This window comes from Peromyscus eremicus, chromosome 17 (genome assembly GCF_949786415.1).
Source record: "Peromyscus eremicus chromosome 17, PerEre_H2_v1, whole genome shotgun sequence".
Classification (NCBI taxonomy): Eukaryota; Metazoa; Chordata; class Mammalia; order Rodentia; family Cricetidae; genus Peromyscus; species Peromyscus eremicus.
Window position 1 is genome coordinate 34,215,082 of NC_081433.1, and position 60,948 is coordinate 34,276,029.

General features: G+C 37.6%; 2 protein-coding genes and 1 long non-coding RNA gene across 7 annotated transcripts in view; 1 reads left to right on the top strand and 2 right to left on the bottom strand.

Annotated features, from left to right (window-relative positions):
- Positions 1–1,795, bottom strand: part of LOC131894086 (disintegrin and metalloproteinase domain-containing protein 26A-like) — a 5,497-nt gene extending 3,702 nt beyond the window's left edge. For 2 of the 3 annotated variants that reach the window (XM_059244242.1, XM_059244243.1), the window contains exons 1-2: positions 1,672–1,795; positions 471–580 (exon numbers count right to left, since the gene is read on the bottom strand). The gene's annotated coding sequence lies outside the window, so the exon portion shown is untranslated. The remainder of the gene's footprint in view (positions 1–470; positions 581–1,671) is intronic. The other variant, XM_059244244.1, reaches the window with a different exon arrangement.
- Positions 1,796–32,513: 30,718 nt separating this feature from the next.
- On the bottom strand, positions 32,514–53,444 carry LOC131894552 (disintegrin and metalloproteinase domain-containing protein 26A-like). 2 transcript variants are annotated; one of them, XM_059244838.1, is made up of 3 exons: positions 53,312–53,435; positions 35,201–35,273; positions 32,514–35,113 (listed from the first exon to the last, which is right to left on the bottom strand). In XM_059244838.1, the coding sequence occupies exon 3, from the start codon at positions 34,973–34,975 to the stop codon at positions 32,681–32,683; it is 2,295 nt and encodes a 764-aa protein (XP_059100821.1). In that variant the 5' UTR covers positions 34,976–35,113; positions 35,201–35,273; positions 53,312–53,435; the 3' UTR covers positions 32,514–32,680. The 2 variants fall into 2 exon arrangements, with proteins under 2 accessions (XP_059100821.1, XP_059100820.1); XM_059244837.1 differs by lacking the exon at positions 35,201–35,273 and having other exon boundaries at positions 53,312–53,444.
- Positions 53,445–53,461: 17 nt separating this feature from the next.
- LOC131894556 (uncharacterized) lies at positions 53,462–57,270 on the top strand. Of its 2 annotated transcripts, none has more exons than XR_009374946.1 (3): positions 53,462–53,555; positions 54,894–55,028; positions 56,348–57,270. It is a non-coding gene; the product is annotated as an uncharacterized LOC131894556 (long non-coding RNA). The 2 variants fall into 2 exon arrangements; XR_009374947.1 differs by having other exon boundaries at positions 53,484–53,559.
- Positions 57,271–60,948: the final 3,678 nt, after the last annotated feature.

Sequence of the window (60,948 nt, forward strand, 5' to 3'; positions counted from 1 at the left end):
ATGCGCGTGCGTGCGTGTGCATGCGTGTGTATTTGTGTTTGTGTGTGTGTGTGTGTTTATAGAAGCCAAGAATTAGCCTTGGATATCATTCCTTATCCACCTTGGCTTTTGACACAGAGTTGGACATGAGCATAGTGTTCATTAGAGAAGGAAGAATGACTGGCAGTAAGCCTTAGCAACCTATATATTTCTGCCTCCTTGTTGCTGGTATTACAAGTATAGGCCACCAGCCTGATTTTTTATATAGGTTTCAGGGACTCATTCTCATGTCTGTATATTCTTGGAACATTCACTTTACCAAATGAGCAATATCTCTTGTCTGGTACCATCATCTTTACTGTATTATTCTCCTGAAAAATTAGTTAAGGAATAATATGCTTGATCAAAGAGTGCTAAGAGCCTACATAAGAAAAAGCATCCATAAAAGACATTTAAGGAGAGCAGTATGAAACCATGATTAAAACCCTGACATGTCATCATAGAGCCTTCATCCGGTGACTGATGGAAACAGATGCAGAGATCCAGGCCAGGCACCAGGCTGAGCTCCGGGAATCCAATCCAATGAGAGAGAGGAGGAATTCTGTGGGCAGGGGACATCGAGATCATGATGGGAAAACATGCAGAGATGACCACCCACACTAGTGGAAACCCATGAACTATGGACTAATACCCGTGGAGCCCCCATAGGACTAGACTAGGACCTCTGGATACAGGAGACAGTTGTTTAGCTTGAACTGTTTGGGGGACCCCCAAGCCAGGGGATCAGCATCTATCCCTGGTGCATGGGCAGGCTTTTTGGAGTCCAGTGCCTAGGGTGTGACACCTTGCACAGCCTTGTTGTAGGGGGAAGGGGCTTGGACCTGCCTCAGCTGAGTGTGCCAGGCTCTGCTGACTCCCCATGGAAGAGCCTGACTTGGGAAATGTGGGGATAGGGTGTGGGTTGGGGGAAAGGCTAGGGGATGGGAAGAGGGAAGAGGAGGGGATCTATGGTAGGTATGTAAAGTGAATAGAACATTTCTTAATAATAATAATAATAATAATAATAATAATAATAATAATAAACCGAAACCTTGACATGTTGATTACTATCCAAAAATACTTTGATTTAGGTTTGATAATTATCACAGAAAGTGTATGTCTGGTGTAAAGAAAAGAATTGTTTATTAAAAACGCACCATTGTTGTGATTGTACCAAGAAAAATATGTCAGAATCAATGACTAAAACTATAGTAGTAGATAGGTTAAAAACAAAATTTAGAGAATAATTGAGCAAGTTGAACCTTGCGTTTATTAAATTACTATATAAAATGATTCTAGCATCCAGAACTCTAGAGAAATGATATATTCTTTTCATCCAAAATTTGGTACAAATATAACAATCTAAATTTCATGTTAGCTCTCAGATATCATCTTTTACCTGAAGTTATTTTCTCCCCTGAACTTCAAATCATCAATAGCTAGCCAACTTACCACCAAAGCACTCTATAATTTAGGATGCATTGAATCACATCAAAATCTCTAGAATCTCCATAATAAAATAGAAGGGAGTGGAAATATTTAAAGGAAATTTCATCCCCAATTATGGACAATTGTCCAGGAATTGAGGGATGTATGCATTGACCTCCTAATTATTTGTGCTTCTGTCCCTTACTGAATCTTCCAAAGACTCACCATCAGGTGAAGTGATGTCTGTGTTCCTTTCTGGCTATGATCTTGCTCATAAAACATCTTTAAAACCCATTTTAGGAACAAAGTTTTTGTTGGAGAATGCACAAGGGGATATAAATCCTTTATTTGTCACCTATGGAGTAAGTTCTAGATTCATGAGCCTAGCAACAGGAGCCTCTCATTTAACGGAACCTGGCAACTGGTGAAGTTCTTCCCAGTGTTACCTCTACCACTTCAACCAAAGTTATTTGGATTTGCTCTTCCACATTAATAAGTCTCACTTCCTTCCTGTCCTATGTTATGCTCCAGTATCTCCAGCTTGAATAAATCTCCTTTCCTAACTTATAGGCTTCCCCACACACTGTAAAATCAGTGGAACATTTTGTTCATATTGTAATCATGCACCTATTTATTTACTCTGTATTAACTCTAATAAGGAATGCTCAAAGCACTTCACATTCTAGAGAATAATTCCACCCCTTTTAAAAATACTCTTAAGGAAACAAAGTTCTGCCATTAGTTATATCTTCCTGTGGTCAATGAGTATCATAGAGACAGAGAACAAACACCTGAACATGTAGAGTCACGTCTACTTCACACAATGGTTACTAAACTAATGCATGGAATGAATTTAGGAGGGGTGAGGAACAGTGTAGGGTGAATTTCTTTAGCAGTGAACTAGCTGATAATTGATTAAAAAAAACAAACAAACATCAATCTGAGAGCCATGCATTTCATAGGTTGATTAAGGTAAACGGTGGGACCATGTTTAATTGCTGATGAAGATTGCTAATATTTGGGGACTTGGTGACCTACCGGTGTGCTTCACTGATGCTTCCATCTTTTTTATTATGATTTTCTTTTTTTTTTTAAATGTATCTGGTAGGGTGCAGATTTTTTTTAACTATGAAGCATTAAGGATTTTACATGCTGGGAATGTTCTGGGGGACACAAATGTTTCCAAAACCAAGAGAGAGTAAGTAGATGCTTCGTTTCTAAAGGTCTGTTTGTGAATAAATCTGCCAGCATGGTGGCTGCTCAAACTTGGAAGTGGACATTGTCATAGTACCACATGTTATATAATACCAGGGCTGCCCAGTACAGCTCCAGCTACTTGGGAGAGTCTACTGCAGTCAGCGTCACTCTATGAGTCTCCCAATGTGACAGAGCCTGTGGACTTACTCCATTTTTTTCTCCTCCCAGACTCATCCCTTCCTCCGACCCACCTAACTTCATGTTCTTTTTCTCTTTTAAAACAAAAGAAAGCAGAACAATAAAAGTGAAACTCAAATAAAATGACACCAAAAACCTGGAGTCTGCTTTCTGCTTTCCATACTACGTGTGATCATTGTGTCTGCCATGGAGTGAGTCTGTGAGTGTGGTTGACTTACCTAATTTCACTCTATTGAAGAAAATTAATTTTTTTTTGTCTCCCAGCAATTTTCACTTGCAAATAACTATATGGCTTGGAGTGGGTGTGAATTTTTTTAATACAATATATTTTGATCATGTTTATCAGGAGTGCCACTTTATGCCCAGTTCTTCTTCTTCTTATTGAGATTCTGTCTGGTTTGAGCTTGTGCTGGCCCTTTCTCTCACCATTTCTGTGAGCTCATATATCTATATATCTATATATCTATATCTATCTATCTATCTATCTATCTATATATATATATATATATATATATATATATCTGTCCTACTGTATCAGAAAAATGCGGCTTCCTTAAACTCATCACCTCTGGCTCATAGCCTCTTTTATTCATGTTTCTACAGTGATCTCTGAGCCTTCAGAGGAGAGGTTTGATAATGAAATTCCATTTAATGCTGAGCACTCCAAAGTCTCCCACTTTCTACATATTGTCCAGTTTAATTCTGTCTGTGATTTACTGTTCACTACATCTTATATACTGGTGAGAAAAAATGGTCGGGACATGTTTATTTATCATCTAAGATTGGTAATGTCTGGGACCTTGGTGAATTGTCCATATGCTTCATCCACCCTTCCACCCTTTTTATTCTTTTTTTTCCTTGAGAATTATTTACTTTATATTTTATTACATTCTTTTCCATCCTACAACTCTTCCTGGATCCATTGCCACCTGGCATATCAATCAACTTCATATTCTTTCTCTGTCTTAAAACAAAACAAAAGCAAAACAAAAAGTAGCACCACCCTCCAAAAAGAAGAAGACGCCAAAATACCTGGAGTCCAATTAGTGTTTTTTAATTACATGTGATTATTGTGTCTGCCCAGAATGAATGAGTGAGTTTGATATATCTAGTTTCACTCCACTGAAGAAAATCAATTTTTCCTTTCCTGGCAATTATCACTTGAGAATTCATTCTAGCTAGGACTAGGCTTTTTAAACATCTTTATTTTTTTTGTGGGAAGGTGAGGGTATTTTTCTTTATATAATTATATTTTGAACATGTTTCCTAGGGGTGGTACTTCATGCCCAGTTCTCATTCTTGTTGGTATTCTATATGGATTAAGCTTGTACAGGACTTATTCTCACCTTTTTTTGGAGTTAATATGTCTATCTGTCCTACTGGGTCTGGAAAATGCTGTTTTCTTCGTCATCCGTTGTCTCTTGCTTTCAGAATCTTTCCATTCCCTTTCCTACAATAATCTCTTGAGCCTTGAGGGGAGGGTTTTGATAAAGACATCCCATTTAGGGCTGAACACTCCAAAGTCTCTCACTTTCTGCATATTGTTCAGTTTTCCTCTTTGTGATATTTACTATCCACTGCCTGAAGAAGCTTCTTTGATGAGAGTTGTGTGACACTCTGATCTACAGGTATAGCATTATGTCATTAGGAGTCATTTTATTATAATAGTCATCAAGTGGAAAGGTGGTTATAAGTTTCTATCTATACCACATGACTCACCTACTCCAAACATAAACAATATCAAGTATGGGCTCCATATCATGGAGAGTAACACAAATCTCTAATCAAAAGGGAATTGGTGAATTCCAGAATATTCTCATTAATATTTGCACATTTCCACTAATGCACTGGTGTGCATATCTTGTAAGCAGGTCATTCCTACAGTTTGGTATAGCTATGTTATAGCTGGATTAGATTGATGATTACTTCTCTGCTCTTGAATCATATATGACACCTTTAATAGCATATATATGAAATCTTTTAGTATGTGTGAAGTCTCCAGTTTATTCTCATCTAGATTTCTCCATGTTATGTGCCATAAGCATGTGTTATCATCATCAATGGTGTCTTACCTTTAGTTGTTTGGGTAAGTAATAGCATTGACAATATCCTGTAGTGATCGGTTGTCCATGCGACCACTTGGACAACAAGTCAAAAAGACGTAGTCCTTTCTGGGAAATGGAGGTTTTGTTTGGTGACGTAAGGTATGTAGTTGTGGCATAGGCTCCCCCATTATAATCATGGTTACCTTTAAATTATTCTTTTGTTATGTATATATTTTAGAATGCTTCTGCAGTAGTAGGTTTTCATGTGGCATTTCTAATGGCCTTATTGTTAGTTAGCCCTCTCTTTATTCCTAGCTTTTCCATGTACTCCCGTTACTCATCCCCATTATCATTCTGTTCTAATTTCCCTTTTATTCATTTATAACTCTATATTCTATATATCCTTGCTGATATATATTAACCCCTGATCCCTTACTAGCCACATAACTTCTGAGTGTATTATAATTGAAACACACATATCTAAACTATAAATCGTAACAGCCACACTTAAGAGAAACATGCAATGCTTGTCTTAATTGGTCTGACTCACCTTCCTTGTTATGATTGTTTTTAGCCCCATAAATATACCTTCCAAGTCCATTTATCTTAATAGCTGAGTGATAGTCCATTGTGTAAAATTACCATATTTTTATTATCTTTTTATCAACTGGTGTTCATCTGTACTGCTTTCCATTTCTGGTTATTATCTATTGATCAGCTAGAAACAAAGATGGATAATTATTTCTATAGTCAGGTGTAGAGTCTTTAAGGTATGTACTTAAGATACAGATAAATCTTATGATAAATCTATTTTCCTGTTTTTGAGGAATATCTACACTGAATTGCAGAGTGGCTTCCCAGCTTGCACCCTCACCAGCAATTAATAACTGTTCCCCAGGAGGTACATCCTAGCCAGCATATCATGTCTGTTTTTGTATTAATTTTGCCATTGTAACTGGAATAAAATGAACTTCCAAAGTTACTTTAATTATTTGCTAAATAAATTTTTATATATCTGGAAGCTTGGTACATTTTAATGTTTTTCCTTGACCCTTCCTTCTTATTTCTGTATCTGTACTAAGCCCTGTGGTAGAATATTATTTTAAGGTGTGTTACTTTTGTTTATGCTTCATTTGTTTAACTCAGTGAAACTGTGTTACCTTGCCTGTCTAAAACACCTTATGTTCTAATAAAGAATAGAACAGTCAATAACAAAGCAGGAGACAGGATGGGGGGGGGGTTCGCAGGCAGAGAGAATATATAGAAGGAGAAATCTGGGAGGAGAAAAAATAAAGTAACAAGGAGAGGATGAGTCCAGGGTTCAGCCACCCAGCCTCCCAGCCAGCCATGGAGTAAGAAGTAAATAAAGGCATATAGGAATAGAAAAAGATAAAAGCCCAGAGGCAAAAGATAGACAGGATAATTTAAAGTTAAGAAAAGCTGACAAGAAATAAGCCAAGCTAAGGCCAGGCATTTCTAAGTAATAAGACTCTGTGTGTGCATTAATTTGGGAGCTGGGTGGTGGGCACCCCAAAAGACAAAAGAGCCAAAAGAGCAAAGAGTAAAAAGAGCAAAAACCATCCAACAACATTTTGGTGCCCAACATGGGGCTAGAGTAAGAGAAAAACCAACAACATTTTGGCGTATCAACATGGAGCCCGTATTTCCATGTAGGGCCTGAGAAAACTAAAAAGAAAAAAGAAGATATGGCTCCTTTAAGAGTTTCTACCAGTTTCTGCCAGACAATGAGCCCTTGAGTAGCTAGCACATTAATTAGGAACAAAAAAAAAAAAAAAACTAAGTAAAAATGTCTACCACAGTGCAAGCCTTGGCATTCTAGAGCTCTAGGAAGGTTGAATGTATTTTTTGATCAAACATCTCCAACCTGGCTTTGAGTTTTAGGCTTGGCTTACATGAACTCAGAAGCAAAGCCAACCAATAGAGCTGTGCTCAGAGGACCTGGCTGTAGCATAGCAGTTTACAGTTTGCTCACATAATCAAATAAGACTAGAGATATGCAGTAAAAGAGATCCAGATGGAAAAAAAAATCTCTAAACAGGTTATAATATGTTTAACAATGTGCATAGGCTTAAGAAAATAAAAATGGTATAGTTATAGAAAAAATGAATGACTGAAAAATAAAGTCTTTATTTATTTTTAACAAACCCAATTACTTCCTTCAAATCACATGAGACCTCTGCCACCCACCCACAAAGCAATCTCTATATTCCTAAGGTGAAATAGATGGGGCTGGCAGGTAGAGAGAATATATAGAAGGAGAAAACTGGGAAAAGAAGAAAGAGCAAGAGAACAAAGGGAAGAGGATGCTAGGGGTCAGCCACCCAGCTGCACAGTCATCCATGGAGTAAGAGAAAATTTAAGGTATGCAGAAGTAGGAAAAGGTAAAAGCCTAGAGGCAAAAGGTAGACAGGATAAGTTAAGAAAAGCTGGCTAGAAATAAGTCAAGCTAAGGCTTGACATTTATAATTAAGAATAAGCCTCCATATGTGATTTATTTGGGAGCTGGGTTGCAGGTCCCCAAAAAGAGCAAGAACCACCAACAATACCCAACAAAACAAACATTGCATTTTTTTTCTGCTTTGTGGATGGTATCTTTTAAACTTTAGCAGTGTTTGTTTTATTTGGACTTTCCACATAAGTTAGGTAGTTAATAAAAGTTCAAGGAGGATAAAGAGGGGATCTTCCAAGGAAGGGGGAATAGAACACATTGCTAAAAAAGGATAAAGAGGAAATCAGATAGAAAGGAAGAATTGGGGAGAATGATGGGAAGACAGGGTATTGGGGTGAATATGCGGAGGGATAAATATAACTGAAGGCATTTTAAAAATTCACACAGAAACCAACTATGGAAGCATCTTAAATTTGTACATATACAAATGGAATTTAAGTGGAGTAATTGTATAATAAAGAATGCAATTTCTGAAATAGACATTTTATCTTTCCAAATTACAATCCCAACACCAAGAATGAATTATGTCTTTTTGAATTCTTGCCTTAAAACCACCCCCACCCCCAGTATTGTAGGCTATTGGATTTGAAGTCTATTTTGTCAGATATAAAAATGGCTACACTAACTTTCTATTTAGATCCATTAGTTTAGAGTAATTTTTTTCCATTCTTTTACCCAGAGGCAATCTCTAACCTTTATGTGAAGGTGTGTTTCTTGGAAGTAGTAGAAGGATGGGTCTTGTTTTCACATCCACTGTTTTAGTCTGCATTTTTTTATTGGGGAATTCAGACCATTGATACTGAGAGCTATCTAATGAGCAGTGTTTGTTGATTCCTGTTATTTTGCTGATGTTGTGTGTGTGTATTTCTTTCTTCTGATTTGATGGTCTCAGGTTACTTATTTCCTTGCGTGTGGTTTTACCTCTTTTGGTAGGAGTTTTCCTTCTAATGCCTTCGGTAGGGTCATGTTTATAAATAGATACTGCTTAAATTTGGTTTAACCATAGAATGTTTTATTTTCTCTATCTATTGTGATTGGAAGTTTTGCTGGGAATAGTAGTCTGGACTGATGTCTGTGATCTATTAGAGTCTGTAGAAGAGATTTTAAGTCCCATGGAAATTGCAGTACTAGAGTGGGTATATTGTGTAAAACTTAGCCCTCCATAATGGAAAAGTCCAGAAAACATGCCCTTTACTAATTCTATAAGATGAAAATGATGAAAGGGGCATCAGCACATTTGAAGAGTTTTGTTGTCATGCTTTTCCATGCGCCAGACCTTAGGGTTGGTGATGCTACACAGCTGAATGAATTAAATGCAATGGATTTACTTGGGCTCCCAAGTAGCAGGGGACAGGCAGAAGCACTGAGTTGCCAAAGGCAAGATGATTGTAGTTATTTTAATTGGTATCATAGACAAAGCAATGTTCATAATGGCCTAAGCATAATGGTCAGCATAGGCAAAGTAAATTTTATGGTGGCATGACTTGTATGGACCTTTGGTAATGACTAATCAATCATGGTGTTTCGAGGCCTGAGATAGATAAGAAACTTACTGAATTTTTGTTTGATCTATATAAGCAGAAACATTCTCAAACAAATGAGACAAAGGTTGCATTGGATTGTGGTAAAAGGGAATCTTGGCCCAGGAATCCATTTCCAGATGAGCTAGTTTGCAGACCCAGAACCCCTTGAATGAAGGGGTGGCCAGGTTCCCCCAAGGAAAGACCTTGATAAAACTACTGAAAAATTTTAATGTTAGCCTTTCTCCAGTCCTTCCCCAGAAGGATCTATGGTCTTTCACAATGGTAACTATACACTGTGGGGGAAGGAAACAATTAGACTTTCCAAGATCTTTGAATACTGGTTCTGAACTGATACTAATTCCAAGAGATCCCGATAAGCATTTTGGTCCTCCACTTAAAGTAGGGTTTTATGGAGGTCAGGTGATTAACAGAGTTTTGTCTGATATTTGGCTCACAGTACGCCAAACATTAGGAGAAGTTCGGGGATTCCTGGAAAGGAGAGCAAGGAGGGATTGTAAGAGTCAGAGGGTTCTAGACACCACAAAAAGCAACCCAAAGAATCAATGAACCAGGGTCATAGGCACTAACAGAGACTCAGCCAACAATTAGGGAGCCTGTCTGGGTCTGACTTAAGTCCTCCGCACATGTTATGGCTGTGTACCTTGGTGTTCCTGTGGAACTCTTAACAGTGACAGTGGAGGCTGTCCTGACTATTTTACCTGCCCTTGTACCTTTTTCTCCTACTGGGTTGCTTTGTCCACCCTTAATAGGAGGTGATGTGCCTACTTTTATTATAACTTGACATGCACATTTGGTTGCTATCCCTGGGAGGCTTCCCTTTTCTGAAGGGAAATGGATGAGGAGAGGCTGTGGGGAGGGGGAACTGGTAGGAGAGGAGGGACGGGAAACCACAGCTGAGATGCCATATATGAGAAAAGAATAAATTGTCTTTTTTTAAAAGAGAACTATTTATTTAAAAAGTTTGACAAAACTTTAGCAAAACTCACAAAAAAAAAGACAGCAAAGATATAAGTTAATAAAAGGAAAGTTCAAAAGATCACATTAAAACAGACACTGAGGAAATTCATGCACTCATAAGAATTCTTTAAAAATTTACATTCTATCAAACCAGAACACCTGAAAACATAAATAAAAATAAATAACAAATAAATTTCTAGATGTATACAACTGAAGTTGAATCAAGATAAAGTATAATTTGAATGGACTCATATGACCGAATGAGTTAAAGCACTAGTAGAAGTCTCATAATACAGACTGGCAGGTAATGTTTAATATATTTTTATATATACTTACATATATGTACATAATGAAACTTAATTTAAAAAGAGGCTATTAATTTGAAATGTGGAGTATATGGGAGGGCTTAAGGGAAAAACAGAAAGGGAGAAATGTTGAAAGCATAATCTTAAAAACTTTAAAATACAAAAAAAATCTAAAAAAATACATAGATTCAGATGGATTCTATGAAAACTTTAAAGGTCTGACATCTAAGGACTAACATCAATACTTCCAAAACTATTCTGCAACATAGAAAAACAAGCAACATTTTTGATTTCCATTCCAAAAACCAGGTAAAGCCCCAACAAAAAGAAAATAATACGCCAGTACCTTTGATAAATATAGGCACAAATCTTTCAATAAAATCCTTGCAAACCAAATGTAAGAAGTATTATCCAGTATGATCAAATAAGATTTATCCCAAAGATAACAGGGATAGTTCAACATAGACTAAAGGACAGAAATCTACTGATCATCTCATTAGGAATAGAAAAGGTCTATGACAAAATCCAAGATTCATCTGTGTCAAAAGTCTGACCCACTGTCTTTCTCTGAACTTAAATAAAACTGCATTCACATACACAAATCCATGAATAGACACTCATTCATAGAATAATTAAAACTAAAGCAAATTTGAACATTAAAAGATTTATATAGCAAAGTTATGTTGACTTGAAGATATAAAGGAAGTATAAATACATTTCTACATAAATTAAAACAAATATAATTCATCTCAACAGTCCTCCCTTCCAAGAAATGCTAAGTGCAATTATTTACTCCAAGCAAAAAACCCAAGAAATTAACAATAAATACTGAAGGTGTAAAATTGACATGTAACAATTAGTGTCCTCAAGAATTGACATGGTATTCATGAGATAAAAGATACTTTTATTTTTAGAAGACAGACTAAACATATGTATGCATATATATACACACATAGGTATATATACATGTATAAACATAACTATGTTTGTAGTAATTATAACAATATTTAACATACAGGAAGTATGAAAATATATAAATTAACATACCATGTTTAAACCCAAGGGAGGGGTAGAATTAATAAAAGCGAATTTCTTATACCCTCAAGATAACTTCTTAGTGCAAAATGCACTGTTGTAACCATAAACTGTTCCTTGTGAAAATTTTGATAATCCCAAAGAAAAATACTTTCATAGAAATAAACAATTGCATATGAAGGGAGATATACTTCATAAAAATATCAATATTCTAGTTCATATGCAAATTAAACACAAAATTATTAGTGGAAGCAAATCTAAATCTCCAAACAAAGTAAATAATAGATTCATAAGAAAACATTACAGAAGATCATTAAAAATATCACATTTCTGAAATGATAAAATTTATAAAATTCTATCCAGACCAGATAAAAATGTAAAAGAAAAACAAAAGTTTAAAAAGTAATAAAAGGATAGTAAATAGCACAAGTTTAATTCATACTACAGGAATACAAAAACCCATTAGAGACTACAAGAAACAATTATGTAACAATAAATTACAAAAGCCAGTAGAATTGAGCAAGATATTGGGTGTAGAAAGAGTTAACAGCATGACTGTTGTAGTAAGACAGTGTCTCCATCAAGTCAGCTCAGGAGCTAATGACGTTACATCTTCAGTTTTCATTCCTATAAAGAATTTATTCTGTACGTTTAGTTGTTTAATTATTATGTGGCGAGGGGACTTTTTTGGGGGGTCTGGTCTGTTTGGTGTTCTATAGGCTTCTTGTATCTTCATAGGCATTTCCTTCTTTAAGTTGGGAAAGTTTTCTTCTATGATCTTGTTGAATATATTTTCTGTGCCTTTGAGTTGGTATTCTTCTCTTTCCTCTATCTCTATTATTCATAGGTTTGGTCTTTTCATGGTGTCTCAAATTTCCTGGACATTTTGGGTCATGACTTTGTTGGTTTTAGTGTTTTCTTTGACTGATGAATCTATTTCTTCTACCGTATCTTCAACACCAGAGATCCTCTCTTCCATCTCTTGCATTCTGTTGGTTATACTTGCATCTGAAGTTCCTGATCGTTTACTCAGATTTTCTATTTCCAGCATTCCCTCTGTTAGTGTCTTCTTCATTTTTTCCTATTTCCCCTTTCAGGTCTTGGACTGTTTGCTTCATCTGTTTCATTGCTTTTTCATGATTTTCTTTCAGGGATTTATTGTTTTATTCTGCTTTATTTGTCCTTTCCTCTAGTTTTTTATAGTGTTCTTCCCATTTTTTGTTTGTCTTTTCCTCAATTTCATTTTCGTGAGTGGGGGTAATGAAGGGCAAGGTTCGAGGGAAAGAGAGCTTAGGGGAGTGGGAGATCTCATTTGGATCAAGAACAGAGAGGGAGAACAAGAAATAAGAGACCATGATAAATGTAGACCACATGAGAATAGGAAGAAGCAAAGTGCTAGAGAGGTCCACAGAAATCTGCAAAGATACCTCCACAAAAGACTACTGGCAATGGTTGAGAGAAAGCCCGAACTGACCTACTCTGGTGATGGGATGGCCAAACACCCTAATTGTTGTGCTAGAAATCTCATCCAGTGACTGAGGGAACCAGATGCAGAGATCCATGGCCAGGCCCCAGGTGGAGCTCCAGGAGTCCAATTGGTGAGAAAGAGGAGGGTTTGTATGAGCGAGAATTGTTGAGACGAAGATTGGAAAAAGCACAGGGACAAATAGCCAAAGGAATGGAAACACATGAACCAATAGCTGAGGAGCCCCCAACTGGATCAGGCCCTCTGGATAAGTGAGACAGTTGATTAGCTTGAACTGTTTGGGAGGCATCCAGGCAGTGGGACCGGGACCTGTCCTCAGTGCATGAGTTGGCTGTTTGGAACCTGGGGCTTATACAGGGACACTTTACTCAGCCTGGGAGGAGGGGACTGGACCTGCCAGGAATGAATCTACCAGGTTGAATTCAATCCCCAGGGGAGTCTTTGCCTCGGAGGAGATGGGAATGGGGGGTGGGCTGGGGGGAAGGCAGGGGAGGAGAGGGGAGGACAAGGGAATCCGTGGCTGATATGTAAAATTAAATTAAATAATAATAATAAAAAAGTATTTAAAAAGTAGTATTATGTTTTTTAGAAAAGAAGAACTGTGAAGGAAAAAGAATTCTTTGAAACATATTCTGTGAAACCAGCATTACACTGATCTGCAAACCAGACACATGTATGTGAATTAAAGAAAACTACAGGTTAGTGTCCCTGATGAACTTAGGGTAGAAATTCTTAAGAATACCCTCGTTTAAATGATTCAACAACACATTAAAAAGACCACTCCCCAGACCAAATGAGATTTATTAAGTTAAACATATATACATTAATAACAATGACATATGACATTACCAGACTGATTTACCAGGACAACATTTTCTTTCAATAGATGCTGAGGAAAAAAACTTACCAAAATTTAATATTTCTCAATGATTAAAAAAAAAAGCTTGAATGAATTAGTTCCAGAAGGAACTCAACTTAACTTAGTTTGTCATGCTTTCAACATGAAGTGGCCATCACATTTGTGGTAGTTTGAACGTAATTGGCCCCCATAATCTCAGAGAGAGGTGAACTACTAGAAGGTATGGCTTTGTTGGAGAGGGTGTGGCCTTATTGGAGGAAGTGTGTCACTGTGGGGGAGGGCTTTGAGGTTGTCTATGCTCAGGATACTGCTCATGACTAAGTAATAAATTACAGGGGGAAATTCCAAATATAGGTGGGATTATTTTATGAAATTCGATAATTGTGCTCTACAGGTGAAACCTGAATATTCAGTTACTTTATTTTTTTAATTGGGGGAAGTTTAACATTGAACTCTTTCTTTTTAGATGAAATTTGAACTGAGATCTGTTTTCTAAGCTGGAATTTAGATAATGCACTCTTCTTTTTCAGGTGATCCTTGAAAACTGTAACCTTCCTTATTTGACAATTTTTTTTTCTCATACGAAAGTGAATAAAAAAATGAGAACTCCCAAAAGGAATCAACAAACAATATTGGATATATGTTCCTCTCATTTCTTCTAACAGTTTTAATAGGAGGTGGGCCACTGTCAACAGTATCTCCATTCTTCCTTGTGATGTGTGACTCTGTAGGCTGTGATAAAACATGATGACAAAAATCAACTTGGGAAGGAAAGGGTTTATTTCATCTTGCAGCTTCTAGCCCATCATCCAGGGAATCCAAGTAGAAACTCAAGGCAGGGAATTGGAAGCAGGACCTGATGAAGAGGCTTTGCAGGACAGCTCATGAGTTCAACCTAGTTCACAGCTCATCTATGCCATTGAATAAAATATTTCCCTTTAAAAAGGTATACTCCAATCCTATAAATAGAATCACACATGGCTCCAAAATAAACTAAGATCAATGCACCATATTCATGCTTTAACAGCAGATGGGCAACATTATGGCAAGTGTGTTTATAAGGCTGTCTATCTTTATTGGTAAAATTTCACTGGAACCTAATGACCTGTTTGATACATGATTCTACTACATGGAATGTCCAAGAGCCAAGTATAACCATATCAATGTGTGGTGGAAAATAAGAAGTATTCAGTTAATTTATAAAGATGCTTTTACTTTCCTTTGTACATGAGACATTACATTCTCAGTGATACATAGATGTGGGCTGATATTTTTGTCAGACAATAAATTCAAAGTAATGATTTTGAGAAAATTTACTGAATTGCAAGTGAAAAATGATGTAAGTTTGAAGGATAAAACTAAGTACTCAGGCTTGGCAGGAAGTGCCTCTATACCTTCAACGATTTTGCAAAACCCGCAGAAACCTTTGATAGAAAACCCATGAGCACTGAAAAATTAAAGTGTATAAAAATATAAAACACATTTCATGTGTAATTAAATGCATTGTATTAGTTAGGGCCTCTATTGCTGTGATAAAATATCATGACCAATAGCAACTTGGGGAAGAAAGGATTTATTTCATCTTACAGTTTATAGTCCATCATCCAGGGAAGTCAGGTAGGAACTGAGATCAGGAACCTGTGAACAGGAACTGAAGCAGAGACCATGGAAGAGTGCTACTTATTGGCTTGCACTTGGTGGTTTGCTGAGCAGCTTTTTTATACCATCCAGGACCACCTGCCCACAGTTGGCTAGATCCTCCCGTATCTATCATTAATCAAAAAAATACACTACAGCTATTTCTACAGGCCAGTTCTGTGGAAGCATTATCTCAATTGAGAGTTCATGTTCCAAAATGACTCTAGCTGGTGTCAAGCTGACATAAAACTAGCCAGGACAATTGACCAGTTGTCAACTTGACAAATACATACATTACTATGCAAGTGGATTTTTCTTTTCTTGTCTCAACGATGGTATGTTAGTATTAATATCACAATATAAAACATTCTGACTTTTAAAAGTCCCACAGTCTTTAAGTTTCAGACTCTTTAAACGTATGTCAATTTCTTTAACTTGTTCAAAATCTCTTCCAAATTCAAAGCCTCTGTGCAATCCCAGTCTCTTAACGGTGGGCATCTGTAAAATAATAAGAATAATTACTTCTTATTTCAAAAGGGAAGAACCAGAAAAGATTAACAATCCAATCAAAGCAAAACTGAGGTGGCCATCCTGCCACCTCAGGTGCTCCTGCCCTTGGTGGCCATCCCATGAAACCGACACTTCCAAAATGTTGGAGTCTCCTGCTGCAAATGGCCTGTAATTTCTCCAGTATCCTTTCATGGGCTGTCTTCGGGGACTCTGACCACACTATATAATCCCAAGCCTCAGTTTTTCTCAAGGAACCCTTCAGTCTTGGAGCTTCTACCACAACTGAGACTACAGTTCTCTTCTACCCCTAGCCTCTCAACGTACCAAGTCTCAGCTGTTCTCTTTCACGTCTTCAAAACAAGATCCACCTGCTGACTCTTAAAGTACCAAGTTTGGCGGCCAGCATGAGCTGCAGTCTGAGCCTCTCAGGACCGCAGATTCTGTGTGCTAACAATGAGAAAATATACAGGAGATTTTGCCTCAATTGTGCTGATCTCATTGTTCTTTTTAAAGAAAAAAATATTGATTCATTTAATTTTTTTCCTTAGGGAAAAACAATTTACTTGTTTATTTGTATTTATTCTTCTCTCCTTCCATTTTGAAAAAATTAATTTGTAATGTTGTGAGAGTATAAAATAACTACATCATTTCCCCCTTCCCTTTCCTTCCTCCAAAACCTCTCTTATAACCTTCAATGATCTCCTTCAAAGTCCTGGACCCATTTTCCATTGTTGTCACATGCATGTATATATAATGTTTATATGGATAAATGTTTATACATATACATTCCTAGATATAAGTTGCTCAGACTGTAAATATTATGTATGATTTCAGGGATTGCCATTTGGTATTGATTACAAATTGTTCTGATCTTCACTGGGAAAGGCCATTTTTCCCATTCTTTTTTTTTTTTTTTTTAATTTTTATTTTGCAATACAATTCAGTTCTACGTATCAGCCACAGATTCCCTTGTTCTCCCCCCTCCCGCCCCCCTCACTTTCCCCCCAGCCCGCCCCCCATTCCAATCTCCTCCAGGGCAAAGCCTTCCCCACAGACTGAGATCAACCTGGTGGACTCAGTCCAGGTAGGTCCAGTCCCCTCCTCCCAGGCCGAGCCAAGGGACCCTGCATAGGCCCCAGGTTTCAAACAGCCGACTCATGCAATGAGCACAGGACCCGGTCCCACTGCCTGGATGCCTCCCAAACAGATCAGGCCAATCAACTGTCTCACCCACTCAGAGGGCCTGATCCAGTTGGTGACCCCTCAGCCATTGGTTCATATTTCATATGTTTCCGTTCGTTTGGCTATTTGTCCCTGTGCTTTATCCAACCTTGGTCTCAACAATTCTCGCTCATATAAACCCTCCTCATTCTCGCTAATTGGACTCCCAGAGATCCACCTGGGGCCTAGTCATGGATCTCTGCATCCAGATCCCTCAGTAGTTGGATGAGGTTTCTAGCACGACAATTAGGGTGTTTGGCCATCCCATCACCAGAGTAGGTCAGTTCGGACTGTCTCTCGACCATTGCCAGCAGTCTGTTGTGGGGATATCTTTGTGGATTTCTGTGGGCCTCTCTAGCACTTTGTTTCTTCCTGTTCTCATGTGGTCTTCATTTACCATGGTCTCCTATTCCTTGTTCTCCCTCTCTGTTGTTGATCCAGCTGGGATCTCCCACTCACCCAAGCTCTCTTTCCCTTGACCCTCGCCCTTCACTACCCCCACTCATGTCCAGGCTGTTCATGTAGATCTCATTCCATTTCTCTGTCATTGGGCGATCCCTGTGTCTTTCTTGGGGTCCTGTTTTCCAGGTAGCCTCCCTGGTGATGTGTCTTAGCATTCATTATTTGCTTGTTTTTGTGTGTAAGGATGAGACCTCTTGGGCTTTCTCCATCTATTTTGGCATACCTATTGTTGTTGTCCTTGTCCAGTTCATGTTTGTTGTCAGACTTTTTATGTGTAGCTTATGAGGTTACTAGGAAGCACAATCCCAGAGCAAAACTCCCCGATCCTATGGCTTTTACAATCTTTCTGTCTCTCTCTAACAATGTTCCCTGAGTCTTAGGTGTAGAGATACTTTTATCAATGTATCAGTTGAGACTGAGTTCCATAACTCTTGATTTTGATTGGTTGTAGTTTTCTGTAAGGTTCTCCATTTGTTGCAAAGAGAAATTTCTTTGATTAGGGAGTAAGGACTACACTTATTTGTGTTTATAAGCACAAATATTTAGAGTGTGGTTACGAATTACACTGAATTACTAAAGTGATTGTGATAAGCTTTCTTTTAAGAACCGTGATTTACCAATCCTGGGTAGTTGCCTAGGTCTTCAGTATCAGATGTAATTTTCCTTTTGTTGAGAAGGGAAAGTTCTTAAGACCAATCAGAGCTTTTGGTTACAGCCAAGGTATGAATGCCACTACTGCATCCTTAGGATTATCATGCCATGCTAGTTCTTTTTATGGTTCATAAGCTTCCCAGCTGGATAATACTTTTGATCTCTCCCTCCTTTGAAAGCTTTCATGGTACCTTCTTTATACCATGAAAATTACCCCATTGAAAGGAGGTGTTCAAGTCAGTTCCCGTCCAGGGACCTCTGAGCCCTGTGTCTATTGTGCATAGATTATTCAGCAATAGACATTATATTACACTTTAGGGAGCAACCAAGAGAAATAGCAATAGGCTGTATATTTTGGAGGTCTCTTGGATATCCCTGACCAACAACTTGAAGAGGACTTCTCATTCCTGGTATGAGGATTTTAATTAGGAGGCCTTTGGCTCTTGAATGGAGCACTGGCAACCAGTTGAGAAAATTTCATTTAAACTGTATATGTATATTTATCCACAGGTTAACTTGCATTATCAGTTTTAGGTAGATAAAATCAATAGTATGCTTCCTTATGACTTTTTCAGACATCCTGTTATTTTACTGCCTTCCCTTCTTCATATGTCTTTATCTCCATCCCATATCCCTTCTTTTCATTTTCCAAATCACATCACCTGTGCCCTAACAAATTCCTTTCACTGTTGATCCCCAACCACCTACCCAAGCAATGGTTCTGTTTTATTTTATTGGTTTCTCCAGTTATTCCAGGATCTGTACTCATATCTGAAGATTTTGCCTAAGAGCATCAATGGAAGGGTATGTGTGATATTTGTTTAGAAAGGTCTGGGTTGTCTCACTCAATATGATCTTTCCTAGTTGCATCCATTTATCCTTACTGGGTTTCTCTTTATCCCCATGATATCTCCCTCTATCATGGTATCTCTTTCATTGCTTTCCCCCTCCATCCCCATTCCAGCTCAACCATCCCATTCCCTTATGTTCTCATCCCCCATCCCCTACCTTCCATTGCCAACCCCTCATCCCCAGTTTACTCATGGAAATCTCATCTATTTCCCCTTCCCAGGGTGATCCCTGGGTCCCTATTTGGGTCTTCCTTCTTAGCTAGGTTCTCTGGAGTTGTAGGTTGTTGTCTGATTATTCTTTGCTTTACATCTAGTATCCACTTATGAGTGAGTACATACCATGTTTGTCCTTCTGAGTCTGGGTTACCGCACTCAGGATATTTTCTAGTTCCATCCATTTGCCTACAAATTTCATGATGTCATTGTTTTTCTCTACTGAGTAGTACTCCATTGTGTATATGTACCACATTTTCTTAATCCATTATTCAGTTGAGGGGCATCTAGGTTGTTTCCAGGTTCTGGCTATTACAAATAATGTTGCTCTGAACGCAGTTGAGCATGTGTCCTTGTGGCACGAATGAGCATTCCTTGGATATATGCCCAAGAGTGGTATAGCTGAGTCTTGAGGAAGATTGATTCCCAGTTTTCTGAGAAAACACCATACTGATTTTCAAAGTGGCTATACCAGTTTGCACTCCCACCAACAGTGTAGAAGTGTTCCCCTTGCTCCACATCCTCTCAAACATAAGCTGTCTGCAGTGTTTTTGATCTTAGCCGTTCTGACAGGGGTGAGATGGTATCTCAGAGTCATTTTGATTTGCATTTCCCTGATGACTAAGGATTTTGAGCAATTCCTTAAATGTCTTCCAGCCATTTGAGATTCTTCCTTTGAGAATTCTCTGTTTAGCTCTGTAGCCCATGTTTTAATTGGACTATTGGTTATTTTGATGTCTAGTTTCTTGATTTCTTTATATATTCTGGATATCAGCCCTCTGTCAGATGTGGGGTTGGTGAAGACCTTTTCCCATTCTGTAGGCTGTTGTTCTGTCTTATTTACTGTGTCCTTACAGAAGCTTCTCAGTTTCAGGAGGTGTCACTTATTAATTGTTGTTCTCAGTGTCTGTGCTACTGGTGTTATATTTAGGAAGTGTTCTCCTGTGCTAATGTGTTCAGGACTACTTCCTACTTTCTCTTCTATCAGGTTCAGTGTAACTGGTTTTATATTGATGTCTTTGATGCACTTGGACTTGAGTTTTGTGCATGGCAATAGGTATGGATCTATTTGCAATCTTCTACATGTTGATGTCCAGTTATATCAGCACCATTTGTTGAAGATGCATTCTTTTTTCCACTGTAAAGTTTTGATTTCTTTGTCAAAAATCAGATGTTCAGAGGTGTGTAGGTTAATGTCAGGGTCTTCAATTGGATTCCATTGGTCCACATGTCAGTTTTTATGCCAGTACCAAGCTGTTTTTATTTCTATAGTTCTATAGTAGAGCTTGATGTCAGGGATGGTGATTTCTCCAGAAGTGGCTATGTTGTACAGGAATTTTTTGGGTTTTTTGTTTTTTCATATGAAGTTGAGTATTGTTCTTTCCAGACCTGTGAAGAATTGTGTTGGGATTTTGATGGGGATTGCATTGAATCTGTAGATTGCTTTTGGTAAGATTGCCATTTTTACTATGTTAATCCTACCTATTCATGAGCATGGGAGACGTTTCTATTTTCTGACATCTTCTTCAATTTCTTTTTTCAAGGACTTAAAGTTCTTGTCATATAGGTCCTTCGCTTGCTTAGAGTTACTCCAAGGTATTTTATATCATTTGTGGCTAATGTAAAGGGTGATATATCTCTGATTTCCTTCTCAGACTGTTTGTCATTTGTATATAGGAAGGCTACTGATTTTTTTTGAGTTAATCTTGTATCCTGCTACATTGATGAAGGTGTTTATAAGCTGTATGAGATCCTTGATGAAATTTTTTGGGTCACTTATGTATACTATCATGTCATCTGCAAATAGGGAAAGCTTGACTTCTTCCTTTCCAATTTGTATACCCTTGATCTCCTTATGTTGTCTTATTGCTCTGGCTAGAACTTCAAGTACTATATTGAATAAGTATGGGGAAAGTGGACAGCCTTGTCTTGTTCCTGATTTTAGTGGAATCGCTTTGAGTTTCTCTCCATTTACTTTGATGTTGGCTGTTGGCTTGCTGTAAATTGCCTTTATTATGTTTAGGTATGTTCCCTGTATTCCTGATCTCTCCAAGACCTTTATCATGAAGGGGTGTTGGATTTTGTCAAATACCTTTTGAGCATCTAGTGATATGGTCATGCTGTGGGATATTCTGTATGTTACGTGTGTTGCTTGATTGGGTAATAAATAAAACACTGATTGGCCAGTAGCCACGCAGGAAGTATAGGTGGGACAAAGAGAAAAGAATTGGGGGAAGTGAAAGGCTGAGGCGGAGAGACCTGCCAGCTGCCACCATGACAAGGGAGATGTAAGGTGCCAATAAGCCACTAGCCACGTGGCAAAGTATAGATTAATAGAAATGGGTTAATTTAAGAGAAAAGAAGTAGATAACAAGAAGCCTGCCACAGCCATACAGTTTATAAGTAATATAAGCTTCTGAGTGATTATTTTATACGTGGGTTGTAGAACTGCAGGGGCTCGGTGGGACCTGGAGAGAAAACTCTTCAGCCACATGATCATGTGGTTTTTTTCTTTCAGCTTGTTTATATGGTGTATTACATTGACAGACTTTCATATGTTGAACCACCCTTGCATCCCTGGGATGAAGCCTACTTGATCATAGTGGATAATTGTTTTGATGTGTTCTTGGAGTCTGTTTGCCAGTATTTTATTGAGTATTTTTGCATGAATGTTCATGAGGAAAATTGGTCTGTAGTTCTTTCTTTGTTGTATCTTTGTTTGGCTTGGGAATCAGGGTAATTGTAGTCTCATAGAAGGAGTTTGGTAATGTTCCTTCTGTTTCTATTGTGTGGAACAATTTAAAGAGTATTGGTATTATCTCTTCTTTGAAGATCTGGTAGAATTCTGCACTGAAACCATCTGGTCCTGGGCTTTTTTTGGTTGGGAGACTTTTAATGACTATTTCTATTTCATTAGGGGTTATTGGTCTATTTAAATAGTTTATTTGGTCTTGATTTAACTTAGGTATGTGGTACCTATCCAGAAAAGTATCCATTTCTTTTAGATTTTCCAGTTCTGTGGAGTAGAGGTTTTTGAAGTATGACTGATGATTCTCTGGATTTCCTCAATGTTAGTTGTTATGTCTCCCTTTTCATTTCTGATTTTGCTAATTTGGATGCTCTCTCTCTGACTTTTGGTTAGTTTGGATAAGGGCTTGTCTATATTGTTGATTTTCTCAAAGAACCAACTCTTTGTTTCATTGATTCTTTGTATTGTTCTCTTTGTTTCTATTTTATTGATTTTAGCTCTCAATTTGATTATTTCCTGGTGTCTGTTCTTCCTGGGTGACTTTGCTTCTTCTTGTTCTAGAGCTTTCAGGTGTGCTGTTAAGTCACTAGTGTGAGATTTCTCCAACTTCTTTATGTGGGCATTTATTGCTATTAATTTTCCTCTTAGCACTGCTTTCATAGTGTCCCATAAGTTTGGGTATGTGGTATATTAATTTTCATTTATCTCTAGGAAGTCTTTAATTTCTTTCTTTATTTCTTCCTTGACCTATTCGTGATTCAGTTGAACATTATTCACTTTCCATGAGATTGTAGGTTTTCTGTAGTTTTTGTTGTGGTTGAAATCTAACTTTAAACCATGGTGGTCTGATAGAACACAGGAGGTTATTCCAATTTTTTTGTATCTGTTGAGATCTGCTTTGTGGCCAAGTATGTGGTCGATTTTATAGAAGGTTCCATGGGGTGCTGAGAAGAAGGTATATTCTTTTTTGTTAGGATGGAATGTTCCGTAGATATTGATTAAGTCCATTTGAGTTATAACATCAGTTAAGTCCTTTATTTCTCTGTTAAGTTTTGATTTGGCAGATCTGTCCAGTGATGAGAGTGGGGTGTTGAAGTCTCCCACTATTAATGTGTGGGGTTTTATATGTGATTTAATCTTTAGTGATGTTTCTTTTACATATGTGGGTGCCCTTGTGTTTGGGGCATTAATGTTCAGAATTGAAACTTCATCTTGGTGGATCTTTCCTGTGATGAGTATGTAATGTCCTTCTTGATCTTTTTTGATTGATTTTAGTTTGAAGTCTATTTTGCTGGATATTAGGATGGCTACACCCACTTGCTTCTTAAATCCATTTGATTGGAAAGACTTTTCCCAGCCTTTTATTCTTAGGTAGTGTCTATCTTTGAATTTGTGGTGTGTTTTTTATATGCAGCAGAAAGATGGGTCCTGCTTTCATATCTATTCTGTTAGACTTTGTATTTTTATAGGTGAATTAAGTCCATTGATATTAAGGGATATTAACGACCAGTGATTGTTCATTCCTGTTATCTTTTGTTGGTAGTGTGTGTGTACTTCTCTTCTTTGGGGTTTACCGATGTGGGGTTATCTATTGCCTGTGTTTTTGTGGGTGTATCTGACTTCCTTAGATTGGAATTTTCCTTCTAGTGCTTTCTGTAGGGCTGGATTTGTGGATAAGTATTGTTTAAATCTGGTTTTGTCTTGGAATGTCTTGTTCACTCTGTCTATGATGATTAAAAGTTTTGCTGGGTATATTAGTCTAGGATGGCATCCATAGTCTCTTAGTGTCTGCATTACATCTGTCCAGGTCCTTCTGGCTTTCAAAGTCTCCACTGAGAAATCGGGTGTTATTCTGATGGGTTTGTCTATATATGTCACCTGGCCTTTTTCCTTTGCTGCTCTTAATATTCTTTCTTTATTCTGTACGTTTTGTTGTTTAATTATTATGTGGCGCGGGGACATTTTTTTTGGTGTTCTATAGGTTTCTTGTATCTTCTTAGGCATTTCCTTCTTTAAGTTGGGAAAGTTTTCTTCTATGATCTTGTTGAATATATTTTCTGTGCCTTTGAGTTGGTATTCTTTTCCTTCTTCAATCACTATTATTCGTAGGTTTGTTCTTTTCATGGTGTCTCAAATTTCCTGGACATTTTGTGTTATGACTTTTTTTGGCTTTGGTATTTTCTTTGACTGATGAATCCATTTCCTCTCTTGTATCCCTACATCAGAGATCTTGTCTTCCATCTCTTGTATTCTGTTGATTATGCTTGCATCTGTGTTTCCTGTGCATTTACTCAGATTTTCTTTTTCCAACATTCCCTCTGTTTGTGTCTTCTTCATTTTTTCTGTTTTCCTTTTCATATCTTGAACTGTTTCCCTTACCTGTTTCATTGCTTTTTCATGGTTTTCTTTAAGGGGATTTATCGCTTTCTTCCAATTTTTTATTTGTCTTTTTCCTTTATTTCTTTATAGATTTCTTCCCATTTTTTGTTTGACTTTTTCTCAATTTCTTTATTGATTTCCTCCACTTTTTTGTTCAACTTTTCCTCAATTTCATTTTTTCTTTAAAGACCTCTAGCATCTTCATGATGATATTCTTAAGGTTGCTTTCTTCTGCTTCTTCTACCTTGTGATGATCAGGTCTTGCTGTTGGAGGAGGGCTAGGTTATGGTAATGCTGTCTTGCTCTTTATGTTGTTGTATTTACTTCTGCCTTGATGTCTGCCCATCTCCTTGTCTAATAGGTATAAGAGGTGCCTGTGTCTGAGTGAGTTGCTGTTGGTCCCCTCTGTGCTTGTTGTGTCTGTGTCTCAGGGGGCCCTTCTGGGTCTAATCTTAGCTCTTGGTCTAATTGGATCAGGAAGCTTCTGTGTCTCAGGGAGCTGCTCTTGGGTCAACCCAAGCTAGTTGATTCTGCAACTCACAGATTTGTTTTTAGTCTTATCAGGGCTCTTGGTCCAGTCAGAGCTGACAGATTCTGTGTTTCAGGAAATCTCTCTTGGTCAAATGAGAGGTGGCAGATTCTACTTCTCAGAAAGCCACTCTTGGTCTAATGAGCTCTGGCAGTTTCCCTGTCTCCTGAGGTTACTCTTGGTCCAATGACAGCTCTGTGTCCAATGAGAGCTCTCTCTCTAGGCCCAATGAGAGCTCTCTCTCTGGGCTGCATGAAAGCTGGGGATTGGTTTTCAAACCTCAGGAAGTGGCAGGGTAGTCTCAGGCAGATGGGTGTGGGGGCAGGGCATATAGATTGCAGGGTCCAATGGGGCAATCTTGGAAAAGGGGAACCTTCCTGCAGGAGCCCTGCCAGCTGGCCAGCAACTGGGGCCAAGTTGGGTGGGTATTTCTCGGGAATGGCTGGGGTCCGGGGATGGGTCCTAGGGGCAGGCTTCCCTCTGGGCCAGATGGGAGCAGGGAGTTGGTTTCCAAGCCTTAAGAACTGGCAGGGGTCTTGGGCAGATGGGTGTGGGGGCAGCCTATAATTTACATTTCAGCCCTCATTTCTCCATGCAGTACTTTTGGCATAATGTTGAAAAGGAATGGGCGTAGTAGGAATCTGTTTCATTCCTGACTTCAATGGGATTACTTTAAAGTTTTCTCCATTTAGGTTCTTGTTCACTGGAGAGTTCTCATATACAGACTTTAGTGTGTTGAGCTATGTCCCCTCCAGTCCTACAGTATCTAGATCTTTCACCATAACATCATGTTGGGTTTAGTCAAAGGCATTTTCTGTGTATATTGAGATAATCATGTGACTTTTGTGTAAAATCCATTCACGTGGTTTATTACATACAATCATTTATTTTGAATTGTGCCTGCATTTCAGGAATGAAGATAACTTGTTCATGGGAGATAGTCCTTTTGATGTATGTCTGTATTCTGTTTGCAAGTATTTCATTGAGCGTTTTGAATCTATGTTCCTCATGGTTATTGGCTTGTAGGTTGGTTTTTGTGTCATGCTTTAGTATTAGAGTGTAATTAGCTTCTTAGGCGTTTGTGCATGTTCCATCTTTTACTTACTATCTCCTGCAATGTTTAAGAATGATTGGCTTTAAATCTTCCTTGAAAGTCTATTAGAATTCTGTTGTGAATTCAACTGGCATTAAAACATATTTTAACCTGGAAGGCCTTTTATTACTACTATTTCAATCTTCTAATTTTCATGGGTCTGTTTTGATTGTTAACTTCTTTTTAGATTGGAAACTTCTTCCATCCTCTTCTTCATCTTTCAGGTTTTACAGCTTAATGCAGTATTTTTTATTTAACTTTCTTTTTTATTTGTTCTTGTGTCTTTCAAATCATGCCCCTTCATCACCTTCATTTCCCCATCCTTTTGTATCCATACTCTGCCCTTGCAAACTATCCCCAAAATAAAATAAAATAAATTTTAAGAGAAAAAAGCAGAAAAAAACCCCAGAAAATCAGTAACCAAGAAGAATTCTCTTGATGGCCCAGCATGGATATTGTGGTAGATACCAGAGTCCTCGAACCAGATCAATCACTCTTTGCAATAAACACTTGCAAGCAAAAATATATGACTTAAAGAATTTACTACATGACTCACTATGCCACACTACTGCTTCCATGAGGAGCATTGGTTTTTAAAGTAATCCCTTATAATAGTCTGATTTTCTTTGATATATGCTATAATGTTTCCCTTTTCATTTCTTATTTCATTAATTTGTATCCTCTCTTACTTTCTTGGAGTTAGTTGGGTGAAGGGTCTAGCAATTTTGCTTATCTTCTCAGAGAACCAACTCTTAAATGAATTGATTTTTTTTGTGTTGTTTTCTTTGATTATATTTCATTGGTTTCTGCTCTGATTTTTATTATTTCTTGCTATTGTTTAAGGTTGCTATTTTTTTTCAATTTTTTTTTGCATTGTATCATTAGGTCATTTACTAGAGGTCTTTCTGATTTTTTAATGAAGGTTCTTGGAATTGTGACTGCATTCTATGTATACCAGAAGTTTGGTTGTATTGTGTTTTCAGTTCCAATAGTTTCAGGAAAACTCTTTTTTAATCTTGATTTCTTCTTGGACCCACCCATCATTCTGTAATGAGTTGTTCAGTCTTTATGAATTATCATATATTATAGAAATTTGTTGTCTGTGAATTTTAAGTTTTATTGCATTATCAGCAGATAGAATACAATGAGTTATCCCATCTCTTTGAATTTGTAACTATTTGCTTTGTGTCCCCCCAATGTGGTCTATTTTAGAAAAGCTTCAGTGACTTGTGTCTGCACAAATGAGGGTCCTAACTGCAAGGTTTCAGTGGAGAAGGCCAGGAATGCGAAACTGAACAAGACAGAAAGCTGGGGTCAGGAGGACTAAATGAGCTGCTGTCTCATACCTGCAAGTTTATTTAGCAGCACTGTTTCATGTACTATTTATTTAGCAGCACTGTTTCATGGACAGAGTTAGCACAACACTATCACAAAATGGGACAGAGTCATCAGGAAAATTATCAAGCAATTTCATACAAAGGGAACACAGGTTATCTCTAGTGTGCAACACACCAAGCACTCAGCAGACTTTTGGGGGGAAAAGTAGAATTTCCAGGAATGTAAAACTTAAATCCCTCAAGGTCCTGGACCCAGTCAAGCTGGGCAAGGACACAGAACTTAAATTCCCTTTATCTTTTCATCAGGACCTTTGAGAGACCTTTAGGTTAGCCTGGCCCCAATACTTTCATGTGCTGATGAGAGGAATGAATGTATTCTTTCAAGAGTGGGTACAGTATTCTATAGCTAATATCAAATCCATTATGATGTATGATGTCCATTATTTTTGTTATTTCTTTGTATATATTTTTTGTCTATATCACATTTGTACCAAAGAAAGTGGAGTATTGAAATCATCTTCTATTAATGGATTGACATTAATCTGTGTCTTTAAACCCAGTAGTAAATTCTTTTATGAGATAGAGTACACCAGAATATGGTGCACATATGTTAAAGACAGTAAAGTGTTCTTGATTAACTATTTCCTTGATAAGAATGAAATGTCCCCTTATCTCCCATGGTTAGATTCATTTGAAGTTTACTTTGTCAAATATCGTGAAAGTTAAGCCTACTTGCTTCCTGGTCTCATTTGATTGAAGTACTTTTGTCCACCTTTTTACTCTAAGTCAGTATCTGTCTTTAAAGCTAAGATACATTTCTTGTAGACATCAGGTAAGTAGATTTTGTTTCTTGACTAATTTGGTCAGCCTGCATTGTATGTTATCTATGGTCACTGTGTTGTTCATAGTGGATGTTGCTGATTGTGTTCTCAATGGTACTTTGTGTTATATTTATACTCATAGTCTCTATGTATGTTCATTCCCTTCTTTAGCCCAAAATCTTTTTTCCTGTATTTCCTTTAGGTTAGATTTGTTGAATATACCCTTCTTTGTCTGTTTGTGTCATGGAAAAAATTTCTTTCTCCTTAAATCATAGAATATCCTTTTGTTGGATATATTATTCAAGATTGGCAGTCATAATATTTTAGGAAGTGAAATGCATTGCTCTAGACACGGTTTTCAAAGTTTTTATTGAGAAATCAATTGTTATTCTGTTGGGTTTTTCTTTATATATGACTTTTTTCTCTTGCAGTTTTCAATACACTTAATTTATCATTTATTATAACTGTGTGAAATAGTTATGCTGTGGGGATTGTCTTTCCTTGTCTTGTTTATTTTGGTGTTCAATGTGCTTCTTGTATCTATGTGTGCCTTTCCTCAATTTGGGGAAAGTCACTTCTATGATTTCCTTGAAACTCTGGACTATGTCATTGATATAGGATTTTACTTTGTCATTTACATTTTTAATTCAAAAGTTTGGTGTTTTCCATGGTCTCTCACATTTGAAGGCTTTCCCTGGCATTTCCTATTTCTTGTGCATTCCTTTATTATTTAAATAAATTATGTTCCTTGCTTATTTGGTCTACATCCTCTATTTTATCTTCAAAACCTGATAATTTCCCTTCTGCTTGATTCATTCTATAAGTAAGACATTCTTTTGAGTTTTGTTCTTGAACTATTGGGTTTCGCAAGGATACCTTCATTTCTTCGAATGTACTCTTTAATGTTTCTATTTCTTGATTGAATTTTCTTCTCAAGTCCTGGATTGTCTTATGCATTTCCATTAGTCTTAAGTTTATGTTTTCTTTGGCATCACTTAGGAGTTTAGCTGCCTTAAGTTCTTTCTCCTTAATAGCATTGAACTGTTTCTTCTTGTATTTTTAAACTCTTTGAGCTCTTTAATGAAGTTTATGATTGTCCTTTTATATTCTGTATCACAGAGTTCATCTAGGTAATTCACATTTATAAACACTTCTTTAGGACCTGTAGGTTTTGGAGAGGAGACAGTGGCTTGAACTTTAATACTCTTGCTATTGTGCCAATATGATCTGGCCATATGGACTTCTGTTGTTAGGTCTGAGTTTGTTGTGGATATAGTGGTTTGATCTAGATATTGGAAATAGCTTGGGTGAACTGAAGTGAGGTGGACAGAGGATACTGGGCTAGTTTACAGGATGTGCTTTCTTTTCCAAGCCTTGAGTTTGAGGGTATTTCTGGCTTTAGAGCAAGTTTAAATATGGCATGGGAGAGTCTTGAGGATTGTAAACTAGTCAGGGAGGACCTAAGCCCGAATATAGAGCTTCTTTGCACTGGCTGTGGAAGCCAGGCAAGATCTGGTGTGTTTCAGAAAATGTGTGGTTGGGGATGTTAGGGGAACTCACTAGGCTACAGTCTGGAAGAGGAGGGGGAAGTTTGGGTACCTTGTGGGGTTTTAAGAAACGACTCAGATGGGACCAGTAGTTGATTGCTGGTAGGGTAGGTCTTTTCAGAAGTGCAGACCTTAAATGTAGTACAGGCTTGGTTGGTAAAATTAGGTTAGCACATATAATATGAGTTGTAGGACTCAGTGGAAGTCTAAACCATTGATGGTACAGGCAGTAGGAACTACACTAGAGTTGGCACTGCTTATGGGACCAGGGCTAGAAAAAGCAGATTGAAGGGAAATGTGGATGGCATGGTTTGTGACATTCACCAGGTTAGATTCTTTTATAGAGTGGTGTGGTGGAGGCAGCAGAGAAGGGACCTGTTGGTAGATGCACATAGGATGGCATTTGGGGAAGCTTAATGCATGGCTACAGTGCAGAATGGGTTGTTTGATTAGGCTAGAGGCCAGGTACTACTTTCTGAAAGGTTTCTCTCTGCATTTAAAGTTTGTTTTTTAACATTTAACAGGGAATTTTAATTTTATTTCCAAAGTAAACTAGATTTGATTGTACTTATTTAATCTGATACAAATCTGTCAATGTCTTTATAATTTCATTTTGTAAGGAAGGTGATTAATCATTGAGTATCAAGATTTACCATTTTTGGTTGTAGGTTTAAAGGAAATAATATTGAAGCTTAAATTATCTTCCCATATTAATAAAGTGAAATGATGAGACTCAGATTTCAGCATAGTAATCAAGTGTAGTATCTTTACATCATTAGAAACACTTATCCTTGAGTTGACCAAGCATGCTAACTGGAAGGTATAGTTCTTTACACTGGAGCTAGAGATCAAAGGGAAGCAGGTATAGATAGTCGTTCATGGCTTTGAAGGCTGTTCCCAGGCTGGGGGAGGATAATTTCAAAGGAGAAGTTTGGTGCATTTATGTCTGGAAACAGTAGAGGGCACAGAGACCTGAGATCATAATACTTGGTGTTTTATAGTTGTTCTGAATCTCTAGAGCTGACAATGGTGTTGTACTGGCTAGATATATGTTAAACTGAGACAAGGTATAGTCATCTGAGCAGAGGAAACTTTGATTGAGAAAATTCCCCCATAAGATTAGGCTATAGACAGTTCTGTAGAACATTTTCTCATTTAGTGATTGATAGGGGAAGGCCCTGCCCTTTTTTGGTGGTGCCACTTCTGGGTTGTTGATCCTTAGTTCTACAAGAAAGCAGGCTGAACAAGCCAGGAGGACTAAGACAGGAAGCAGCACCCCTCCATTGCCTCTGCCTCAATTCCTGCTTCCAGGTTCTTGCCCAGTTAGAGTTCCTGTCCTGACTTCTGTAGATGATAGAGATGAATAAAGAAATGAGAGCCAAATCAATCCTTTCCACCCAACTTGCTTTGATAATGGTGCTTCATAATAACAATAATAATCTTAACCAGGACAGGCCTGTTGATGACTTTTCAAATCTGTGTTAAAATCACCTGCAGAGACCTGAGGCTCAGGCCTGAGCTGCCCACAACCAAAGTCTCCACCCCACGTGGGCCAGAGTCTCTTTGGCTTCTTCTCTCCTGATGGGTTGTGTGCCCTCTCTGGATCCCTATTTCAGACTGCTACCACACTAGGTATCTGCCATCAAACTCCCTCAGGCTTCTACTGTTCTACACAGTTGGCAGAGCTGGTGAGTCAATTAAGATTTCTTAAAGGGAGAAATTAGTTAAAAGGGAATTTTTTCCCCTGCATTAAAAAATTGGAAACATTTTTACAATGGAGGGAACTTGGTCTCTGTTTGATAACACATTAGGTAGTCTGAAAATGGAACAATTAAATGAGAGAGTAATTAGTGTTGATGGAATTTAAATAATGTCAATTATGAACATTATTGTTTGATCATTTTTGTTTTATCATTAATAAGGTTGTTGATATGTGTCAAGATAAAAGTTTTAGAAAAACTTGTTAAAGCAGATCATAGAGATATTCAAATCCAGACAGAAGAATTTAAATGTAAACCTATCTCAGCATTGCATTATATGGTTACCGAGAAACAGCCTAAGGCTTTCAAACATCCAACCTTAATCTATCCGGTAACCGTACAGAAACTGCCAAATGCTCAAAAAGTGTACGAGCTGATTTGGACCCCTGTGCAAATGTTAGATTTGAGGAGATTCAAGGAAGCTACAGTCTCATATGGTATGCATTCTTTGTAAAGCTGATGTTAAACTTGTGGTCAACTTGTAATAAAATTATCCCTCATGACTGGAAAGATTTGGTTACAACTGTTTAAGAGGTCTGTACCAACAGACAGGAAGTGATAGAGCTGTGCAGAGAGAGGAAGTAAGATGGCAGGGCACAGAAAAATCTATAAGATGTGAATCTACAGGAAGTAGCTCTCTTGGGCTGAGGATTCCAAGTAGTAGTAAGAACTTGTGGCTGGCTTGTTTTATTCCTCTGATCTTTCAGCTTTCTCCCCAATATCTGGCTCTGGGTTGTTATTAATAAGACTGTTTAGCAATTTATGTTACATTTTTCCACTCTGATTTGCTTTGGTAATTATGTTTCATAATAACAATAATTTCTTAACTAGGACAGGTCTGTTGGTGAGTTTTCAAATCTGTGTTAAAATCACCTGCAGAGTGAGAGCTACTGATTCCATCAAGGTGAGAGCTGAGACTACAGCAACCGTCCTCAGAACCTCAAACCCTTCCCTCAAGTTTCAGATCTCACTCTGGCTCTCCTAAGGGGCAGGTTCTAGCAGACAAGAATTGCCATGAGGAAATGGTATTTGCAGGTTCCTTCTCTTTATGTGACAAAGCAGACTGAAAAGGGGAAGGGCTTTAGAGCTGAGAGAAAACAAAAGCAAAGAAACACACATAGAAGACCATGGGTTAGATGTATGCTAATGGCCGACAGATATCAATTCCATTAAAAATACAGCAACAAAATGATGAAAATAAAGAAAAATATGAGTGTGGAAGGACCTCCTTTTATTTGATGGTGAATGGTTTTGATATTCAAACAAGGAGGTCTCCAAAATTTCTGGCCTTGGTTTTCTTACACACACAGTGATACTACTAGGTTCAGAAGTCTACAAGTTAATAAATGATGGATCTCCCAGAGAGTAAATATTTTCTTATTTTTTCTTTTTGTGGTCTTTTTTACTTTTACGCTTCTCACTTTTTCTCTTTTCACTTTTCTGACGTTTCTTAGATGAAGCCTTATGTTTAATTTTAGTGTTACGTTCTCTTTCAGGTTTATCAGGTTCAGGTTTATCAGGTTCAGGTTCTGGCTCTGACATTTGTTCTGGTTCAGTTTCTTGGTCTGATTTCTTTCTTCTAGTTAGACAAATCAAGAGAAATACAAAAAACAAAACCAAAAAAAGAATTGAAAGAGCTAGCATTAACTGCCTCCTCCTGCGCTTGCTCCTAAAATATATCTTTGGTGCTGGTCCACTGTCTATACTACCTCCATAGCCACTTAGTAGACAGTCTGGTGGCTCCCATTCCTCATCGCAATGGCAGTGTTGTTTATTGTTGCAGACTCCTTTGTTATTGCATTGGGCCGAACAGTTATTAAACAAAAAAGGGTTAGGGATACACTTCCTATCAATGCACATATAGCTTGGACCACAAGTTGTGCCATCTCTCACTGCTCCAACGTCCTCTGTGGTAATTCCAAAATGATAGTCCATACTCCAGCAGGTGACATCATTGAAGTGAGTCCAATGCACTGTTTCATGGTTTCTCCTCTGTGGAATCTCTTCTACATTTTCACACTGAATTCGTCCACAGAGTACATCAGCATTATCACATATTCTGTAGTTATGGCTATCGTTACCACAGTTACCGAAACGGTCACCCCTTCTGTTCATTTCCATGTAGCAAGTCTCATCTGCACTTTTGGCACTCCTGCCAAAAAGCGTCTGACAGTGTTCTTCGCGTTTAGGACATATCTTATTATAGCAGTAACTATCACCCCCGCAAAAAGTTCCATCTTCCTTGTATACATCTTCTGGACACTCAGCTGAAGTTCCATGACACCACTCTGGAAGGTCACATTCATTGTTCTCTTCTCTACACTCTGTGCCTGCTGGAATGAACTTGCAATCTTTGCAACAAAGCCCAGTAGCACATTCAGCATCAGGTTTGAACACACAGCCTTCACTACAGCATGCATCAGTCTCACATGAATCAGAGGATCCACAGTCACACTGCTCTCCTTCTTCAACTATATTATTCCCACACAAGGTGAGGTTTGGTTTTGTTAATACATCTGGAATATTGTATAGACAACTTGTTTTGGTAATCACTGAATACATAGCCTCATAACTGCAGTTGCTGAACTTACGGGCATTAGATTTTGATACAGCCATTATGCAGCTTGGTAACCCACAAGTACAGTATTTATCATCATGAGGCATACCCAAATTATGACCCAGCTCATGTACTGTATAGAATGCCATGCCTGGAAGTGAATCTGTCATGAAACTGTTAACTGCACAATTATTATTTTTGCAAATTGTTCCTACATAAGCTTGGCCTGAACTCCCAGTGTATGTTTGTCTGGCAAAAAGATGTGCAATATCATTTCTAATGCGATTGTCAATGTTATTCATCTTCCAAGCGCAGAAATTAGATAGGACATCACCTACAGATGCTGTTACATCGACATGGTTTGTTTGAGTCCAAACTTCCAGTGTAGTTAAAACCACCTCAACATCTATCTGAAGATAATAACCATTTATTCCATTGACAACTTGCAACATTTCCTGCATACAAGCTGTGACATTATTATTTTTGTAAACATATCGTTTATTATCTACTGCCACATAATATTCAAGATACTTGTGGTGGGTCCACCAATTCTCATATTGGCTTTGCATAAGTGTGGAGTCTTTGCTTTCTTGAATCTTCATTTGTCGTGCTATCTCTTCTTCTGTTAACCCACATCTCATAGAAAATGATTCTGAGTCCTCACTGTCTATTTTGTATACCAGATGTTCAAATGTGGATGTTTGGTTCTTGGGCATGATTTCATAAACTGTGCCATTTATCTCTATTATGCCTTGCAAACTCCCAAAACAGGTGTTAATAATGAGCATGGACTCAGGTTCTCCATCTACATAACCATGGTAGTAGCAGTCATTCTGAACAAAAGGCTGTTCTTCAAGGAGATCACCTTTGTCATTGTATGTGAACAGTAGGAAGTTCCTGGATATGAAGTATTTTGTGGGTTTCATGGTGATAATATGTCTCTCTCCTCCAAAGCGCAGGCTATAAGAGAGCCAGTCTGGGGAAATATCATGTGTACTAGGGTCAGTGACTCTCAAGGGTATCACTACTTCTGGAGGGCTACTGTACCTAGCATGTGCAGTTGGTGACCATACAGAGAGTAAGAGCAACATCCACAGGCAGAGCTGAAGGAACATGATTCTCTCATGGACCAGGGCCTCACCCACAGACACCAGAGGGCTTTGCTCTCTTAGTCCTCACTTTGTCTGGTTGCATGCAGCACTGGTCTTTAATGGTGTGTCTTCTGGCAGAATTGATCAATCAGAGCATCAGGACTAAAGGAAATAGTTAAACAAAGGGCAAATATAAGTAAATAATGATGAAGTCAGGTTAGAAAATAAAATAGCAAAAATTGGGCTTACATCAATTTATATTCCAAGGTGTGTCAACAGTGTTCATGGATTTTCTGTTTGATTGTATAACGTATACTTGCTCCTGTGAAAATTGATTTCTAATTTACTCCCAGCTTTTAATAACTTGCCTTCTTTTCCACATTGTTTCTGAATGTTTTAATTTTCAAATTTTCCTCAACAACAGTGAAAGATTTTATAAACTGAAAAATAATTTCATATTAGCTCTTGTAGTTCAATGACATTAATTTAAATTAAAAAACACTAAACCTTTTCCTGCTGATTGAGTACATTTATGTTCCTTTCTATCATTGCTTTGGCATAGCCATGGGTGTCAGAAGCCTCTCTCATACTGATCAGTTTGCTCATGTGTATTTTTCATTTTCTTTCTTAGGTATTATTATTAGTGAATGTGAGTGTGTGCAGTAGTGAAGTGAAGCTTGTGTGCCTGTTAACATATGTGTGGAGGCCATAGCTCATCCTAAATTGGTTCCTTAAAATCATATATCTTGTTTATGCTTTTATTTTTTACATTTTAATATTTTATCCTCTTATATATTTGCATTGATATGAGTGTCTGAGTACATGTGGTTGTATGTGTGTGTGTGTGTGTGTGTGTGTGTGTGTGTGTGTGTGTGTATGTGTGTATTTATGTAGAGTTTAAGAGTTAGTCTTGGATATCTTTCCTATGTCACTCTTCACCTTGGTTTCTGACACAAAGTTCATCTTTTACATGGCACTCACTAAAGAGGGGAGGCTGGTTGTTCAGCAAGCCTTAGTAATCTGCATATCTCTGCCTCTCCATTGTTGGCACTGCACGTACAGACCACTAAACCAGGCTTTTATATTGTTGCCGAGGATCAGTCTCACGTTCCTCTGCTTGTGAAGCATTCACTTTACCAATCAAACTATCTAACCTGTCCTGGGTCTTCATCTTAGTGTATAATTATTTGAAAAAAGTAGTCAAGTAAGGAACAAACTGTGTTACCAACTACAGTGCCAAGAGCCTAGAAAAATCATTTATAAAGATATTTAAGGACAATATTGTGGAATTATGTCTAAAATCCCAACATGAATATTCATTATTCATAAAAGTTTTAATTTACACTTAATAATTCTTATAGCATGCAGGTTGATGATATGTGGAAAGGAATTATTTATTCCTAATATAAAAATATTAAGATTGTACCAACAAATGTATGTCAGAATTAATGACTAAAACTCTAGTAACAAACAGAAGGTTAACAAAAACCCTTTAAGGAATAAATGAGCAAGCACAGACTTGTATTAATTTAGTTACTGTTAGCAATAATTCCAGCATCCAGAAATATTGAGAAATGATAACATTTTCATCCAAAATATGGCACATCTATAACAACAGAGATTTCAAGTTGACTCTCAGATGTCATCTTTTACCCTACCTTTTTTTCTCCCCATAACTTGATCAAATTCACCAATAGCTAACCATTTACTACGCAAGTTCTGTACAATTCAGGATGTAATTATCACAGTAAACACTCTAGAGTCACCATGATAAAATTGAAGAGATTAGAAATAATGAAAGGAAATGCCATCCCCAGACCTGAACAACTGGAAGGGAATTAAGGGATTTTTTTTTTTTGCGTCTATCCTTTACAATAAATGTCATAAGAGACTTACCACCAGATGCAATGATGCCCATGGTTACTTCTAGTTATGTCCTTGCTCATGAAGCATTTGTAAAGCCCTTCTTAGTAGCAAAGGTTTTTTTGTTGTTCTTTTTCATTTGTTTGAGAATGCATAAGAGACCACGAATTCTTTCCTTTCTTTGTCTCTCACGGAGAAAGCCCTAGATCCCTGTGTCTAATGATAAGATCCTCTCATTTTACAGAATTTTGCAACTGGTGAGATTCTTCCGAACAGTGCTTCTACCACTTCAACCTGTTAATTTGTTTTTCTTATTCCATGAGAGTAAGTCTAACTTCCTTCTCCTCATGTTCTATGATCTACTATCTCCAGAGTGAATATATCTCATACCTTGCTTACATTTTCCTCATACACTACAAATTCAGCTGAACTCTGTGTTTTTATTCATATTGTAAATGTTGTTGGTATTTATTTACACAGTATTGAACCTAATATGGAATATTCAAAATCTTCTAATCTTAGAAAATAATTCCATAATTTTTAGAAAATACTCTACCCAGTGATTCTCAACCTGGGTGTTGCAACCCCCTGCAGGGGCAGGGAGGATTGAACCTTTCACATGGGTCTCCCAGGACTGTCAGAAAACCCAGATATTTACATCACCATTTATAACAGTAGCAAAATTACAGTTACGAAGTAGCAATGAAAATAATCTTATGGTTGGGGATCACCATATCATGAGGACCTGTATCAAAGGGTCACAACATTGGGAAGGTTGAGAACCTCTGCTCTAAGGAATCAAGTGTCTACTATTAGTTTCCTTTCTAATAAGTAATCTTATTTAGATTACTTATTAGTAATCTGTACTTTCAATAAGTATCTCAGAGACATTGCACACTTGCTCATGTAGATGTAGATGCTTTGTCTACTTCATAAAACAACTATTAAAACTAATTCATGAATTTAGAATTGTAGGGGTAACTGTGTAGGTTAAATTTCTTTGGTAGACAGCTGAGAAAATATCAATCTGAGACCAGTATATTTTATAAGCTGTTGAAGGCAAATGGTAGAAACAAGTGTATTTAAGGTTACTAGTTTCAAAAAGCTTGGTGACCTGCCAGTGTGCTGCATTGACTCTTTCATCATTTTTTCTTATTAATTTCCTTGAGGATTTTACACTTTATATTATGTTCTTCCTCACCCTTCAATTCTCCCAGAACCCTTCTCCCTTCCAATCTACCCAACTTCATGTTGTTTCTCTCTAAAAAATACAAACAAACAAATCATAAAAGAAAGACTGCAGAAAACATGAAGTCCAGTTTGTGCTGCCATCATTGGGTCAGCCCTTGAGTGAGTTAGTGAGTGGGGTTTATATACCCTTGTTTCACTACATTGAAGAAAACCAATTTCCTTACTCTTAGCAGTTTCCACTTACAGAGAGCTTCCTGCCTAGGGGTGGAGCTTCACAATCTTTCATTTAATTTTTTTCCAGAAAATATCTTTTGATCATATTTTTTTAAGTGATGGGACTTTGTGCCCACTTCTCCTTCCTGATGAGATTCTCTGTGGCTTGAGCTTGTGTAAGTCTTGTTTTCACAGTTTTGTGAGTTCATATGTGTGTCTGTCTTATTATATGTGGAGAATTCAAGTTTCATAAAGTCATCTATCACTTCTGACTCTTAGAATCTTTCCATTTCCCTCTTCACATAGATCTCTAAGTCTTGAGGGGAGGGATTTGATAAAGACATCCCCTTTAGGACTGAGACTTCCAACTTTATCGCTTTCTATTGTTGTGGATCTCTGTGCTATTTACCATCCAGTGCATGAAGAAGCTCTTTGATGAGGGTTGAGTGACACTCTGAACTATAGATATAATATGTTATTAGGAGTCATATTCTTGTAATATTCATTTAGTAGAATAATAGTAGTATGTTTCCATCTAGGTCCCATGACTTCTAGTCTAAGATTCTTGGCCACATATAAACAACATCAAATATGGGTTCACTATTATGAAGTGTTGCTTAAATCCAATTACAGATGGATTGGTGATTCCCCTAACTGTTTATTCACTCCTTCTACTGTCATTCAGTGAACACATTTTGTAGGCATATCATTACTATAGCTTCGTACAGCTGTATTACAGCTGGATTAGACTGACTGTTACTTGGCTATTCTAGTAGCATATATAGCACCTTTAAGATATACATTGAACTTGCCAGTATGAATGAAGCTTCCAGTTGTCTATCATCAATATTTATCTATGTTATACACCCTAAGTATGTTATCATCACCAATAGTGTCTTACATTAGTTGTAGTAGGTACCCAATCAAATGGGAAATATCCTGTATTGATTCAAGTTCTATGCAACACTCTAACAACTCAAAAAGATGTAATCCAATCTGGGTACTGGGGGTTTTATTTGGTAGCTTTAGATGTCCAATTTTTCTCATTGTATGGTGACCTCATTTAAATTCCTTTTATGTGTGTATATATTTTGGGATGCTTTTACAGTAGTAGGTGTTCATATCATTTCTTTACAGCCTTACCGTTAGTTATCCCTCCCAATATTTCTGTCTCTATTCAGTCCTCCCATCATCCACCTCCTTTAATATTTCTGTTTTAACATCTCCATTATTTTGTTATAATTCTACATTCTATAAACCCTTCCTGGGCAGATCCTCTTTTGCCCCATGGTCCTTTATTAGACACCTAACCTCTGTGTTTATTCTAAATGAAACATACATTTCTAAACTATAAAAAGCAACATCCATATTTATAAGAATCATGTAATGATTGTCTTTCTTGGTCTGGCTTACCCTCCTCAAGATGGTTGTTTTTGTCCCCATACATTTACTGGCAAATTTTGTGTTTTAACAACTGAATACTATTCCATGGTGTAAAAATACTACATTTTCTTGTCTTTTCATCATCTGATGGTCAACTTTGCCATCATTCTGGCAATTATGAGTAAAGTAACAAGGATAAATAATTATCTCTGTGGTAATATGTATAGTCCTTATGGCATATGCTTCTGATTTGTACAGATAGACCTTGGAGTAAATTTATTTTAATTTTCTCAGGAGTCTCCACACTGAATCCATAAAGACCATACTAGTTTGTACTCCCCCCTGCAAATAATAACTGTTGTGTATTGTCTACATCCTAGCCAGCTTATCATGTCTGATTTCATTAATCTTGCCCATTGCAACTGAAATAAAATGAAATTTCAAAATAATTTTAATTATTTGCTAATTAAAGTTGGTTATATCTGGAAGCTTGGTACATGCTAATGTTCTTCTTTGACCCTTCATTCTTGTTATTTCCACATCTGCACTATGACCCTCTTTGGATTTTCAAAACCTTTTATTATATACACCATAAAAATTTGCTTGTAAACAGTCCAAATTTGACCTGATGTTTTCTACTTGTAATGATTTTCTATAATGTTCATAATAAGGTAACATGAACTGACTGCATTCAGTAGCATAAATTTGTTGTTTGGCAGATTTAGAGACCAGAATCTCAATAACATGATGCCTTCAGAGCCAAACTTCCTCTCATATTGCTAAGGAATGACTAACTTCCAGATACTTCTTCAGTCTGGTGGTTCCTTGAGTAGTGAACATTATGCTATTTTTTACTTACCATTATATCCAGTGTCCAAATTTTTTTCATTTAAATGAACTGTGATTTACATCATAAAATGTAGCTATTACAAAAAAAATACTATTTTTGAGTAATGTCAGAACTGATAAAATGTCAGATTTAACATGATACATGGGTAGGCTCTTTAGAATTGCTGGCTACTATGAACAGAGAAGCAACAAATGTGAATTAGCAAGTAATTCTTGAGTAAGATGTAGAACCCTTTTGAGTCTGTGCATCAGACTAGTATACCTGGACATTAAGTTGATTGATTTTTCAGATCTTTAAGGAACCTTCACACTAACCTGAATCATGACATATCAGTTTATACTCTGACTTACTTAGGATACTTTTGCTGGGATAAAACACCATGACCAAAGGGAATATGATGATATAAGGTTTGTTTCTGCTTACAGACTCACAGCACAGTCCATCCCTCTGAATTCAGGAAAAGAGCTGTAGCAGGTCAGGAGTCAAGAACTGAAGCAGAAGCCATGGAGAAGTGCTGTTGACTAGCTTGCTCCTCATAGCTTGCACAGCCTAAATTCTTATAACATGCAGGACCACCAAACCTCAGGTGGCACTGCCCAAGAGAGTTGTAGCTTGCAGCATTGATGATTATTCAGCCTTATGAGTCTAAAAACCTTCTGTATAGCAAAAGAAGCTATCACTCAAGTACAGAGGCCCCAGCAGAACGGGCAAAACTCTTTAGCAAATATACATTTGACAGAGGGTCATTAATTAGAATATCCAAAGATCTCCAAAACAAAAACAACAAACAAACAAAAAACCCAGGACATCCAGAAAACGAATAACCTAATTATAAATGGAGTACAGAACTGAACAGAGAGTACTCAAAAAATGAGTCAACCAGTGGTTGTGAAACACATAAAATGTTGAAGCTCTGTAGTCCTAAGTGAAATCCAAATAATTTTGATATTTTATATGACCTAAATCAGTATGGCCCAGATCAATGAAACAAACAGGAGCAGATTCTAGGGAGGCTGTGTATAAAGGGTAATTCTCATTCATTGCCAGTGGATGCACAAACTGATAGAGCCGCTTGTTGTAGAATATTATTTTAAAGTGTGTTACTTTTGTTTATGTTATATTTGTTTAATGAGATGACTATGTGTTACTATGTTTGTCTAAAACACATGACAGTCTAATAAAAAACTGAACAATCAATAGCAAGGCAGGAGAAAGGATAGTTTGGTCTGGCAGGCAGAGAGGATATATAGAAGGAGAAATCTGAAAGAAAAAAAGAAGTAGTCAGAGAAGGAGGAGGACTCCAGGGGCCAGCCACCCAGCTACACAACAAGCCACAGAGTAAGAAACAAAGAAAGGTATACAGGTATTGAGAGGGAAAAGCCCAGAGGCAAAAGATAGATGGGATAATTTAAATGAAGGAATGCTGGCAAGAAACAAGCCAACCTGAGACCGAGTATTTATAATTAAGAATAAGCCTTCCTGTGTAACTCATTTGGGAGCTGGGATGTGAGCCCCCCAAAAGAGCAAAAATAACAACATTTTTGCCTCCATGGTGGGGCCAGTATTTCCACGTAGGGCTTGAGAAAACTTAAGCTCCTTTAAGAAACTCTGTTGACAGCAGAACGTTTAAACAGCCTTTTTTTCACATTAAATAGGAACAAAAAAACTAAGTAAAAACACTTGATACAGTACAGGGCACTAACATTTCATAGCTGGGGGGTTGAATGCAGTTCCTGGTCATGCACCTCCAATTGGGGTGCGAGGTTTAGGCTTGGCTTTCAGGACCTGAGAAGGTGGTAGAGCCTGCCAACAAAGCCATTTGTGGAGGTCCCAGGCTGCTCTGTTTAGCAGTTTATTGCTCATGCAGACAAAATGGCTAAAAAATACACAATAAAAGAGGTTCAGATAGAAAACCTTGAAGACATAACAGTGTGTTTAACAATGTCCATGGGCTTAGAAAAAGAAAAAAGGGCATAATCATAGAATGAAATGAGTAGTTAAAAAATTAAGTCTTGAAGAATGAAGTAAAATAATAAAAAAGAATAAGCCACATGGAGATGGGAAATACACAGAGAGTCTGGATCCTCTATGTTATTGTGTTGATTTTACATTTTTTGATCGTTGAGAACCTGCTAGGAGACATGGGATTTTGAACTGACTGCTAAATTGAACCTGCTTAGATACTTTAGAAATGCTTAACTTTAAAAAAGAAATCAAAGAATGTGTTACTTTGTGAAAGAGGTTTTGCTTTTGTTTCCACAGAAAACAAGTGGCTGTGGATTCGTTCCAGATTAATATAGATCAGGTTTGATAGAGGGTGAACCTCCTGAATCTTGACAGGTGATATATATCAACAAAGATTATAGCTAATCTTCCCAGGACTTGACCATTATCTCAAGTTATCTCTTTGGGAACCTAAAGATGCTTCCTCCGTAGATAGCAGGAACCAGTTTGGAAAAAATGGTGTTGAAATTCCCAAGAGTTGGCAGGTATGAGTTTGGTTGTTTGGTGGGTTATGGATGTTTGTTATAATTTAGGGGAATATAAGAATATAGGATAAAAAGACAACTATTAATCTCTGATATTTTGCATTGGCATGGATTTTGAAATACTGATACAGTTTCAAAATTAATTTTGTTACACTGTGTATATGTTTCTACTCTTGTTTGGGGGAATTGTACTTCTGCAGTTCATTTAAAAATGCAATGTAGAAAGAAGAAATGAGGTTAGTAGTTAATGTATAATATTTAAATTTATAATCACATTAAGTATGTTTTCTAGTTTAAATAGGTATATATTAGCTAGATAAATGGTCTTCAGATACTTTAAAAACCTACAGAATATGGCATTTAAAATATTTTATTAACCTAAGGCTTTTCATGACAATGGGACACATCTGCTCCTGACAGCACTAATTTACTTCAGAGATGATGGGCATTGAGAAACTACTTATGGACTTTGCTTTCATTGTAGCAAAGTTAGCCACAGGGCAAAGAAAATGCTCTTGCCTTTGACTGCTGACAATGTGCTGACAATGGACATGCAGGACACAGGAAAAAGACTGTTGAACTTTGCCAAAACAAAGAGGGACAGTCCTTTAAAATTCCTTCTTCACAGAAGAATGTGCCAGATATTCTGCAGGACACAGAGGAAAGCAACTGATTAATTTCGCCAGTGCAGGGCAAGACAGTCCTTCAAGTTTCCTGCTTCGTTGATGAGTCTGCCAGACACTCTGGGCCTGTGGGTTGAAAATGGATGCCCCAATGTTGCAGAGAAACTTTAGGTCACTATCCAGGCAGTCAGATGTCCCTGTCATTTCTAGAGTCTTGGAGGTTGCTTGCAATGTACTTCCTGTTTACTCAAGTAAAGCTCCTACCCAAAGCGGTTGGCATATTTCTACAAGATAAATACTCATCTACATTCACTGAGGATCTATTTATAACAGTCAGAAAATAGAAACAGCCTAGATTTTCATTGACAGATAAATTGAATGATAAAAATATGGTATATTTACATATATAATATTGTTCATTTGTTAAGAAAATAAAATTATGGAATTTGCAGGTAGTAGGTGGAGCTGGAGACAATCATCTTGACTGAAACAACCCAGACCCAGAAAAATAAACATTGCATATCTTCTCTTATTTGGGGATGGTGCCATTTATGCCTTAGCAGTGTTTGTTTCATTTGGACTATCCACATAAGTTAGTTAGTAAGTAAAGGGCCAGAGAGCGGTATGAGGGGTCTTTCGAAGAAAAGGGAAATAGAACATAGTGCTATAATTGGATAAGGAGGAAATCAAAATAGAAGGATGAAATGAGGAGAGGGATGGGAGATGGGGGCATATGAGAAGGGATAACTAAAACTAATGAATGGCCTTTTAGAAACCCACTACAAATGCTTCCTAAAATTTATATACAGTTTACATAGAGTTACCATACACTGAGGGATACAGTGCCCTAAATAGACATTTCATTCATCCCAATTGCACTCTGAGCACCAACAATGAATTTCAGAGATGGAGACAGCATATCAAAATTTTGCACAACTTCAAATAAACCAAATCTCAGGAGGAATAACGGGAAATGAGTACAAAGTTCCACCCCACCCAAGAAATTATTTGTAATTAATAGCTTCTGGGAGAGAAAAAAAATCAGTATTCTTCAATAGAATGACATTGGGTATATCAGCTACCATCCAGAAAGGAGGTACAAATGCTCAGGCATATCTGGACAACAACAAATAGACTCCAGGGTTTTCTTTGGTTTGTGCGTGTGTGTACATGTGTGCGTGTGTATGTATGTGTGCGTGCATGCGCACGCGTGCACGAGAGAGAGAGAGAGAGAGAGAGAGAGAGAGAGAGAGAGAGAGAGAGAGAGAGAGAGAGAGAAGTTTGGTGTTGACTTTGACATTTTATGAGAAAAATATGAATTTACATGTGATTCAGGGAGTCTGGAAGTAGTTTAAGTAAGGGGAATTATGTGACCAAAAAACATTGTATGAGTAGTTAATAAAAGGAAAAAAAAACAACTCTCACCAAGACCAGGGGCTGTGGATGAAGTGTTTACAACATCAATATATCAATACAAGAAACTCCTGAGTTCATATTTCCAGAGCCAAGACAAGAAATTGGAAATGGTACACTAGCCCTTTGAAGTTAGGTAAAGCAGGCAGATTCCATGGGTTTCTTGCCAGCATTTCTTGGAGAAATGGGTTGAATAAAGTTCAGAAAGAGAGCCTGTCTCAAAACCTAATGGAAATGTTGTAGACATTACTAACACCCAATGGGCTTCAAGAGGGCTTCTCAAAACAAAACAAAACAAAATATTAAACCAAAAGAAAAATTTATATTGCTGTGGGGTATACACCAGATACAACTGTTTGAACATGGGTTTAAGCCAATAGAAAGTCTATTTGCCTCTAGTGACTACACTGGGTGTTTAGGATCCCAGTACATACTGAGCCTCTATCAGAATGAACTTTTAAGCACAAAACCCTTTTTTTGAGTTGACAAATTCCAGTTAACAATAACAGTTAGAAGCAGAACTTCAGAAGTTAAAAACAGCAAGTTTAGTACACCAGTACATTTTGAAACTTTCCTAAAAGTATATGGACTTTCATGGATTAGGTCTTTGTTTTAGTTTTGGCAGGTGGTGCTGTCTATATGCTGAGCTTTACAGTCTAAATGGCACTTCAATCGTGAAGTTGTACTAAGGTCTGGGGGCCTGTTACACAGATAAAGTAAAGCAAAAATCACCAATAAATTTTAACTAAAATATGATGATCCAATCACATGTTATAATATAACTTCAAAAGATCAAAGGGGAAGTGAATACAGGAATCAGCAAGACAAAAATGACAGATAATGTGTTTCAATGTGCCTGGATACAAACTCCTTTATAAATGACAACCACACTAATAAGAAAACCATACAAAGATTCCATTCAAAATAGCTTCAAAAGATCATTTTTCTTCTATATGTTTATCTTGTTCAACTCTAATGTGACAGTCTTGTTTTATCTTATTACATTTTTAGTTTTATTTTATTATTATCTCTTAGAAGCATTTTCATTTCTAATAAGGGAGTGGATTTGAGTGAGAGGGAAGATGTGGAAAAACTTGGAGGTGTAGAGTGAGGGGACACCATAATTAAGATATATTTTGTGAGAAAACTATTTTAATAAAAGGAAAAAAAGATCCATTTTATAATATTTGAAATTATCAACTAACAATTTAAAAGTACTTTTAAATAAAACAAAATAAGAAGGCATGTATCTGAATAGAAAACCTTCAAAATAAAAAATTTAAATATCTACTAAATTTTAAAAATCATTCAAAACCATTAATGACCAGGAAAATAAAAATTAACACTTTTTTGTTTCTATCCCCCTCCAGTCAGAAGGGATATCATTGAAAAAACCAAAGGAGAGCCATCTACTTGCCTGAGGAACATGTGTCTTATGCCTGTGGTTCACTGCCCCGTTTGAGCACACACTTTCCGGTAGAGAGCCCCACTCATTCTGGTAACCCCATCCACCAATACTCTGGAATGTTACCATCTATCTCTGGTCAGAGTCTAGACTCTTACCATTGTTGTAGGGAGCCCACCAGAGATGACCACTCAGACAGAATTTATAGCTCTCAACTGATGAGAGGAACAAGAATTCTTTAATGTTTGGGTTGGAATGTTCTGTACTTGTCTGTTAGGTCCTTTTGAATAAGGGCTCACTTTAACTACTGAGTTTCACTTCAGATAACCTGTGTCTATTGTGAGAGGGGGTTGAGTTGGCCAAATATCACTGTGTTATAGTGAATCTGTCATTAAAATATAATTGTATTTTTTATGAAATTGTTTGCATATTGAGTCTGTGTTTAGGATTGTAGTATCATATTTTTATCATTTTCTTTAATGAGTAATCTCTTCTGATTGGTTTCAATTTGCAGCCTATATGCTGGTGGGAATGAGTGGAGTTGATTGAGCAAGACAGTGAAGGGTTCCCCCATCTTTAACATCAAGGATAGATATCACTTCAGGGCAAAAGGATTGAAAAAGATATTCCAAGGAAATTGATCCAAGAAACAAGCTGATATAGCCATTTTAATATCTGACAAAATAGATTTCAAACCAAAACTAATCAGAAGAAATAGGGAGGACACTATGGACTCATTAAAGGAGAACTCCATGAAGATGCTATTGCAATTCTAAACATCTATGCACCAAACACAAGTGCACACAAGTTTATAAAAGAAACTACTACTAGAGAAAAAAATCACACAGTGACCCCTATACAGTGAGAGTAGATGACTTCAATACCCTACTCTCACCACTAAACACTAAACAGAGAAATTCTAGATAAAACTGACATTAGCAACCAAATAGACCCAACTGATATTCATAGAACATTTCACTCAAACACAAAATAATATACCTTCTTCTCAGCAGCTCATGGCACTTATTTCAAAATTGCCTATGGACCTGGACACAAATCAACTCTCAATAGGAAGAAGGAATTTGAAATAGCACCCTGTGTCTCATCTGACCACCATGGATTGTAACTGAGTATCAACAACAGAAAGAACAGAAAACTTACAAACTCATGAACACTTAATTACCCACTAAGGAATGAAAGGGGTTGAGACAAAATTTAAGAAAGAAATTTATAACATTTTAGAATTGAATGAAAATGAATACAGAACATATCCAAATTTATGGGACACAATGAGGCAGTTCTAAGGTACAAGTTCATAGCTCTAAGTCCTTACATAACCTGAATGCTCTAGAACAAAGGAAGAAAGAGTACACAAAAGGATTAGATGTCAAGAAGTAACCAGAGCTGAGTCAATATAACAAAAGCAAACCACACACCCCCAAAACACTACAAAAATCAATGAAACAAAGAGTTATTTCTTTGAGAAAATCAGTAAGATTGACAACCCCTTAGCCAAATTATCTGAAAGGCTCAGGGAGATAACCCAAACTAGAAAAATTAGAGATGAAAAGGGGGACATAACAAAAGTCACTGAGGAAATTTAGAGAATCATAAGGACATAGTTTAAAAACCTGTACACCACCAGTTACTGGATGAAGGCTCTATGATGACAGTTAGGGTATCCACTAATCTGATTACCAGGGTTGGCCAGTTCAGGCTCACTATTGCTAGTAGTCTAATCTGGGGTTGTCCTTGTGGGTTCCTGGGAATTTCCCAAGTACCACGTTTTTCCCTTCCCTCATTATGTCTTTCTCTGTCAAGATACCTCTTTCTTTGCTCTTTCACTCCATCCCTCTCCCAGTTTGACCATCACATCCCTCATGTTCTCATCCCCCATCTCTTCCCCTGTATTTCCCCCATCCCCCATCATTCATGTACAAAATGTGTTCTACTTCCTGTATACAAACCACAAACACATCAAGAAAAAAATCAAGGAAACAATACCATTTACAATAGCCTAATCTACTTATCTATATCTTTCTATATATATATATATATATATATATATATATATAATCTTGTGTTAAATCTAACTACAGAAGTAAAATACTTGTACAAACATACTTTTAGGACAGTGAAGAAAAGAATTTGAAGAAGATACTCGAGGATGAAAAGACCTTCCATGCTCATGGATTGGCAGGATTTTATTGTGGAAATGTTAAAATTACAAAAATCAGTGAAGAAATTTGATGCTATTCTCATCAAAATTTCAATGCAATTATTCATAGAAATTGAGAAGTACAATGTCAAATTTTTATGAAATACAAAATACCCAATGTATTCAAAATAATTCTGAACAACAATAATAACAAAAACCTGCTGGAGGTATCATAATTCCAATGTTAAGTTAAACTACAGTGCTAAGGTAACACAGTAAACATGATACTGATATACAAATAGACTCATCAGCAAAGGGAGCATCAGGTTCCCCAAGGCAGCCCTCTTGACAGCAAGAGTAACTTTTTCAGGAATCAGATGATCCACGAAGACACTGCTCTCTGTCTTCAGTCTAACTATATCACAGAGCTTCTATGTCACTAGACTTTCTTCAAGTGTTAAGTTGTTTAAACATGTCTCCTGAAAATGTTGTTCCATAACCAAGCATAACTGCTGTTGCTGAATCTATTGGACAATGTTTTTTCCCCCCTGGGGCCATTGTGCAGTTTTTCTCCCACATTTACAATAAGTACTGTCATGACCTATGCCCAAATTATGACCCAGCTCATGTACTATAGTGTAGGTTAGATAACCCAGTGAGTATGAGAGGAAAATGTTGACTCCACAATTTTGATTTTGAACCCTGTTTCAACATTGGCTAGTACTAAATAACCAGGATAGCCTTGCCTTGCCCACAGATATATGACATCATGCCTGTGATGCTGCATGTTTTTTCTATTCAAATTGTAAAAATCTTTTAAGACTTGATATATTCTTCCTTATACTTATAGCAGATTTTGTTCAGTCTAGATCTAGGTCCACCTAAAAACACATCAGTAAAAACACCTGTTTGAATGTAATAGCCACTCATTCCACTGATACTATATTCTGATAATACTTGATTCTGATAGGTTGTAATACCTCCCATGTAAACAAGTTGTTTATTACCTAGTACCACAAAATATTCAATAATCTACTGGTTCTCATAACTGTTTTGCCTCACTTTGGAAGTATGGAAGAAAGGCTCTTGGGCATAATTTCATGATGTTGTATATAGTACTATTTATCTCCAATATGCCTTGTAAAGCTTCCAAATGGGTGGTTAGAACAACCATGGATTCAGAGTTTTCATGGCCTAGTCATGGTAATAGCAGTCTTTCTGTACTAAGGTTGTTTCTGAAGGACATACATTGCTAGAGTTTTTCTCTCTGGGAACCGCCAAGCCCCCGGCAGTCCCGTATCCCACTTATAAAATAAACATACATACACTTATGTTATTTAAATTGCTCAGCCATTAGCTCAGGTCTACCATTGTCTACCTCTGACTCTTATACTCAGCCCATTTTTTGTTAATCTATGTGTCGCCATGTGTTCCGTGGCTTTACCTGCTGTCTTAAATGATGCTCCCTGGAATGCACGCTGGCGACTCCTCTTCTCTTCTCTGCCTTCCTGTTCTCTCAATTCTCCTTTCTGCTAGTCCTGCCTATACTTCCTGCCTGGCTACAGGCAAATCAGTATTTTATTTATCAATCAAACATCCACAGCACATATAACTATGGTCAGTGTAGATAGACAATGAGAAATATTTGAGTATCAAGTATTTGTTGGGCTTCATGGTGATAATGTGTCTCTGGCCTCCAAAATATAGGGTATAAGACAACCAGCCTGTGAAGTTCTGTCTCTATTCTTGTGAATGACCCTTGAGCATATATAACCACTTCTGGGGGAAGGTGTTGCATTGAGCATATAAAGCTTTTAGCTATACAGAAAAAAAAGCCACCTTCACAGCCAAAGCTGCAGGCAAGTTATCCTCACCTGCACCAGCATCTCAGCCAGAGCCACCATATCCTTGCGAGAACCAATGAGGAGCAGAAATCCCTGTAGTCTATGGCTTCAAATTGTCTGTCTTTTATGTTTTACTGGTATGTATTTTTTCTGAGTTTATCTATCAGAGCATCATGAATAAAAGACACATGGCAAAGAAAGACAGACCCGTGTATACTAAAGTATGAGCAAGTCAGGTAGGAGAAAATGATAGAGTATGTACTAAAATGGATTGGATATTAGTTCAAGGTATATGAACAGTATGCTTGTATTTTCTGTTAAGTTTGATGAAAGTACTTTTGTTTCTGTAGAGATGTATTTTTCATACAGTCCCAATTTTTAAAATTATTTTGCTTTTCCATGTTGTTTCTAAATGTTATCATTTTATAACATTCTACAATAACCGAAAGAATCCTCTTCTAAAATGGGTGTTGTATGTTTTTGTTTTTGTTTATAGTTTTTATTATTGAATTTCTGTCATGGTGATTTGTAGCAGGCTTTCTTGGATTGCCAGCTCCCAAATCACAACACAGAGACTTGTTATTAATTATGAAAGCTTGACCTTAGCATATGCTTGCATCTAACTCTTATAACTTAAATTAACCCATTTCTACTAATCTACTTGCTGCCACATGGCTCGTGGCTTTCACCTCTCCTTCTGCATGTCCTGCTTCCTCTCTGGCTCCTCTGGTGTCCCTCCCCCGGCCCTAGATTCATCTTCTCTTCATTTCTCTCCACTCCGAAGTCCCACCTCACCTCTTCCTGCCTGCCTAGTGGACATTCAGGTTTTTATCCAACCAATCAGAAGTCGCATTGGCAAACACACATCTTCACAGTGTACAGAAAGATCATTTCACAACAATGAGTGATGTAAAGCTAAACTGAATTCTGGCTTATTAAGTACAGGTTGGATGCTCATTTCAGTCCATGCCTTGTTATTGCAAAAGGAGAAAGGAAATTGTTTCAAGACAAACATTTTTCTCATTTGGATTTTAGTGTATGTGTGTTCTAGGCATGAATGCCAAGGTTGTATGGTTTGTGTGCAGGTTCATAGTACATGTACTTCTCTGTATGTATGTAGGACAGAGTATATCCTAGAATGGTAGTTGTCTGGAGGCATATACATTGATTCTATGTTTTACTTTTTACACTGCTATATTTTTTGGTTTTTTGGGGCGGTATATGTGTGTTTACATAGATATGTGTGTGAGTGTGTATGTGCAGATTGTATCTATGTGTGTGGGGGGGTGGGTGTTTGTGTTTGTGAGAGTGAGAGAGATTGAGAGAGGGGGAGAGAAAGAGGCAGAGACAGAGAGGAAGAGGGAGACAGAGAGAGGAAGAGAAAGGCCCTTATTTTTTTTAAATGTTGGTTGATTTCCACTGGTCAATGTGAAGTATACCAGGGAACTGTAGTTATTTAACTATAAAATTTGAATATATTCCAGAGAAGATATGAGGTATGATAATCATGATTTGAACAAAGAAAGGGACTTGTAGAAAATTATGAGGTCAGGAATTGGACAATATGGGAGCTACAACATAGGTCTTGGAAGCCATGAAGACAGTTGGGAAAATATATCAACTCATTATGCATGTTTAAAAGGAGAGAGAGAGAGAGAGAGAGAGAGAGAGAGAGAGAGAGAGAGAGAGAGAGAGAGAGAGCGCTGACTTAGTTTAAAAAAAGGACTGTCTTTAGGGGAGCATTTCAAAGTCATTATCCAACCTCCTTTTTGACATAGAGTCTGGCATTGACTTAAAGCTCACTAAAAAGATTCAACTGGCTGGACAGACATTCCCAGCCATTCTCCTGTCTCTGCCTCCTGACACTGCTAGGAGTCCAAGCACATGCTGCTAATGCCTGCTGTTAGAATATGTTGGTGTTCATACTCAGGTTTTCAAGTTTCTGATGCATATCCTTTACCAGCTCAGGTCTCTCTTCCATCCAGTGTGCTCATTTTCTTAGAAACAAGAGTGTCCTATTGGTGAAGAAAACTAATTAAGAAAAGAAGAGAACTGCAACACAATAGTGCCAAAAGGCCATAGGAGATATTCTCCATAAAATAGATTTTGAAGACAATATCTTGAACTTGTGATTAAAAATTTGACATGCTAAGTTTCTGTCCAAAATTGAATACTTTCATTGAAAATCTGGTGCAGAATGATATTAACAGAGTCTTCCAGGCAACTCCAAAATGCCATCTTTTATCCATTGCTTTTCCCTCTTATATTTTCATCAAATTCATCAGTAACTAGAAACTCACTATCTAGGCTCTCTGTTATCCAGAGAATATTAAACCACATTAAAAAGACCATGCTGCACTCTCCACTCTACACAAGCAAAGTAAGCTGTGCTTCTTACTCTGAGGTCTATAATTTCAGTACTCAGGAGCTTCAGGCAAGAGCATCAGTACTTCTGAAGTACATAGCAAGCACAAGGCCAGCCTGAACTACATGAAACCATGTTTAAAAACAAACATCTTCTGGCTGAATGAAGGAATACTCTCATGAAGTTCAGCACTTCCATGAAAATTCAAAAGAATTTAGTGAAACTTAGACTACCTAGCAGTTTCCTTGATACAAGTATCCAATATCAAACATTATATATAATGCAGTAACATTTTTTTAAAAATGAGCATGCATTTTAATCTCCAAATAAACTAATATCGTTGATTTTCCTGTGAGTAGAACTGTCTATCACAATGCCCAATGTCACGACAAACTACAAGAACAATGAGAAAAACTCTACAGAGTCATCAAAGAAAGAGAGAAAAGCAGTAGATATTTAAAGGAAATGCCATGCCCCCAATTTTAAACAATTGGCAAAGAATTAGGGGATGTATTTTTATTCTCCTGGTAATCATCTGTCCTTCTGTCCTCTAGAAGACTTACCATGATGGAGTGATGCCCATAGCTCTAGTTCTGACTCTGCTGTGGAATCATTTGTAACACCTGTCTTCTGAGACCACTCATGATATAGGAAACTCAAGGGCTCTCCTTTGTCTCTCATGGACAAGGTTCTAGAATCCTGCACCTAACAACAGAAGCTTCCCAGTCCATAGAACCTGGCAACTGATGAGGTTCTTTTCATCTATTCCTCTTTCATCTCAACCAAACTTATTAGGACTTCTTCCATGTGAGTAAGTCTGCTTCCTCCCTGTCATTTGATATCCTCCAGTGTCTCTAGTATGGACCAACCCCATTTCATGACATTCATTTTACTTTACTATATATAAATTGTAAACATCAGCTGAACTCTTGTCCTTTTGTTATTCTTACATCCTTTTTCTCAGTTCATTTCCTCAGTAGTGGACAATACTATGGAATACTCTTAAATAATTCAAATCCACAGGAACTTTTCTACCCCTTTTACAGCATAGCCTAAGGAATCACGTGTCTGTCATATTTTGTCGGTCAATGGCCAATGAATATATCAGACACTGCAACTGCTCATCAAGGTTCTTTATCTATTTCATACAACTGTCATAAAAAAGTAAGGCATAAACAGAATTTAGAAGAGGAGACGTGAATAAAATAGCAGAATAGGGATATATTTTGTTGACAGTCACTAACTGATTCTTGGGAAAACAACAACCTGAAACCAATGCTTTTAACAGGATGGCTTGGACACATGGTGGTAACACGTCTATTTACTAATTAAAATTGTCTTGTCACCCACCAGTGTTCTTCTTTGACCCTTCCATCTTCAGGACACTCCTTTGACTCTTCATAGTTGTTCAGGCTTTGCACCACAATGCTATTTGTCAGCTTCTATGGTCTGTTTCTAAGTTTTATACCATTTATAAGAGCCAAAAAATAAGTGAAAATCCCAATTCAACAGTGAAAATCATATATGGTAAAAATGTCAGGATTTGGGGAAACTTTAAATGTATTAATAATACACATCATATATCAGGATACATAGGTATACTAAGCAGATACTGTCAGATTAATATATGTTATTAGGTTGCTTAAAACTCCAGCTTTCACCAATAGATTGAATATGCAGGGAGAAAGCCTCTAGCCAAATAGTTTCAAATTTGAACAACTATATCAAATGATTTTACAATAATTTTTATATACTTTATGAAGAACTAGTGGAGTTGGAAATTTTCTGTACCAAATAAATAATAACAATTCTTATGGGAATAACAATGACAGTTACCCAGACTTTGTCATCACAGTTTATAAATGAATGAGTCAGTTTTTCGTGAATATTCAAAAGGATGTACAACTCTGTGGCAACATAAAAATAACAAATTCTGGTGTGTAAAAGAAAATAAATAAATTTATTTGATTTAAATGGAAAGGAAACAAACATGCAAATAAAATAGCTACCATATAATACTAACTTATTTTTATATGCTTATGAATTATTTACTTACTATATTTCCTTGTATAGTTATTTATACTTAATAATATTTACATAACATTAGTAAAGGTGTAATAATCTTATCTGACCAAGTTTTATTAGTTTCACAGTAATGCGTTTCATCGTGGCATCTTCATTTTCTGTATCATCATAGTTTGCTGTCATTCATTGTTCACCCCATTCTATTAAAATGCATTCTATACAAGATCCAGTTACAGCAATGACAAGCTTGATCAGGTATAGTATGCTAATTTTAGACTACAATATGTGTGTTCTATTAAATATTACATGACTTACAAAGTGTTCATTTCACAATAATTTTTGCTTTCTAATTTATAATCCAGAAACAATACCACTAACCTGGTGATTGCTAATTCTCAACTTTCCTACTGTAAACTTAATGAGAATGCATTCTTCTAGGAGTTCTTGGGCTTCCTTTATGCAAAGGAGTATGTGTAGTGCTTATGTTTCTATAAAGCATCAATGTCCCTGAAATATGAGAGAAAAGGTACAGTTTAATGTATTTATTTCCTCCAGAAATTATTCATTCTGTAAATGCCAATTTGAATCAAACTCTACAATTTTTCATAAGAATGTAAGATTTAAAGTTTAAACAAAAGTACTGGGTTCACATGAGGTCCCAAATATGAGCTGAAGAAAGATGATACCAATTAACATGTAAAGCATGTCAGGGATAAGTCCAGAAGGCCTCAGTGCCATAGAAAGAACTATAGGCAATGGAGGAGAACTGGAAGGGAGAGGTGGTCTTCCCCATAGAAGATCACATCAAATGATTGTGCAGTGGCAAAGAGTCAGCCCTGAGAGCATAAATACAAGTATCATTATATGGACTAAGGTGGTTGTAAGCATGCAATAACAGGGGAAAAAGAGGCCATGAATTTGAGGAAAGTGGAGATGGGAATATGGGAGCCTTTAGGGGGAGGAAAGGGAAAGGAGAAATGTAATTAAATTACAATCTCAAAAAATGTACGGGGTTCAGAAGAGCATTGACTAAAGGACATAGCAACGATCATGTTAAAATGATAATCAGCATCATTGTGTCTTTCAGCTGATAATTAGTGGTGAATTTGCAAAACATTTTGAGTTTCTCTTGAATATAAGAGGACACCGAGTTTCCAAGTTGTTAGAGAACTGTAGTAGGCTCTGAGGTTACTGACAATAGAAAGCCAGACTCTGAGATGTGCTGCTAGCAGAAGACCAGTCATGCCAGGAATGAGAAAGGTGACTAAGTGGATTTGTTTCCTGGTTTCCATGAGACCATTTTCTGAACAATACCTCACTTACAGCCTAGTGAGACCTAGAGAAAAAACTCAACAAGATTATGCCAAGAAATTCTTGGTTCATTGAGATGCTGAGGTCATGTACACATGTGTGTTCAAGTCATTAATTTGGGAGATAGTTATTTTACATAATGATCAATTATCAATATAAAAATTAGGAAGTAAATTTTCCCTTGCTTGCTTTCTATCATTTTTGCCTTAATAGCATAATGATGTCATCTGATATTTGTTTTGTAAATCAATTGTCTTTAAAAGCTCAACACTGCAGTGGAGAGATGTCTCAGCAAGAGAATTAGCTGATGCTCAAGGCTGAGGACCTAATTTTTGGAACCTCAGAACCTACACAAAACCAGCAACATGCCATGCATCTGTATTCCCAAAAGTCCTGAGGTGAATGGGATGCATAGATAAGGGCTCCTCAGAAGCTCCAGGACCAGCTACCCTACCCTAACCGTAATGAACAAAAGGGTCCTGTCTCATGTATGGTTCAAGAATAACCCACGTGTCATCCATCAGTCACACAGGAACACATGCACACACACGTATCATACAAATATACTAATAAAAGCATATAAAAAGATATTTTCCAAAAATGTTTTATGCTGAGACACATTATAATTATATTTTCAAAAGTTGAAGACAATGAATTTTGAGATTAATAAGAGAAAAGCAACTCATTATATACTCTGGAAACTCCATAAGGTTATCATTGAATCTTTCAGTGAGGATCTGAATGATTTTAGTCAAAGTGGGAATCAAATAAAATGATAGTAACAAAAGCTGTACCAGACAAAAGAGTCTTGTAACAAGGAGAGACATATGAACATTTTTTCCAGACACCAAAACCAGATGCACTTCAGCAACACTACACTTGCTTAAGAGTGTTTAAATCTCATTGGTGCAAGCAAATATATAGATGAGTATATGTTGGGATCAGAATGGCTCTGACCCCTCTAAGATTGCCACCCACCTCCTCTGTTCTGAGTGTGCTGAGGTCAGGCTGTTCCGTGGATGTTTTGCTGTTTGGTATATCTGGTGGTTTGGCAACTGTGGCTTCCTGGGGCATGCTGACCATTCCTTGACCCTGGGTGCTTGATAAACAATTTTGTTTGTTCCTCCTGAAAGGGTATATAAGATGGGGAAGAAAGAATAAAAGAGTCCTGATGCTTGCAACTTGACTGGTGTGTGCTGTGCTCATCCCGACTTCCCTCGCCAGGTTTCGGGCTCAATTGCCGTGCAGGCACGGCAAGTGGAGGTCTCACCCAGACCTGGAAAGAGGGGTTTGAAGGACAGGGTCGCTCCTGGGCTAACAAAAGGAGTGAATTGGGGATAAGAGTATTTAAGGTACGTACCATGGGGAATGCTACAAGTAAATCTCAGATGGCCACTGAGATCACTAAGGTTTTAAAACAACAAGGAACAGAAATTAAGTGAAATACCGCAGCCACATTTGTTACAATTGTTGCAGAAGTCAGTCCTTGGTTTTTAACTGGAGGGGGATTGAATATCCCTGATTGGGAACAAGTGAAACAGGACTTACAAAGGGCCCTTCATGAGAGGGGCCCAGATAACTTACCTATAGCTACATTTTCCTTATGGATATTAGTTAAAGATGCCTTGCTAACAGAGAAAGTTAAAGTACAAGAACAATTAGCTGAGGCTACTAGACTTTTTAATGAGGTTCAAGAGGAAGAAACTAAGAAATCTATAAGCGCTGTTGATGAGAAATCAGACATGTTAAGGGGCATGGAGACCAAGTTGTCAGAATCAGAAGGAGAGGACTCGGAGGAGGAGAGATTAGAGCGAGAAATCAAGGAGTTAAAGAAAAAATTAAAACAATGTAAAGTGAAACCAAAAAACAGTTCAGGCTAAGAGGATGCTGTCGGCACTCAGCCGTCTGTGCCACCTCTACCTCCGGCCTATTATGAGGAGGAGGATTGGAAATGGCCAAATGTAAAAGAGTATCGAGGAGTAGCCTTTCAAAAATCAGGTGCCTATGCATTCAAAAAAATTTTAGCATTTCCTCCTTTCCCTGTTTATTAGCGCCTTTCCTTTTTGCGGTGTGGAATGATGCTGGGGTGGGAGGGGGTGCTTTATTAAAATTGTTCTGTTCAGAATTGCAGCCTTAGCAGTTGCTGGCTTGATGAAGATAATGCGTTAGTTATAAAAAATTCCTGCTGCCATTCCGATACCGATGGAAACATCTTCCCAGTTTCCTGTACAATTGTATAGAACAAAGAGGTTTTGGAATCACTGCCGCCGTTGTTACTGCCATTGCTGTTTCTGCTGTTGCTGCCGCTACTGCAGGAATTGCCCTTTCTCAAAATACCCAGCATGCTGACGTGGTGAAAAGAGTCTCTAATACTTTGGACATTCAAAATAAATGGACATGTACATCCTGGACTGTCAACACTTAATCAACAGGTGGTGTTGGTACAAGAACAATTTGATTTGTTATGGACTCAACAACATTCGACCTGCTCTCAGATGTACATATCTATGTGTGTGACCCTGGGGAGAGTTGCTGATGCTTCTCATGAAGTTTGGAGGCTGAGTAGGTATGTTTCAGGGTCCTGGGGTATGACATTTGTGGATTTTGCTGTGCAGCTTTTTCATGCCATACAGGCCATTGATGATGCTGGAGTTGTTCCAATTTTGGATATTAGATGGTGGGGTTGGGTGGCCCAGGTTGGAGGCTGGTTTCAAAAATGGTCACGATCGCTTGCTATGGCAATCCTAGGATGTCTTGGAATCGGGGTATGCTTCTGGGCCCTCTGCCAACTTAAAACGCAATTTACCACTCATGCAGGTGTCACCTGACAGGCCCTGCTAGCTGTCTCAGCACACACTGAATCCACTCAAGTGTGGATTCAGAAGCTTAATAAGCGGTAACCAGAGACGGGTAACTTCCTAGGATAGCATGGGTGCCTAAGACAGGAAGTATGGAGGACACTTTCCTATGACGGGTAAGTTCATGCTACCGGGTTGACCTAAGACAGGTGCCACTTAAATAAATAAAAAGGGAGGAGATGTTGGGATCAGAATGGCTCTGACCCCTCTAAGATTGCCCCCCCCCACCTCCCCTGTTCTGAGTGTGCTGAGGTCAGGCTGTTCTGTGGATGTTTTGCTGTTTGGTATGTCTCGTGGTTTGGCAGCTGTGGCTTCCTGGGGCATGCTGACCATTCCTTGGCCCTGGGTTCCTGATAAACAATTTTGTTTGTTCCTCCTGAAAGGGTATATAAGATGGGGGAGAAAGAATAAAAGAGTCCTGATGCTTGCAAACTTGACTGGTGTGTGCTGTGTTCATCCCGACTTCCCTCGCCAGGTTTCGGGCTTAATTGCCGAGCAGGCACGGCAAATATAAAATATCATTATTAAGTGGTGCTGTACAAATTAATGGTACTTACTGTATGGTCAAAAACAAAAATATTAGGCAAAATTGCAACCACAAAGTAACTAAGAATATATACTAAATGTAATCAATGTGACTTCATAGACACAGAATATGTGAAGTGTGTGGTTTTCTTAAAGTTTAAGTTCTTATAACCATATAGAGATCATGATGAACTCAAGATACTGTGCAAGCCCTTGGTAACTACAAAATTTTGTAATAGATACAAAATAAGCCACTTACCCACTATGGCAATTTTTTTTGTTGTTGTTGTTTTGTTTGTTTGTTTGTTTTTCGAGACAGGGTTTCTCTGTGTAGCTTTGCACCTTTCCTGGAACTCACTTTGGAGACCAGGCTGGCCTCTAACTCACAGAGATCCGCCTGGCTCTGCCTCCCGAGTGCTGGGATTAAAGGCCTGCGCCACTACCGCCCGGCCATTATGGCAATTTTTGAATGAATGGAATCTGACCCTGCACTTCAACCCAAAACCTCAGGTAGGAAATTCTAGAGCTGCTTTCACATACTCTACTGTCAGCCATCCCACTCACTAGTAGACCCCAGACCATATATAGCCACACTCGGAAGCCTAGTTAGAGGACCTTAGAGACAGGTCCCTCTCCCTGCCTGTTCACCTACCCAGCACCACACCTACCATGCTCATATGGGGCTGCTTGGTTTCAGAACCCTGAGTTCAAACTAGAACTTTTTGTAGGCAATTTTAGATCTAATCCTCACTGACCCTACTGTTAGCCACCCCACTCACCAATGGGCCCTGGGTCTGTGTGGAAGTATTCCCCAGACCCTACTAAAATATCTCTAGAGAGAGTCCTATCTCCCAGTCACCATCTGCTGACTACACAAACCCTACCCACCACATCAATCTGGGGTAGTTTGGAATGCAAACCTAGAGTCTAAACCTGAAATTCAGGAAGGAAATCCAAGAGTCTGTCCACCTACCTCCAGAATCTCCGTTACAGATGTGCATAGCTAGTCCTCTTCCTATATGTCATTTCCTCTACCAACCATGTGACCTCCTGTCCTAAATTAGGACAACTAGGACTCTGAAATTAACCCAGAGTGCCCCCCAACTGAGAATCAAGTATCATTTAGCTGATATACAATTTGACTTGTTGGGGTAATATTAAATAAATATCTGACATCCACCCAACTTAGGCAAGATTAGCTTTTCACATGGAGAAATATGACAAATGTCCTAACTCTTGATGCCTAGATCCCATCATCCAAACAAACATCAACATTTAAGACAACATACCTCTTCTAGAATCCAGCAACTTTCTTTTAATATTTCTTTAGAAAAGTGATGTAGCTGAAGCTCAGGACAAGGACTTCAAAATAACAAATGTAAGTGTGTTCATGGAGCTCAAGACAGACAGGAAGAATACATGCCCAAATGAAGACTGGGAGGGAAAAACACTTGATTGACATAATGGAAAACAATTCAAAA

Coding starts and splice junctions, on each gene's coding strand:
- LOC131894552 (XM_059244837.1), bottom strand. CDS start 34,975: ATGTTCCTTCAGCTCTGCCTGTGGATGTTGCTCTTACTCTCTGTATGG.